The 72,089-nt window shown below is 37.8% G+C and overlaps 10 non-coding genes and 1 pseudogene across 10 annotated transcripts; 3 read left to right on the top strand and 8 right to left on the bottom strand.

The window, feature by feature from the left end:
- Positions 1-29,706: 29,706 nt before the first annotated feature.
- Positions 29,707-29,792, bottom strand: TRNAL-CAA (transfer RNA leucine (anticodon CAA)). Its single transcript has one exon. It is a non-coding gene; the product is annotated as a tRNA-Leu (tRNA).
- A 12,422-nt stretch (positions 29,793-42,214) lies between these two features.
- Positions 42,215-43,208, bottom strand: LOC147788957 (25S ribosomal RNA; annotated as a pseudogene; the record flags this gene model as incomplete).
- Positions 43,209-55,505: 12,297 nt separating this feature from the next.
- Positions 55,506-55,579, top strand: TRNAN-GUU (transfer RNA asparagine (anticodon GUU)). Its single transcript has one exon. It is a non-coding gene; the product is annotated as a tRNA-Asn (tRNA).
- A 138-nt stretch (positions 55,580-55,717) lies between these two features.
- TRNAL-CAA (transfer RNA leucine (anticodon CAA)) lies at positions 55,718-55,801 on the bottom strand. Its single transcript has one exon. It is a non-coding gene; the product is annotated as a tRNA-Leu (tRNA).
- Positions 55,802-56,325: 524 nt separating this feature from the next.
- On the top strand, positions 56,326-56,399 carry TRNAN-GUU (transfer RNA asparagine (anticodon GUU)). Its single transcript has one exon. It is a non-coding gene; the product is annotated as a tRNA-Asn (tRNA).
- Positions 56,400-56,537: 138 nt separating this feature from the next.
- On the bottom strand, positions 56,538-56,621 carry TRNAL-CAA (transfer RNA leucine (anticodon CAA)). The gene has a single exon. It is a non-coding gene; the product is annotated as a tRNA-Leu (tRNA).
- Positions 56,622-57,353: 732 nt separating this feature from the next.
- Positions 57,354-57,437, bottom strand: TRNAL-CAA (transfer RNA leucine (anticodon CAA)). Its single transcript has one exon. It is a non-coding gene; the product is annotated as a tRNA-Leu (tRNA).
- Positions 57,438-58,212: 775 nt separating this feature from the next.
- TRNAS-UGA (transfer RNA serine (anticodon UGA)) lies at positions 58,213-58,319 on the bottom strand. The gene is made up of 2 exons: positions 58,282-58,319; positions 58,213-58,258 (listed from the first exon to the last, which is right to left on the bottom strand). It is a non-coding gene; the product is annotated as a tRNA-Ser (tRNA).
- A 519-nt stretch (positions 58,320-58,838) lies between these two features.
- Positions 58,839-58,912, top strand: TRNAN-GUU (transfer RNA asparagine (anticodon GUU)). The gene has a single exon. It is a non-coding gene; the product is annotated as a tRNA-Asn (tRNA).
- Positions 58,913-65,251: 6,339 nt separating this feature from the next.
- TRNAL-UAA (transfer RNA leucine (anticodon UAA)) lies at positions 65,252-65,335 on the bottom strand. The gene has a single exon. It is a non-coding gene; the product is annotated as a tRNA-Leu (tRNA).
- Positions 65,336-67,078: 1,743 nt separating this feature from the next.
- Positions 67,079-67,162, bottom strand: TRNAL-CAA (transfer RNA leucine (anticodon CAA)). Its single transcript has one exon. It is a non-coding gene; the product is annotated as a tRNA-Leu (tRNA).
- Positions 67,163-72,089: the final 4,927 nt, after the last annotated feature.

Here is a 72,089-nt window from a genome sequence, read left to right as displayed (position 1 = left end):
TAGCAGTGGGAGAGAGGAACGAAACAATCCTGATAAGGGTGCAGAAACCTCTCCTTAATAGGCTCGTTTTAAAACTGTGAGGCTGATGACAATACCTAATGGGCCAAAATGGACAATGTCTGCTAGCAATGCACTTGAACTTTTACAAATGATATCAGAGCTAGTCACTAGGCGATGTACTAGTAAGGACACTTGGCACTCAGAAGGTATGGATAGTGAGATCCCACATCGATTGGAGAGGTGAAGAAACATTTTTACAAGGGTCTGAAAACCTCTCCCTACTAGATGCGGTTTAAAATCGTAAGGCTGACAGCGATACGTAACGAACGAAAGTAGACAATATCAACTACTGGGCTTGGATGGTAACAACTGATTGGCTAGAATAGCTCAGTTGGTTAGAGCGTGTGGCTGTTAAGCACAAGGTCGGAGGTCGTCAAGCCCTTCTTCTAGAGATGAGAATGAAGCATAACTTATAACGATGTTGGTGCTTCTCCCTAGTAGAAATTTTTTATCAACTTGAGTTTGTGACGTGGCGTGTAAGAGAACTAACTCGAACTTCGAGATATTCTCAAAATATGAAATTTTAAAAATCATGTTTTGACACTTTTAAAACTTTAGTGAGTTCAATTTCTATCCAGCATGGTAGGAAGTTCCATGTCTTAATTTGTGATATGAACCACGACCAAGGGATTTCCATACCTTAAGGTCCAATTACAAGGACGAGAGCCAAGAAGCTACAACAAATCTTGTACACTTATATTCGAGCTATGGTGAGCTCATCAAAGGAAATTCTAGAAGACGTTGGAGATCTCCCTTATATGTTGTGCAAAGTTGAGCTTCAAGAAAGAGATGCATTAAATGAACTTTAAGTTGCATTTAACGAACTCACTGAATTTATGAAACTAGTCTAAGGATGACTAATAAGCACATTTCATTCATTGCACTGTTTAAATATAATTTAAATATTTGTTTGTCATATTTAAGCTAGCTATTAATATAGGAGTTAAGGTTATATTGTAACCCACCCTTAACTAGCCATTTTAATACTAGGTTATGAGTATTTCTCATTTACCAGCGAATTTAATTTGGGAGTTATGTGTCACATAGTTTAAGGTTGTAAACACGGTATAAAACCTTCTTTTCTTTGATGAGAAAGATCACATTTTGGAACTAAAAAAAAGAATAGAATTTCTATTTTTTTAGCTTTGATGAAAGCTAAGATTTTCTTTGCAAATTCTTTTATTTAGAACTTACCTGCGAGAGTCATTTAAATGGTATTGATCAAGCCTCTTGTGGAGTGATTCGAATCACGAGTTTAGAGTTTTCTTTACTCTTGATCTTGATCATCAAGGTAATCTGTTCCATACTGTTAGTGAAAAGAGTGAGTGATTGAATGGTTGATGAGAAGATTGTATTATGAAGAGCAAGAAGGCTCTATATATACAGAGAATATCTAAAAATCTACAAAAAATCTGGTAGCAAACCAGTAAACAAATCAAAACTAAATCAACTCCTAACTACAAGGAGATTTAATCATATACTAACTGACAACAATCTAAACAAACATGTGATTTTTAACACTCCTCCTAATTTAGATGCGGTGAACTCGAAGCTTTTTCCTGAACACCCATCTTACTCCAATTATCTTTCTGTTTATAGGTCGATCAACCAACTCCCAGGTTTTGTTTTTCTCGATCACCAAAAGCCTCCTCCTCTGACAGGTGCATCATCAACCAAAGCATCTTATCGTTCATCTTCAGGCTCTTCTTGTCGTTCATCTTCACACTCTTCTTGTCGTTCATCTTCAGACTCTTCTTGTCATTCATATTCAGACTTTTCTAGTCATTCATCTTCAGACTCTTCAAACATGCTACCAAAGATTAAATTGTTTGGTGCATTAGAAATCTTATTCACCTTCGTCATTTCTTCCCAATTCCATTGCTCATTTCTAGCAAAATGAACATCTCGCCTCCCAATAACACGACTAGTGTGTGGTTGAAAAACTCTGTAAGCTTTGGATATAGGGCTATACCCAATAAAGATGCCAGATTCTACCTTTTTGTCAAGCTTATCACGCATGACCTGTGGAATGTAAGTAAAGCAAAGACACCCAAATACTCTAAGGAACTTTAAAGAAGGTTTGTAACCATACCAAACTTCAAATGGTATCAGGTCCTCTACAGCTTTTGATGAAATTCGATTTTCCAAGAACACAACAATGTCTGCTGCTTTTCCCCAAAAACGTTTTGGAAGATCCTTCTCATGAAGCATGCATCTCGTCATCTCCATTATGAGTCTATTCCAACTTTGTTGGGTTTTATGTCCTAAAACACATAGTTTGGAAATAAAAACATATTCTATTTTCAATAATGTTATTATTGATGTTTATTCAGTAAAGATTGTTATTGAATAACGTGAATTTTACGATCATTAATCTAAATCCAACAAACTAAGAATACTCTGGCTAAGTATGATTACTTGAACTATATGTAGAGACATAAGAGTGGATCAAGTTCAAGTATATAGTCAAAATGATCTATAGTATAGGGATAAGACTAAGTACCTTATCCTGGGGACACTATGGATGCGGCTCACTTTTGTATATGATATAAACAATATGATCACTAAATTGTATATGTGGAGACATTGGAGTGGGGGCGTCTTATGCAATGAGTATTGCATAAGATCGGACCATGAAGAAAATCACTCTCACTTTATAATGTCGTTTACTGTTGAGACTAATTTTTTCACTCGATGACTTAGGTAACTCGACCTTAATTTTGAGCTAACTATGAACTCCTGTTTATTCAGAATTATCCTTAGATTTGCATGGGTGAGAGTGGCCCGAGTTCGCCGACTCAATAAGCCTCCCATTTCAAGGGTAAGACTGGGTGAATAGCTAGGGACATAGGGTTCAAGATAGAATTCACTCCTACCCGCTTTTAGGGACAGTAGAGAGGTTGTTCCCTTAAGTACTGACTCTAGGTCTTGAACAACAGGCCCTACCCTCTCATTGGCCCAAGAGGGATTCGGTTTGGTGGTTGGACCACAAATGAATTGTTCATTAGAGGATCAGTGTGACTTCAGGAACAAGAAGTAACTTTAGGGGTAAAAATGGTAAATTGACCCAACTCTAGTTACGAACAACTGGTAAAGGATCGACTTACTAATCATGGTTATATCTAATGGACAAAAATATATCTATAGTGAGGGAAGTGCAACTACTAATAGTGGAGTGTCCTAGTAGGTAAGGAATGTTGGTTAAAAGGTTAATGAGTTTTGCCGGTTAATCCCGAATCGTTGGAGCCCATGATCTGTAGGTCCATTAGGTTCTCCTACTAGCTCATATCGTACTAAACCTTAGAACAGTGTGAGGAGTGAGTTTGAAGTATTCGAACTCAAATTAGGAAATATGCACTAAATATATACGATATGTTTAACCGTATTTTGATTTAATTACGAATTAAACAAAATGAGAGAATTTGAGATATTTAAATAAGATTTAGTATTTTAATTATGAAAAGGGATTCATAATCAATATGTGCCGAAATTGATTGAGATTGGCATTTGATTTAATGTAAATATTAATTAAATTGTTTAGTTAATTCTTTAATATTATTTTGATTTGAAATAATTATTCAAATTAATTGTTGAATTAAAATAGAAAAAGTCAAAATGTTGACTTCACTTAATCCATGTTTGAGTGAGTGGAATATTAAGTGTCAATATATGGTTTAACAAACTTGCATGTTTGCCACATAATCCCACGAATTTTAGTTGAATTTTGAGTGTCAAAATTTTGTTTAATCAAACTTGCATGTTTCAAAATTTGGTTTAACCAAGCTTGCATGTTTGCCAAATAAACTCCAAAAATTTGAGTGGAATTTTGAGTGTCAACATTTGGTTAATTCAAACTTGCATGCTTGCCACATAATCCCACAAATTGAGTGGAATTTTGAGTGTTGGTGATCGCAAATTTGCATGAAGAAGCAAATATCACTCTATAAATAGAGTGATCAAGGTACATGTAAAGGGTTCTTGAAAACTTTGAGAAATTCTCTCAAAACTCTCTTTACATCTACTAAATTTCTTTTAAATTTAGTCACTCACTAGATTCCACAATCCCGTTCTAAGGCCGGAGAATAGTAGGGAAGAAACTAGTGGTGGTTCGAAACTGGTTCGTGAGGAAAAAGGATTTAAACTACAAAATGTTAGTATTCAAACTCATTGAGTTTTAATGCTTTTGAACATGCTAGCCAATTTATTATAATTGATGTACTTAAAGTGCCTAAGATCCAAATTGCTTCTGCATGTGTTATATTAACACCATCAGTTCCATTTCTGTCGAACATCTTAAGGGACGAGCTAACTAGCTCCCCTCTGCTTCCTCCTTTCGTCCTCTAACTAAGACTAATAATGTTACTCTTCAAGTTTGGGATATAGTATATACCATGGTCAGTAAACATTGGTCACCATTGTTGCACTGCAACAAGATGGATCATTTGCCTTATATCAGTACAATTGATCCATCGCCAAACTTCACATTTCCAATGACTTCTCATCAAGCTCCTTGAACTTTGTTTGATCTCCGGTCAAGTGGTTGTTTGCTCCATTGTCAAGGTATCACATGTTGGTCTTCACTTGGTCTTCTCCTTTTTTGAGAAGGTTACCATAACCTTCTCTTCGTTGAGCATCAACAGGTTAGGCATCTTCTCAACTAACACCAGTGCAAGCTCTTGATCCTGGTGAGTGTGAGATTTCCCTCCACATCGCGCTTCTTCTTGCGGCACTCTACTGCATAGTTCCCATATTTTCCACGAGAGTAACACTTGATCATACTATTGTCCTTCTCAGGGTTGGAATTATCGTGGGTTTGTGAGCTATTGTTACAGCCTCCTCTGCCACCACGTCCACATCCAGGTCTACGACCAGACGCAAGACCTTTTTTTTTTCTCGTTATGGCTACCACATCCCCTCGTACTTGAAAAAAAAGAGTCAACCACATCATTCCTTTTCGTCTGTGTGAGCCACTCCACATATGTGAGTAAGAGGTGTTTCTCCTCCTTTTTGTCTTCATAACAAAAATTGTCTCCTCATGGACCTTAAGACAACCAAAAACCTTCTCAACTAGCACGTTCATAAGGTCGCCGGACTGCTCGATGGAGGTAACAATTTGCATGAATCTTAGGAGAATAGCTCGAAGGAACTTCTTGACTACAGAGATTGATCGATAAGATAAGGAACTTCTTGGAGGTAATAAATTCTATCTCTATAAAATGAGATGTTTTCTATCTATAAAAAAACAGAAGATAGATTGTATGTCAAATAGCGACTCTATATACCAAATATTAACATATTGATACACATTCAATTTTTAATCGAACAACATGAAAACAATTGAGACAAGAACGATACTCTTATTTGTTGTATTTAGTTCATAATATTTATTTAGGTTAGACTAACAAACTATTTTTTATATTCAAAACCCATTAGAAGGAAGGGACAACCGAAATCATATAGAAATGTAAGTCTTGAAGGCCCTAAAAATGAGGTGTTTTTGTATAACAACTTGATAGCACTGGATATTACATGCACCTCGGGCACGCCCCTAGCTCAACAAGCTCTTTTGATACAAATATGTATACTATACATTAACAATGTTTATTATTAAAGTTTAACTATTACCCTTTACGAATAACATGTATTTAACCTATCAATATAATTATATGGGAAGTGATTTAGTGCCTTTATCAGCTACACGATACTATGTCATCTCTTTCCCTTCAAGACAAATTCATATTAAAGATTATTTAACTAACCCTTAAAAGAACCTACATTATAACTTGGTTACGAAGCCTATAACCATGAATCATAGCTAGGATACTTTAATTTACCCTTCAAGATATGGATAATTACGAAACTGTCATTCGGGCAAGAATCAGATTATCAACAATGACCACCTGCACAAAATCCATCGAATATCGACTCTTAGCCGTTGGATCTCCTCCAAAATTGGATAATTCTAGAACACTCATAGATCATCACATCCAACGACTAGGATTCAAAACCAAGGTCGGTAGCTCGCTGATCGGAGATGATATTTTCGATTGGTTTTCCAGAAAATCCAACCTCCAATTCACAACGATTTGGAAGCTCTCAATCTCGATTTAAGCTTCCCCTATAAAGTTTGAAGTTGAGGAATAGTTTGAAACAAGAATCGAGGAAGGTCGAGCTCCCAATCGTAATCAATAAGCGTTTAGATTTTAGGTCTCCTACTCTTGGATTTCTTCCAAATTTTGGAGCAATTCCCCACCATTTCCTTTCAAACCTGTTCCTATAGTTTCTAAACAAGATTAACCACAAGTTCTATGAAGGAATTGAGTGCTGAAAGTGCCTAGAAACCCGTCCCCCAATCCAATCCGCCATTAAAGAGCTTCAAGGAAAACTCAAAATTCCAATCCGAGGATACACATGAATTCATCGAGCTAGGACGATCCCAATAAGTTTCTACACCTTCAAGGAATGTTTCCATAGAAGACCACAAAGAGAAATAACCTCAGGAACGTGCCCAATTGAAGAAAATCCGTTTTGGGCTCAAATCGGGGGTAAGTTTCGAATTCCTATCTATGGTCCATTTTCATTAAAATTAAGGATTCTTTTAGCTTTAGAGGAAGAAGTTGAGTAACTTTAATGAAGGAATCGAGAGCTGAAACGTCGTAAAAGAAGCTATCCAAGAGATCGATTTTCTGGCGTTTTGGCTAATTTGCAGACCGAGGACGATTCTCCAAAATTGCGAACACACACTCAACTTCGTTCCTCCAAACCAATTCATGTTGCATGAGGAAAGAATAAGGAAGAGATTTCGTGAAGAAATCGAGCCTTGAAACCCCTAGAATCGGATACCTAATAACAAATCCTCTGTTTTTGCTTCGGCGAAAAATCATATTTTAGACGAACTTTGGAAGCAAATATCTTAGGCTACAATCCACGAGAATGTATGAAATCAATTCCTAACTCTTCCTTGTAACACCATCTTTAAGTTTCGTGAAGAAATAGAGGAGAAAAATGACGTGATTGGAGCTACGAAGGTTCAGTTTCAGACGGGGGTGCTATATGTCATGCGCGTCTTCTTCTCGTCTAGAGGAAGAAGACGATGACATGGCCGGTTCAGTTGAACCGGCCATGTCGACCTAAAACTCGATATTCCCTTTGTCTTTCTCAATTTGAACTCCCTTCCAGGCTGGCTCTCATAAAAATCTTTATGGTTCCAGAAACTAGACACAATAAGGAGTTTGTGTAAGGAAATTTGAGGTAATTCGGATATCGGAAGCTCAAGAACGAAGGTCCTGAACGTCGACGATGAGATAAGTAGCCACCTTGGACTTTTTGTTAAGAAATACTTGTAGGAATTACTTGGATTTCCATATGAACCTTAAACAAAGTATGAATTAAGGATATATGAAAGAAAAACTCAAAGGAGCATGAGTTAAGGCCTTAAACCAATCAAATTGCTCGAAAATTAGGTAACACTAAAATAACTGACTAAATGAACTCTGCTACCTATGAAACTTTAATGCTTAGCATATTATGTCGAGGTTATTTATGAAATTTGGTAGTCATTGGATAAGGATAAGTAGGTAAACCAAGAAACGGTACAAAATGACCATAATGCCCTTAAGGATATCTACCTAGGGTTCATGACCTAGATGACCTCCAAATATTATGAAACACTGAAGTAGATCTTTTATGATGCTTGATGATGTGGTCAAGTTTGAAAACTATTGGAGCTTGTTCATTAGCAAAACCAAGAATTAGGGGTAAATGACTAAAATGCCCCTAGGACTACTTATGATAATTCAAGGTCTATACGTGCTTCAAATGATTTGATAATTCTTATAAGATTTATTCTCAAGGACATGAAGATATGTTTGAGATTTCAAGTTGATTGGAGCAAGTTTGGAACCTAAACCAAGTCAGGACCCAAGAAGCACCACAAGAATCAAGACTCTTCCAGAACCCTCCAAAAAACTCCTAGGAATCTATGACCTTCTAGAACGACTCACGCTAAGATGGGTTCATATGGTTACAAATGAAAGTTGCAACTTACACCTCAAGAAATTATGGACCTTAAAAACTTACAAGATTGAGAACAAAGAACAACATCACACAAGCTTTACTAGGTTGACTCAAGGACGAGGGACCAAGGTCCCCAAACTCAGAAACTCTACGTAATACTCTAATCATATACATAGTGACCTGTGACCGACCACCAAGCGGTGCTTTTAGAGGCCTAAGAATTCCTCTTCTAGGTGGGATGCCTTGCACCATGTTTCCTTTGTAGGATGTCATGTTTGGCCTCAAGTTTCCTTTACCTAGATGAGATGTCCTGCACCATGTTATGGGTACCCAAAAGATTTGCAGGATGCAATGTTCATGTATGCACCGACCACGTGACCTTTATGGTCCATCATGGGGAGTAGTCTAAGGCCACGGAGGAACAAGAAGAGAGTAAGTTACCTTAACCAAGAATCAAGAACCTCCTAAAACCTCCCACGGTACAGCATGCTCATGACTTAGACTACGCTGCTTGGAACGCATGAAGCCTTGAGCATAGGTATTTAGACTGTATTATAGGGCAAGCCCTTAATTGTGGATTAGACTGCATCGCTTGGAACGCAAGATGCTTTGGATGTAGGTTTTTTTACTATGTCGCTTGGAACGCATGAAGCCTTGGGCATAGGTTAGAAGACCGTATCAAAGGGCAAGCCCTATGATGTGGGTTAAGACTACGTCGCTTGGAGCACATGAAGCCTTGGACGTAGGTTAAGGCTATGTCACTTAGAACACATGAAGCCTTGGACATAGGATTGTCAAGTGCATGGCTAGTGCCGTAAATCCTAGGGGGAGTGTCTTGGAGAACAAATCAAGAACCAAGAAAGTACCAAGAATAAGAGAAAGATCAATGACTAGAACATGGATCGATATCCTAGTTCTGAGGACAAAAACCAAGAACCATGGTACTAAGGCCCTTAAAGATAATCAAGAAGTAAAGAACAAGAAGTAGATGGCATAAGTACTTACAACAAAAACAAGAACAAGAACAAAAACAAAAACAAGAACAAGACAGGAACAAATAATGTGGTACCCTAACCTATCAAGGACACGATTAAGAGCCTACAAGTAGGCTACTTATTAAGTCTTTGTACTCATTCCTTATTCTCCTTTTTTTTTTTTTTTTTTTCAGGTAATAAGGAGCTAGTTGAGGTCGGGAGCAGGTGCCATATACTAATCTCACCCGTCGTCCTCAACTCTTTTGTCTTAAAATGTTTTGTGTTCGTTAGTTATTTTGTGTTTTAACTAGTATGTTGTGTTTTAAATACTTATGTACAAACTTTATTTTGATATAATGTAAATATAATGTTTTAACTTCCTTTGTTTTATTTCACGAAAAATTTACCCATCTTTTAGAGTCATCGAGTCAGCCCGGTCCTTACAGCTTTGTTCCCCTCTCTAATGATGTGGGATCTCATGCTATCATTCAATCAAACATTGATATTTCACTTACTTATAAGCACTGATGTACTTTATCAAATCAATATCAATTAGTTCAACTATATATCAAGTATCATTCAATCACTAACATGCTTAAATGACATGCTTATAATTCTAATTAGTTCAACTATATATGTTAATAGTTACAAACATGCTTAAATAAATGAATTTTCAAGTCTAATTTATAAATATAACTCAGGCATAAAACTTAAACCCTTTGCCATTTAACATGCTTTAACACGTTAAATTCATCCATTCAACCATATAACAGATATTAAATTAAATATCAATTCATAAACGTGTTTAATCTATAAGCAATATTGAAATGGAGAAATCCAAATAGTTACCGCAATCTAAGTTTGATTCAAACTATTTTCCTCTTATAAATTTTTCAAAATCTGCTGATTAGTTTTCAAAATAAAAAGTATAATAGTTGCATTTAACTCAAAAAAAAATGGTAAAACAAAGATGTCAAAGTGAATCAAAATAGATAAAAATAGTCCAACTGATCCCATTCAATTCAACCAACAACACTGGTTATTCAACCTTCATTTTCACAAATGGAGGTCGGAGGTGTCATTTTCCTTCAATTTCCAATTTTCATATCATCAAGCTCGATTCTAACCTTAGTTGATGCCTCACCCAAAGTATAGTGCACATCTAGATGAATTTAATGAGATAATAATCAAGAAAAATCATTGATTCTACCGGTAAAATTTTATGGAGTACATTTTTTTAAGATAAAAATAACCTTAAATCATTTTTATAGGACCTCCACTAGAATTAATTTTTCTAATCTTTTTAAGTAAATTTTATTTTATTGAGAGTTTTAGAAGCTAGAGGTGAATTAAATTCAGATGGAAGGAAAAAATGCTTTCCAAATTTGTAAGAACTAAAGAACCAAAATAGAAAAAAATAAAAAATACTATTAAAAATGTAAATTCACATTCTTTTTTCTTTTTAATCTTTTCTATTGTTTCAAAAATCCATTAATTTTTTTTTTTTTAGAAAACCCAAAAAGCAGCAAATCTCTCTTCAACAACAAATTTTGTCACCAAATTTCATTGAAAAATAGGAAAGAGCGAAGTAGAAATTGGATTGGCCTGTAGAAATTGAGATGTGATTTAAACTACTTAGATACCCTAAAAACTATGTAAATCTCCACTACGCCTAAGAAAATTTAAGACAGCTTACAAGTCCATTAACAGGGTGAACAATGTCACTAAAGCCCGACCACCTCGTATTTCCTCTACACCTCAGTAGCGCTATTCAACAACTTAGATCGAACCTACTACTGCGCCAACCTATTCACTATTGTGACAACGCAAGCTGACTAATTCTGAGGAATTAAAAATTAGTTCACCCAAGAGATGAGATACACCGTCCATAGATTCGCATTGCAAAAATTAGTTCACAATAATATGAGTTGTCAAAAGTGGGACGTAAAATTAGTTCACAATAATATGCGTTGTCAAAAGTGGGATATGAAACCACACCCTCTCACGAGGACAAAACTTAAGTCTAGCATCTTAGACCACTCAGCCATCTTGACTGCTTATTGTGAGATTTCACATTGGTTTAAGAGGGGAATGAAGCATTCCTTATAAGGGTGTGTAAACGTCTCTCTAATAGACGCATTTTAAAACTTTGAGGCTGACGGCGATACGTAACGGATTAAAATAGACAATATCCACTAGTTGTTGGAGAGAGGAACGGAGAATCCTTGTAAGGGTGCGGAAACCTTTTCCTAATAGACAGGTTTTAAAACTGTGAGGCCGATGGAAATACCTAATGGGCCAAAATGAACAATGTTTATTAGTAGTGAGCTTGGACTTTTACAAATGATATTAGAGATAGTCACCAGACGATGTGCGAGTGAGGACGCTAGGCCCTCAGAAGGGGTGGATTATGAGATCCCACATCTACTGGAGGCCCTCAGAAGGGGTGGATTGTGAGATCCCACATCTACCGGTGAGGGGAAGAAACATTTCTTACAAGGGTTTGAACACCTCTCCCTAGTACATGCGGTTTAAAACCGTGAGGCTGACGGCAATACGTAACGAACGAAAGCGGACAATATCAACTAGTGGTAGGCTTGGACTATAACAAATGATTGCTTGGAATAACTCAGTTGGTTAGAGCGTGTGGTTGTTAACCACAAGGTTAGAGGTTTAAGCCCTCCTTTGCTTCTTCCTAGTAGAAATTTTGAATAAACTTGGGTTTGTGACGTGTGTAAGAGAACTAACTGGAACTTCGAGATAATGATTCTTTCAACCCAATCACCCAACGCAAGTAGATATTATCCACTTTAGCTCAGAATCAACCTCACAATTATATAAAGTTGTCAAAAATGGGATATAAACTCACGCCCTCTTAACCAGAATTTGAGACGGGCGCCTTAGACCCCAAATTTGAGACGGGTGCCTTAAACACTCAAACAACAATAAGGGAGAAACTGGTGCCTTAAACACTCAAACAACAATAAGGGAGAAACTGGTGCCTTAAACACTCAAACAACAATAAGAGAGAAGGCGTCTAACGTGAAACTTTGGCTCAGCATCAGCCTCACAACTATATAAAGTTGTAAAAAATGGGATATAAACTCACGCCCTCTTAACCAGAATTTGAGACGAGCGCCTTAGACCCCAAATTTTAGACTGGTGCCTTAAACACTCAAACAACAATAAGGGAGGAGGCGTACTCAAACAACAATAAGGGAGAAACCTGGTACATCACTAGGTAAACTTTTTTTTGGTCCTTAGACCCCAAATTTGAGACAGGTGCCTTAAACACTCAAACAACAATAAGGGAGGAGGCGTACTCAAACAACAATAAGGGAGAAACCTGGTACATCACCCGGTAAACTTTTTTTTGGTTTTATCATTTCTCAAATCTCACTTAATTAATCTTAATCATACTCATTAGAATAATCCTACCTTCAGCTTCCATCGTGTTAAGACCATTGGCCACATACTTCCATGCATTCTTGAACAGGAGGCATATTTATAAACTCACTACTCTTAGATCATTTATGTTCATCAAATGACATGACAACTTGCTTCATAATTCAATTCCAAGATCACAACATGCTTAAAAGGACAAATATAGTTTCTTATTTGAGAAGAAAATCAACGATCTATTGTATGGATACAACCAAATTTCTCTACTAAGTGCCACAGTTTGATTGCAAGTACATGAAAAGTTGAATGAAATTTGAAAATAACCCTTCTCAAACTCTTCCATGCCAACCTGAGATTTTGAATTGATGAACAAAATTATGGAGCACACTTTGAGAATTCTGATGTAGGAGTTCATGGACCAGTTGAATTGATGGAGAAACAATAATGAATTTTTCAAGCGATGATTGGTATTACAAGGTTGGTTTGGATGGTGAAAAGTTTGAATTTTTCAATCCCAATTGTCAATAAAGGGAGCCCTGGGACTGTAGCAATCTCCCATTGATTAAAATTTTCATTTGGTATAAGGTATTGAATCGTTTCAGTTTTGAAGTGTTCTTGTTAGTATAATAATTTGAAATGTTCGTAAATTTTTTTTTTTTTTTTTTTTTGTATAAACCACTTTCCAAACTCCAAGCGGAAGTGAAGCAATGATAATGGATTTGATGGGCATGGGGAAGGGCCATGCTTGGGTTAATGGACTAAGCATTGGAAGGTATTGGCCAAGTTATCTTTCAAATGAGAATGGCTGCTCTTCAAATTGTGACTTCCGTGGGGCTTACCGTGATGGCAAGTGTGCCACTAATGGTGGAAAACCTATTCAAAGATGGTATGTTCTTGAGGAGTTCTTAGATTTTGAACTCTCTATTCAACATCCTACAACTTTTAGCTTAAGTGAATATCTTGTTTTTTTTTAAACTTTCGGGTACCATATCCCAAGATCTTACCTGAATTATGGGGAAGAGAACACACTGATTTTATTCGAAAAGTTTGGTGGGACGCCATTGGATATAGATATCTAAACAACGAGGGTGAAAAAGGTATGTGCAATGCCTTATGATGGAAGCACGTTGGAGCTGTCATGCCATGATCGAACCATCTCTGGTATCAAATTTGTGAGCTTTTGGAACCCCATGGCACTTGTGATAATTTCTAGAAGGGTTCCTGCTAGTCCTCCACTGTCTTATTAGTCATCAAGAAGGTGTAACTCTGTTTTTGTTAAATAGATGATACTCTGGTTTTGGGTTTTTTTCTAATGGATGACACTGTGGGTTTTGGGTTTTGGGTTTTTCTGATGAGTTTGTTTGAATTTTGATTGAAATTACACGCATGTCTTGGACAAAGGGAAATGCTCCATTAATGTTTCAGAAAAGAATCTTGGGACAACTGGTTGCAAGAAACGTAATCGGTTCGCTGTTTAAGTTACTTGTTAGAACATCTTGCTTTTTAGGTTTTTAGGTTTTTAGATTTGATATCATTTTCCCTTTTGTGTTCTTCAGATTTGACACAACTTTCCCTATTGTTTTAGGCTTGTAAATATTTACTCGGTTCAAAGGTTATAATAGTTCATTCCTTCCCTCATTGGCCTCTCTCTTCTTCTTCCCTTTCTTCTTCTCCCATACCCTAACTTCTCCCATACCCCAACGGTTCAATTAAAGATCCAATGAAATTCATAGGTAAAGGAAGAAACCTGGTCAAATAGAGATTTTTCTTTTGATCATCTTTCGATTGTTAATACGATATACAAGGACCGCTACTACAAATAGAACTACACTACAAATATCGATTGCTTGTTGAACCCTGTGAATTGCGTGAAAGTAGGATACTCCAAATTCGAAAGTCTAAGAGGTTTATAAAACGCTCTTAATGGAAAAAAAAAAGTGAATGAAAGATCCCACTAAATTGAATTGGGTCAAGATTCATTGATCAACATAATAAACATGGGTCAAAATGTTGAGTTTTATGTCCTAAAACTCATAGTTTGTAAACAAAAACATATTCTATTTTCAATAAAGTTATTATTGTTGTTTATTGAATAAAGATTGTTATTGAATAAAGTAAACTTTACGATCATTAATCTAAATCCAATAAACTAAGAACACTCTTGCTATAGTATGATTACTTGAACTATATGTAGAGATATAAGAGTGGATCAAGTTCAAGTATATAGTCAAAATGATCTATAGTATAAGGATAAAGCTGAGTACCTTATTATGGGAACACTGTGGATGCGGCCCACTTTTGTATATGATATAAACAATGTGATCACTAAATTGTACATGTGGAGACATGTGAGTGGGGGCATCCTATGCAATGAGTATTGCATAAGATCGGACCATGAAGAAAATCACTCTCACTTTATAATGTCGTTTACTGTTGAGACTGATTTTCTTTTCATTCGATAACCTAGGTAACTCGGTTTTAATCTTGAGCTAACCATGAACTCCTATTTATTCGGAATTATCCTTAGATTTGCATGGGTGAGAGTGACTCTAGTTCGCCGACTCAATAGGCCTCCCATTTTAGGGGTAAGACTGGGTGAATGGCTGGGGACGTGGGGTGCAAGATGGAATTCGCTCCTACCCACTTTTAGGGATAGAAGAAAGGTAGTTCCCTTAAGCACTGACTCCAGGTCTTGAACAAGGGGCCCCACCCTCTCATTGGCCTAAGAGGGATTCGGTTTACTGGTTGGACCACAAACCAATTGTTCATTAGAGGATCAGTGAGACATAAGGAACAAGAAGTAACTTTAGGGGTAAAACGGTAAATTGACCCAACTCTAGTTACGAACAACCTGTGAAGGATCGACTTACTAATCTTGGTTATATCAAATGGACAGAAATATATCTATAGTGAGGGGAGTGCAACTACTAGGCTATAGTGGAGTGTCCTAGTAGTTAACGAATGTTGGTTAACAAGGTCAATGAGTTTAGCCGGTTAATCTTGGATCGTTGGAGCCCATGATCTATAGGTCCATTAGGTCCCTCTGCTAGCTCATACCGGACTAAACCATAGAACAGTGTGACGAGTGAGTTCGAAGTGTTCGAATTCCAATTAGGGAATATGCGCTACATATATACGATATATTTAACCGCGTTTTTGTTTTATTTACGAATTAAACAAAAAGAGAGAATCTGAGATATTTAAATAAGATTTAAATATTTTAATAAATTATGTGTCGGAATTGATTGGGATTGACATTTGATTAATATTAAATATTAATTAAATAGTTTAATTAATCCTTTAATGTTACTTTAATTTGAAATTCATTATTCAAATTAATTGTTGAATTAAAATGAAGAAAGTCAAAATGTTGACTTCATTTAATGGAAAAATCCATGTTAATGGAATTTTGAGGTGTCAAAATTTGGTTTAGCCAAATTTTCCAAATTTACCAAATAAATCCCACAAGTTTGAGTGGAATTTTAAGTGTCAAAATTTGGTTAATTCAAATTTGCATGAACATGCAAACATGACTCTTTAAATAGAGTGATCATGGTACATGGAATGTCTTCTTCTTCTTGGTGAAAAAAAAAAACCTTGAGAAAAACCTCTCACAAACACTCTCTTCATACATACAAAATTCCTCCCAAGTTTAGTCACTCACCGGATTCCACAATCCCGTTCTAAGGCCGGAGGATAGTGGAGAAGACACTAGTGGTGGTTCGAAACCGGTTTGTGAGGAAAAAGAAGTTTGAACTACAAAAGGTTAGTATTTAAACTCATTAAGTTTTAATACTTATGAACATGCTAGTTATTTACTATAATTGATGTTCTAAAAGTGCTTAAGATCCAAATTGCTTCAGCATGTGTTATATTAACACCATCACAAGATTCATTGATTCAATAGAATAAACACATCAATAAGCCACATTCATGACAGAGCCACATTCTTAAGTCAACAGATTCATAATAGAGCCACATCATTAATCTAGTAGATTCATAATACAGATTCATATTCGGGAATGATGGGATCTATTATATCAGTCTATTTTTCCTACGATACTATTCTAATGGGCAGCTTGAATGTGTACCATATACTCTACACACAGTCCATACGTGCAAGTATGGGCTCACTAGACAGTTTGCACACCGCTGGGCTCCTTTTCTTGTTGGGCGAACCTTCTCTTCTCTGGTTGCTCAACTTTTGCCGGACACCCATTAGAATTAGTAACTGTCACGGCAGAATTATGTAAAACATAACGATACTTCGCCTGCCTAATGGATGTACGCGTTCGTACCCTCGTGATGGAATAAGGGTATCCCCCAATGTATGATAATACATAATGCATGAGGTCCCAACATTTTTCTGTTTTCATTATCATTTAATATAACCCCACTAGCATTCTGTACATATATATTGTTTTTCATATCATTTCACATATCGTTCACATTCATATCATATCGTTTCTCATTTTTCATTTCTCATATCATATACAAGTCTAACGGAGTTATATTTCATGTCATTTATTGGGATTTCATGTCATTCATATCATGCTATGTACATACAATTTAAGAGACATAACATAACGTTCCATGTTTTTAACATAACATATCCTCATATACATTTCATACCATAACATATCGCATCACAATGTATCATATCATAAACATGTCAATTTTATCTATATCTCGTTCTATAACATATTTCATATCATATCACAACATATATATATTCGCCATTCACATCTCGTATCATATCGTGAGCACTCCCTAACTTATCATAACCTTAATGTTCTTATACATATCATAGTCATATTGTTAACCTAACTAAACATGACCATTAATTCCAATATACGCACTAAAACTATCTAAAATTGGATAAATAAGAGTCTTACTAACCTTAAATGCCTTAAATAAGGTCAAAAATGACTTCATGAGGGTTGAAAACTTAGGAAGCATTATAAAAATTTATACCAAGTCGTCTAAGCCGAGCTGCCAAGCCAATGAGTCGAGTTGTGAAGCCAAGTTAATCAAGCCACCGAGCGATTGGGGTGGAGAATGGAGGAACGAAAGTCAATGACGACGTTGGGTCTCGAAGGGGGGTGGATTTTGAGATTCCTCATCAATTGGGGATGAGAATGAAGCATTTTTTTAACAGTTTGAAAACATCTCCCTGGAAAAAGCGTTTTAAATACCTTGAAGGGAAACCCAGAAGGGAAAGCCCATAGAGGACAATATCTGCTAGTGGTGGGTTTGGGCCGTCATAGATAACTTTTTAGTAGGAATGCTTGTTTTAAACCAAAAGACTCGATAATTAATACCAAAATCGTTATTAAACACGTCTTGACTAGTAGAGTTACACAGAATCAACTCCGAGTTAAAAGCAACAAGAACCAAAGACTGGTGCAAAAATACTATGGACTAGTCAAAGCTATCCACAAGGTTGAGAAGGTATCATATAGGATTCAACTGCTCCCATAGATACGGACTAGCCCTTTTGTCCACGTCAGTAACTTGAAACGTTACTACCTCGACCAAAAAGACATCAAGCATAAGGAGGTGGTACGACCTCACGCAAAAAAGAAAAATTTCCATGCAAAAAAAAGTAGAACATACACCAACTAAGAAGATGTGAAGAGTAAATAAATCGAGAAGTGGTTTTCAATAGTTCCTTATCATATTGGAAGAGAATTGTTAATACTAAGATCATTGGAAAGTGCATCGAGAGACTTGAAGTCAACCTCATCCTACGACACTAAGTTCGTTAAGAGTCGATTGTCGAAGACATCAACCAATTAAGTGAGGGAGGTTGTCACGGTCATACTTATTCAAGGCGTGTTGCCTATGGACGCATGTCAGATATCCTGGCCATGCTTGTCTAAGACGTGTTGTTCATGGGTGTATGCCTGTTCCAAACCTTCTTTACTTTTTTCATGTTAGATAGAGTTTTACTATTATCGTTGTGTCAATACGGGGGTTTATGACCGGTCACCAAAATTATATCTAAACTCGTGGGGCTAAAATGCCCCAAAATGTACTACAGTAGAATTTGAATAGTTGTCAATTCTTCCTGCCTGAGTTATATGCTATGTTTTCAATGCATTTTTTTACTCACGTTTTCTAAACATTTTTTTTAAACGTGACCCGAGGCGTGCGCATACACCAATATTGTTCGCAAAGTTCGAATTTAACACGACCGACTTATTTGCTCATTCATCTTTCATTTTCTTCTCCCATCCCTGAATTTATTCTTTCACTGTAACTATTAGTGGGATAGGTTCCGTCTCATTCATCTTTCGTCTCCATTCACTTGTCGGTTTCACCCATTGCCTTCTTTCATTCATAAGGTAAATAGGGTCATATATATCGGTGAAGGAGAGAAGACGAAGACAGAGGGAAAAGAATCCATAGGGAGAGTTCAGGTAATAACATAGAGTATAAGGCTCAGTCGAATGAATCTTTCATTTGAGAAGAAAGAATAGAAACAAACGAGTGCTCATATTGGTGACGTTATTGTTGCTGTAATCAAGAAAGTCGTCCCAAATACACCTCTAGAAAGATCAGAAGTGATCAGAGCTGCAACAGCCCTTCCTTCCTATCTGATTGAAATGGATCCCATGATCCTGAACCGATCTTACCTGGCATCTTTCGTGTCGAAAGTATGTATCCACTTAAAAACTTATAATCAGAACTATTTTTTTTTTTTTTTTTTTTTTTTTTTTTTTTTACTGTTCAAAAAAAAATCAAAGAAAAAAAGTTTTGCAGAATGATCTATAAAATAAACAAAAAACAATCGATACAGTTTGATTCTTCAATTAGTAGTACTTCTAGAGTCCACTTCTTCCCGATCTCCTAATGTATAACTCTTAATGCCCTAGGATTGGATTCAATAGTAGTCACTTGCTATCAATAAGAATTTTCAGTGTGAATAAGCTAAAGAGGTCCCGAGGACTTGGTAGCTCTGTATCATCCGTATCACAAGATGATTCAATTGCTACTTATAAATGAATCTCTGACCTAGTTAGCTACTTCACTCCTATACCTATCTTTTGCTTATTCTTATTCCTTTACCGTAGGGACTAAAAGAAAGAAGGATTAATCAGACTTGACAGGAGAGCAGCTACTTACTCTCTTACCTGATGGAAAAGGTAAAAGTAAAGGATCGTCAATAAGGGTGTCTAGTGCGTTGTAGATTCTTATCCAAGACTTGTATCATTTGATGATGCCATGTGAATCGCTAGAAACATGTGAAGTGTATGGCTAACCCAATAACGAAAGTTTCGTAAGGGAACTGGAGCAGGCTACCATGAGACAAACAAAAGATCTTCTTTCTAAAGAGATTCGATTCGAAATATCTTGTTCATTCGCAACAAAATATTTTCTTTGTGCGGCGGTAAAAAAAAACATGCTTTTTTGGAGAGAGATACTATTTCACCAATCGAGTCACAGGTATCTAACATATTCATACCTAACGATTTTCCAAAAATCATTTGCATTTTCATTCTTTTTTTATTCATTATCAGGGTCAACGATCACTCACCTCACGGGCAGCACGACGAGCTCAACTTCCTTCCATTGAAAAGTCAGAACCTCTACGACTCCGCTTTAGTCATTAATCAGCCAATGAGCCAGACCGGTGAAGCAAGCCAACTTTCATTTCTGAAGGTAAATGGGCTGGCTACACATTATCCTTATTGCCGCAAGAATGCGATTGTGCCACAAAGAGCGCGTAGTTGTGCGTAAGACTCCTTTAAGCACATGTGGTAGCTCCAAAGGCAATTTGGATGAGATTGTTATGTATATTAAATAAATTTTCGAAATGACTGTGGGTGAGAGAATTTATGATGCATTGTGAATTTAATGTTTTCTGTTGTGCTAGAATGGAGGAATGGACATTGTGACCCGTTGATCTGGTTATTTATGAATGTTAACTCTTGGTTGAGATTGCTTGAATATTTAGACTATGTTTTTCGTACTTAGGTGATTGATAGGAATATCCCCCAAATAAGCTTGCATGAATATTTAGTCTATGCATTTCGTATTTTAAGTGATCGATAGAAATATCTCTCTAATAAAGCATGCATGAGTGAATCAAGTTAAGATTAGAACGTTAGAGCTGGAATGATTTTTTACGTTGACCTAGGACAGTATGTTTCCAGTATACCAGGCACCTTAGGATCCTAAGCGATGATTAGAGGTCTAGACTTAGAGCACCCAAATATTGGATTGGCCTTGAGAAGCTGGTCTTGAGCATCCTGGAAATGTGAGTTGAGATCTAAACCACCTAGATGCCTTAAGAACCTAGTAAACCTCGACGAAAAGGATTACTAAGAAAGCCTAATAGGCTTAATAGTAACGTGAACGGTGTCACGGAAACCTCTAAGACTACTCGAGTATTTCTATTGCGTGCAAAAACGGGTTAAAGGGGCCTCGGGATCCTGTAAACAAGTATTGGGGAGGAACTTAAGAATAGACGAGTGGTTAACTATTTTATTGTGTGTAGAAATTTGTCAAGACTAACATTTCGATCTTGTAAACCAGTCTTGGGAATAGACTTGGGATTACAGGTAGTTGTTAGCGTGTGTGTTTCTAATGCGTATAGGGACAAGTCAAAGGTTAAGCTCGCGATACTATAAGCAAGTTCTGAAACGGGATTTGGGACTACATAGGTAATTGACTCATAATGGTTGCCCCGGGAGTATGGGATAACGTAATTTAAATTTTACAGTACTTTTATTTATTTTTTATTTGCTTTTTCTTTCATCTTTTCGTCACAGTTCGAGTTCTCGAGGCCTCAAAATTTGTGTCGTAAAAACATAACACTAATAAATTTGAATGTTTAAGTTGGAAATAATCTAATGTTCTAAATAAAATATAATTCAATTAGTATTAAACAATAACAAGGCTTTATGACACTACTCCCCCTTATGAATTACATTGATTTACATTCTTAAACACAAAAATAAAGTTCAAAGATCAATTTGAGCCTAAAATTCTTGTATTTGTCTATCAATAAAGTAATATTAAATGCACTAAAAAGTAATATTAAACACCAAGGTTGCTAGACTCCACAGTAGTTGTAGTTGTTAGGGTGAGTGCTCCTATTGAGTGTAGGAAGAGTGCTCCTATTGAGTGTAGGAAGAGTGCTCCTATTGAGTGTAGAAACAGGACAAGACGAAAATCGTGATTCCATTAACTGGACCTAACTGGTGACTTGGGATTGCATAGGTAGTTGACTCATGATGATTCCATTAACTGGACCTAACTGGTGACTTGGGATTGCATAGGTAGTTGACTCATGATGAGGAATTGCTTAGAACTCGGAAGCTTACACACAAGTTTAGATAGCTATATGACTAGGCCCAAACTTCCTGGAGCCTAGAGAAAATCTTGTTGTAACTTACAATGATGAGGATGCAAACTTCCTATGTACAATAAATCTTCAAATGTACCATAATAAGGATACAAGCTTTCTAATTAAAGCATAAAACTTAGTCCACACCCACAAAATTTGGTCGGTAGTTGCCTAAGTCAGTAACTTATTATACTAAGTCTACTAACAATTCTCCAAACTTACTCCACCACTTATTCTACTCAAAGCTCGTAAAAGGAGCCCAATAGGAAGTTACAGAAGTCGATGGTTGAACGGAGGAACGACCGGGGAACGGAGTTGAAACGTTTTGGGAAGAGAGAAAGATGAAAGGGAATCATACGATTCACGTGGGGAAGACAAGATTCATTAGACTCGAATCGGGGTCGGACACCCACTCAGCAACCCACTTATACCCACCTATCCAACCTCCCATCTAACCCAATAGACAACTCGAAGCCCAACGAACAAACATCCTCAGCCAAGCGCAATGCAGTAGCCCACGACTCAAGCCCATAACCAACAACCAGTTACCACTTGTAGGAATCCATCATTCAAGCCCAGTAGCCAACCTAGCCCAGTTGAAAATTTATGGCTTAACTGGCGCACCCTCAGAAACGCTACCACGTAAACCAAGTTCTCGATCGGACCCGAAACAGCGACCCACCAGCACACTCCAACCTTATCCGTCTTTGACGTGTGTCGGCTCCTCCGGCTCACCTTACTCCATCGGCTCGGCTCGGGGCGGCTTCAACAACTAAATTTTAGCATTTGGCTCGGTTTAGATAATTGGACATCGTTCCCTACATTTCAGACCCTCCCATGGCTAAATTTGACCTTATTTAAGGTAATTAAGGTATAACTCCCATTTGTTCAATTCAAGTTAAATTAGTTAGGAAACTAGAATTTCTATAGAATCAGGTGATTGTTCTAATAGGGTTGATGATATTTGGAACAACTCCTGGGGTCAAAATCATGCATATTCAAATTTATAGAGAACGTTGGTTAAAGTCATTCAAGTAAGTGGCTTTACCATCGACATGGTTATAAGTTTTGTATTCAGTACGATGACGTGTGCCTCGTGGCTTTGCACGTGTCATATGTTTGATATGTGTGAGATATTTATGAAATGATATGTTGATGATATGATATATTTGACAATATGATACATGTATGATATATGGTTTTTGATTTAATACGTGCACGATATGATATGTTATGTTGAAGAACATGTTATGTGTATGATATAACATGTTATGTTGAAGGACATGTTATGATATGATATAATACGATGTATGACATGAATGATACACAATAAATATATTTTGACCTGATATACAACCCTAATATATTTTTTAAAGACTATGTAATAAAATGATATGATATGAAGGAAAATGGAAGAGGTTGTTTTACCTGGTTTAATAAATGTGAAAAATGATGGGACCTCATGCATGATTGTATGTTACATCCATCGGGAAACTATCACCTTGTATGATGAGTACGGACACATACATTACAAAAAGAAAAATGAATCATTATGTTTATGATGATGCTACGACGGTCACTACTCCTACCGAGTGTGCGACAATAGTACCGAGAATGTTAGCCCAACCAGGAAAGAGGCACAAGAGGTGTGTGAACCAACTAGTGGGTCAATATTCGCATATATGGGTCGCTTGTAGAATAGTAAATACACATTCAATGACCCGTTTAGGATAGTCACGTAAGGAAATATAGCTTTAAAATGATAGGTGATAAGGCAACCCTAATCCTTAGCTCAACGATCCAAACTTGTGTTGAAGCAAGAACCCTTTAGTCAAAGAAATTAACACCTTCTTATACAAAATTCAGATCAACCAAGAGATAAGACTAGAATTAGATTACTTCTTAAACTTAAAGATCTAGAAGCAAGATTTGGAACCTTGTTCTAAATTGAGTCACTCCACAATCGAACTTGATCACGACTTGATTGAATTGCTCAAATGCAATCTACCACAAGAATTACATGAAACTTAGAAATAACAAAGATGATGCTCAGATTTCTAAGGGAGCAAGTCTCAACTTGAGAGATCAATTTCATTATCACAAATCTCCCCATAAAAGAAACCTTCAATCCCACTCAAGAAGTTAGTGGTCATGATTTAATCCCGATTCCCTTAAATCTCGACAAAAGACGAAGTAAATTTGACAAATAACTTCCACCCTATTGCCCATTACAAAAATTATTAAATTAAAAAAGAATAACCAAAGTTTTCTAACAACTCAGGAAATGATGCTTGCAACTCCATCCGTTGCTTGAACCATGCAAATATTTGATGGTGTTAATATAACACATGTGGAAGCAATTTGGATCTTAGGCACTTTTAGAACATCAATTATAGTAAATAACTAGCATGTTTATAAGTATTAAAACTTAATGAGTTTGAATACTAACCTTTTGTAGTTCAAATTCCTTTTTCCTCACGAACCGGTTTCGAACCACCACTAGTGTCTTCTCCACTATCCTCCGGCCTTAAAACGGGATTGTGAAATCCGGTGAGTGACTAAACTTGGGAGGGATTTTGTATATATGAAGAGAGTGTTTGTGAGAGGTTTTTCTCAAGGTTTTTCACCAAGAAGAAGACCTTCCATGTACCATGATCACTCTATTTAAAGAGTCATGTTTGCATGTTCATGCAAATTTGAGATCACCAAATTTTGACACTCAAAATTCCACTCAAATGTTTGGGATTATGTGGCAAGCATGCATGTTTGAGTTAACCAAATTAACTTGTGGGGTTTATTGGGCAAGCATGCAAGTTTGGTTAAACCAAATTTTGACACCTCAAAATTCCACTAACATGATTTTTCCATTAAATGAATTTTGACTTTCTTCATTTTAATTCAACAATTAATTTGAATTAAAATTAAAGTAAAATTAAATGATTAATTAAACTATTTAATTAATATTTAATATTAATTCAAATCTCAATCCCAATCAATTCCGACACATAATTGATTAAGATATTTAAATCTTATTTAAATATCTCAGATTCTCTCCTTTTGTTTAATTCGTAAATAAAACAAAAATGCGGTTAAATATATCGTATATATGTAGCATATTCCCTAATTTGAATTCGAACACTTCGAACTCACTCGTCACACTGTTCTATGGTTTAGTCCGATATGAGCTAGCAGAGGGACCTAATGGACCTATAGATCATGGGCTCCAACGATCCAAGATTAACCGGTTAAACTCATTAACCTTGTTAACCAACATTCGTTAACTACTAGGACACTCCACTATAGCCTAGTAGTTGCACTCCCCTCACTATAGATATATTTCTGTCCATTTGATATAACCATGATTAGTAAGTCGATCCTTCACAGGTTGTTCGTAACTGAAGTTCCAAATTGTCATTCCTCAATCAAATCTTGTAAAACATAAAATGATGGTTGAACCAAGCCTATCCAATTTTGTAGATGAGAATGAATGTTTGTTGAATCTTTTTGGCCTTGGATCGTGTAATAGGTTCAATTTGAACATTTGGAACACTATGATCCTTATTATCTTCCCCCTCTTCAAAAGTATTCATCCTCAAATCAGAAAAATCATCCCCTACAACAAAAAGACTCAAGTCAGTAACATTGAAAGTAGAATATACTGGTAATTCTATGGAAAGATCAATTTTATATGCATTGTTATTAATTCTTCCAAGGACTTGATAAGGGTCATCCCCTCTTGGATGTAACTTTATTTTCATTTGAGATAGGAATCATTCCTTGCAAAAATGTATTCAAACCCAGTCATTAGATTGAAAAATGATTTCCTTCCGTCCTTTGTTAATTCTTGAAACAACTTTGAAATATTATTTCAAATTTTGCTCATTCACCTTTTTGTGCAATGTTTTGATCAAATCTGTCTGACTTGTGGCTGCTTCACTCACAAAAATATTAGAAGAAATATGGAGCGAATTAAGAAGCATAATTGGATTAAATCCATATACAAATTCAAAAGAAGAACAATGAGTGGTAGTATGAATTGTTCTATTATATGCAAACTCTACAAATCGCAAACATTCGTCCCAAGACTTAACATTCTTAGAAATAATAGCCTTAAGCAATGCTCCTAAAGTTCTATTAACCACCTAAGTTTACCAACCAATATGAGTATGACATGTAGTTCAAGACAACAACTTGGTACCGATTTTACCCGACAATACTTTCCAAAAATGACTCAAAAATTTAACATCCGTATCACTGACAATTATTCTAGGGCTTCCATGTAATCTTACTCCTTCATAAAGAATAAGTCAACAACATGTTTTGCATCATCCATCTTGTTGCATGCAATAAAACGAGCCATTTTACTAAATCTGCCTACCACAACAAAAATACTATCTTTACCCTGTTTAGTGTGCAGTAAACCAAGAACAAAATCCATAGGTATATTAGTCCAAGGTTCGTTAGGTACATTCAAAGGAGTGTACAATCCATTTGGTTGTGATCTAGACTTAGCTTCTTTGCATTTAAAACATTGACTACAAAATTTATGAACATCATGCTTCATTTTCGGCCAAAAGAAGTGTTCATGCAACATATTATAAGTTTTATTAATCCCAAAATGTCCCATTAAGCCACCACCATGTGCTTCTTTTACGAGCAAATCTCCGATAGAGCATTTAGGAATACAAAACTTACTTTTCTTAAATAAGAATTCATGAAATACATAATAATCATCCACAGCTGTTTTTGTAAGACACGATGCATATAATTCCAAAGTCTTGGTCATCTCGATATAATTCTTTAATATGCTCAAATCCAAGAATTTTTGCACTAACAGAAGTAAAAAGATTGTACCTTCTAGATAATGCATCAGCTACCACATTATCCTTACCTTGCTTATATTTGATGACATACGAAAATGTTTCAATAAACTTCATCCACTTTGCATGCCTACGGTTCAGTTTGCTTTGACCCTTAAGATACTTCAAGCTTTCATGATCAGAGTAGATCACAAATTCTCTAGGCCATAAGTAGTGTTGCCACACTGTGATTTTATTGATGGCTCTACAATCCACGCACATGCGCCACGTTCCATCTTTCTATGGGACAAATAAGACTGGTACAGAACATGGGCTCAAACTCTCTCGTATATAACCCTTCTCCATGAGCTCCTCTACTGACCTATGAATTTCTTTAGTCTCAGTTAGGTTGACTCTATAAGCTGGCCTATTAGGAATGACTGCCCCTCGAATGAACTCTATTTTATGTTCAATACCTCGAATGGGAGGTAGTCCTTTAGGAACTTATCTTGGAATACGTCATCAAATTCCTGTAAAAGAGATTGAAACATACTAGGCAAAGACAAATTGTTATCGTTAGAGACTAAACATCCTTCCTTGTACACAAGTACAATGATGATTTTTTTTGTGAGAACATTGCCCTTCTAACCTCTCCAACTCTAGCCAAACAACTCACATTCTTTCCTTTTTTTTTTTTTTCAATTTCATTATCTTTTCTCTATTTTTTTCGGGACTCTTGTTTTTCTTTCAAACAACTCACATTCTTTCCTTTTTTTTTCTTTTCAATTTCATTATCTACAACTCACATTCTTTCCTTTTTTTTTCTTTTCAATTTCATTATCTTTTCTCTATTTTTTCACGACACTTGTTTTTCTTTCAACTCTTTTTCCCTTCAAACTTTAATTGATCAGCAAATATATTTTCAAACTTTAATTGATCAGCAAATATATTTGCAGGTACAAAGTGGACAAAGTGGTTTTTCTACCATCTTCAAACTTTAATTGATCAGCAAATATATTTGCAGGTACAAAGTGGACAAAGTGGTTTTTCTATTCTACCATCTTTTACAAAAGAATACCTATTCAAATAGCCATCATACATAACCCTTCCTGTCAAATTGTCATGATCGGCCAAGCAATGTCTCTAGCATGCATTGGTAAAACATTACAAAGAATTTCTCCAAAGGATTTGAACCCATGCCGCCCTCTTACGAGGACCAAAACTTTTGAGTCTGGCACCTTAGACCACTCGGCCATCCTGACTACTAATGATATGTTCTTGGATTGGTTTGAGAGGGGAGTTTAGCATTCTGTATATGAGTGTGTAAATGTCTCCATTGTAGACACGTTTTAAAATTGTGAGGCTGACGAAGATACGTTACGGATTAAAATAGATAATATATACTAATTGTTGGAGAGAGGAACGAAACAATCCTAACACAAGAAGCGAAAACCTCTCTCTAATATCTACTAAATTATTGGAGAGAGGAACGAAACAATCCTAACACAAGCGGCTAAAACCTCTCTCTAATATCTTCTAATTGTTGGAGAGAGGAAGGAAACAATCCTAACACAAGCGGTGAAACCTCTCTCTAATATCTACTCATTGTTGGAGAGAGGAACCAAAACAATCCTTACACAAGCTGCTAAAACCTCTCTCTAATATCTACTAATTGTCGCCTCTCTCTAATATCTACTAATTGTTGGAGAGAGGAAACACAAGGGGGCTAAAACCTCTCTCTAATATCTACTAATTGTCGCCTCTCTCTAATATCTACTAATTGTTGGAGAGAGGAAACACAAGGGGCGAACACCTCTCTCTAATATCTACTAATTGTGGAAACACAAGGGGCGAACACCTCTCTCTAATATCTACTAATTGTCTCCTCTCTCTAATATCTACTCATTGTTTGTTGGAGAGAGGAACAAAACAAACATATCTACTCATTGTTTGTTGGAGAGAGGAACAAAACAAACAATACTATCACAAGCGGCTAAAACCTCTCTCTAATATCTACTAATTGTTTGTTGGAGGGAGGAACGAAACAATTGTAACACAAGCCGCGAAAACCTCTCTCTAATAGTTTAAAACTGTGACGGCAATACCTAATGGGAAAAAATGGACAATTTTGCCTCACAATAATATGAGATGCCAGAAGTGGGATTTAAACCCACGCCCTCTTACGAGAACCAAAACTTGAGTCTGGTGCCTTACACCACTCAACCATCTTGACTGCTAATGATGTGTTCTTGGATTGGTTTAAGAGGGGAGTTTAGCATTCCGTATATGAGTGTGTAAATGTCTCCATAGTAGACGCGTTTTAAAACTATGAGGCTAACGACGATACGTCACAAATTAAAATAGATAATATCTACTAATTGTTGGAGAGAGGAACGAAACAATCCTAACAAGCGGCGAAAACTACCTTCTAATAGGCGTGTTTTAAAACTGTGAGGCTGACGACAATACCTAATGGGAAAAAATGGAGAATGTCTGCTAGCAGTGCGCTTGGACTTTTACGAATGATATCAGAGATAGTCACCAGGCGATGCGCCAGTGAGGACGCTTGGCCCTCAGAAGGGGTGGATTTTGAGATCCTACATCGATTGGAGAGGTGAAGAAACATTTCTTACAAGGGTCTGAAAACCGCTCCTTAGTAGATGCAGTTTAAAACCATGAGGGTGACAGCGATACGTAACGAACGAAAGCAGACAATATCAACTAATGGTGGTCTTGGATTGTAACAAATGATTGGCTGGAATAGTTTAGTTGGTTAGGGCGTGTGGTTAACCACAAGGTTGGAGGTTCAGGCCCTCCTTCTAGCGATGCAAAGGAAGCATACCTTATCATAATGGGTGTTGGTGCTTCTCTCTAGTATAAATTTTCAATCAACTTCGGTTTGTGACGAACTAACTTGAACTTACAGATATTCTCAAAAAATCATTTTTTCACTTTCAGAAAACACTGGCTTGTCATTTGATATCCACCATGGTAGGAAGTTCTTATCATTTGATAAACAATGATGCTTTCGACCTAAAGCCCACAATAGTAGTAGACTTTATCTACTTCGGCTCGCGTTTTGCCTCACAATAATATGAAATGTCAGAAGTGGGATTTGAGAAACCACGCCCTCTTACGAGGACCAGAACTTGAGTCTGGCCCCTTAGACCACTCGGCCATCCTGACTGCTATTGGTGTGTTCCTGAATTGGTTTGATTGGGGAGTTTAGCATTACGTATATGGGTGTGTAAATATCTCCATAATAGACACGTTTTAAAACTGTGAGGCCGACGACCATACGTAATGGATTAAAATAGATAATATCTACTAACTGTTGGAGAGAGGAATGAAACAATCCTAATAAGGGTGCGAAATCCTCTCCCTAATAGACTTGTAAAACTGTGAGGCTGATGGCAATACCTATTTTGAAAAAATGAACAATGTTTGCTAGTAGTGCACTTGGACTTTTACGAATGATATCAGAGCTAGTCACCAGGCGATGCGCCAGTGAGGACGCTTGGCCCTCAGAAGAGTGGATTGTGAGATCCCACATCGATTGGAGAGGTGAAGAAACATTTCTTACAAGGGTTTGAAAACCTCTCCTTAGTAGATGCGGTTTAAAACCATGAGGGTGACAGGGATACGTAACGAACGAAAGCAGACAATATCAACTAATGGTGGTCTTGGATTGTAACAAATGATTGGCTGGAATAGCTCAGTTGGTTAGAGCGTGTGACGAGGTTCAAGCCCTCCTTCTAGCGATGGGAATGAAGCATACAAATTTTTTCAATGAAGTTGGGCTCGTGACATGGCATGTAATAGAACTTCTAGATATTCTCAAAATTTGATGTTTTAAAAATCATATTTTGACACTTCTAAAACTCTAGTGAGATCAATAATATGAAATGTCAGAAGTGGGATTTGAGAAACCACGCCCTCTTACGAGGACCAAACTTGAGTCTGGCCCCTTAGACCACTCGGCCATCCTGACTGCTATTGGTGTGTTCCCGAATTGGTTTGATTGGGGAGTTTAGCATTCCGTATATGGGTGTGTAAATATCTCCATAATAGACACGTTTTAAAACTGTGAGGCCGACGACCATACGTAATGGATTAAAATAGATAATATCTACTAACTGTTGGAGGGAGGAATGAAACAATCCTAATAAGGGTGCGAAAACCTCTCCCTAATAGACTTGTAAAACTGTGAGGCTGATGGCAATACCTATTTTGAAAAAATGAACAATGTTTGCTAGTAGTGCACTTGGACTTTTACGAATGATATCAGAGCTAGTCACCAGGTGATGCGCCAGTGAGGACGCTTGGCCCTCAGAAGAGTGGATTGTGAGATCCCACATCGATTGGAGAGGTGAAGAAACATTTCTTACAAGGGTTTGAAAACCTCTCCTTAGTAGATGCGGTTTAAAACCATGAGGGTGACAGCGATACGTAACGAACGAAAGCAGACAATATCAACTAATGGTGGTCTTGGATTGTAACAAATGATTGGCTGGAATAGCTCAGTTGGTTAGAGCGTGTGACGAGGTTCAAGCCCTCCTTCTAGCGATGGGAATGAAGCATACAAATTTTTTCAATGAAGTTGGGCTCGTGACATGGCGTGTAATAGAACTTCTAGATATTCTCAAAATTTGATGTTTTAAAAATCATATTTTGACACTTCTAAAACTCTAGTGAGATCAATTGATATCCATCATGGTTTGAAGTTCTATTTCTTAACTTTGAAAAGTTAAATTCTTATCATTTTTGGATAATTAATTATGCTTTCAACCCAAGCCCTGAACGATAGTAGATATTATCCACTTTTGCTCGCCTTTTGCCTCACAATAATATGAGTTGTCAAAAGTGGGATTTGAACAACCCACGCTTTATTACAGGGACAAGAACTTGAGTCTAGCGCCTTAGACCACTCGATAATCTTGACTGCTTATTGTGCAATCCCGCATTTATTTGAGAGGGAAATTTAGCATTTCTTATATGGGTGTGCGAACGTCTCCCTAGTAGACGTGTTTTAAAACTGTGAGGCTGACGGCGATACGTAACAGATTAAAATAGATAACAACTACTAGCGATTGGATTTTGGAACGGGGGTGTGCAAACGTCTCCCTAGTAGACGCGTTTTAAAACTATGAGGCTGACGGCGATAGGTAATGGATTAAAATAGATAATAACTACTAGCAATTGGATTGAGGAACGAGGGTGTGTAAACATCTCCCTAGTAGACGCATTTTAAAATTGTGAGGCTAACGACGATACGTAATAGATTAAAATAGATAATATATACTAGCGATTGGAGAGAGGAACGAAACAATCCTAATAAAGGTACTGAAGCCTCTCCCTAATAGTCGCATTTTAAAACTTTGAGGCTGACGACAATACATAATGGGCCAAAATGGACAATGTCTGATAGCAGTGCACTTGGACTTTTACCAATGATATTAGAGCTAGTCACTAGGCGATGTACCCGTGAGTATGCTTGGCGCTCAGAATGTGTGGATAGTGAGATCCCACGTTGATTGGGGAGGTGAAGAAACATTTCTTACAAGGGTCTGAAAACCTCTTCCTATCAGATGCAGTTTAAAATCGTGAGACTGATAGCAATACTTAATGAACGAAAGCAGACAAAATAAACTAGCGGTGGGCTTGGATTATATGTTATATTTAAGCTAGTTTTTAATATAGGAATTAAGTTACATGGTAACCCACATAGGTTACCATATTCCACCATTAATTAGTCATTTTAATATAGAGGTCATGGTATTTCTCATTTACTAGCCAATTTAATTTGGGAGTTATGTGTCACATACATTAACGTTGCAAGGGTTATATAAAGCCTTCTTTCGTTTGATTAGAGACATCACATTTCTGGAATAAAAAAAAGAATAGAATTTCTATTTTTTTTTTAGCGTTGGTGAGAACTAAGATTTTCTTTGCAAATTCAAGTGGTTAGAATTTGCATGTATGCTAGTGTTAATCAAGTGGTATTGATCAAACCTCTTATGAAGTGATTCGAATCATGAGTTGAGAAACAAGTTTTTTTTACTCTTGATCTTGATCATCAAGGTAATCCGTTCCATACTTTCCCTTAGGTTGATTCTATATATATATATTCAATTTGTACAGTATGTTCACATTCTGTCTAAAAAAAAATATAAAGCACAAAAAATAACAAAATAAAAATATTATTTTTGTGCTTTAATTCATGTTGACATATTTTATAAAGCGTTAGATCTGGATCTTATCAACACTTTGTTCTTCTTTAAGATCTTCTAAATCAATTTTCGGTAAATTTATTACATTTTTGCCAATATTACAGAATAAAAAAAAAAGAAAAAAGAAAGCTTATTGATGTTAAATGTTTTTTTTTTTTTCCTCTTTATTAGTATATGTAACTCTGATATGTTATTGGATTGCTCCTCTAATACCCTTGTTTATGTGTTGAGTGTGCTGTGTATTCACTTTGAATTGCACTCACCTCTATAACATAACTTGTCTCACATCCCAATTTTTTTTGGAGTGTGATTTGTTTGTGCTCAATTGTGAGGGTGAGATTGTATGGGAATAATACATTGATTCGAGTGTTAAGTGCTAAGCACGAGTGAACTACATTTACGTGTGAACACACGTGAGGGAGCACTTGTGAGGTCCTTTTTTTTTTTTTTTCTTTTAACTTTCTTTTGTAGCATGGTAAATCCAGACGACAATCCTAACATTATTGATGCACGATTGAGAGAAGCACAACAACGAACCATGGAAAGACTAATTTGAGGAATAGAAGAGTTGACCAATCAAATAGGTAGATTTTAAATTCAAAATCAAGCTCAAGAGAGGATTCCACTACCTGCCCAATCTACTGATCAATATGAGGAAGATAATTCTGAACAACACGAGCATAATCCACATGCGGTTGGCCGTGGCTTGATGCAAGGGAGAGTCCGTGGAAGAAGGTATCATAATTTACCACAATGAGTTCTTTATGACAATAGAATTGATCGTAACGTGGGGAGAATCAAATTAAAACTTTCCAAGTTTTATGGCAAAATCGATCCAGAGGAGTACCTTGAATGGGAGAAAACGGTGGAGTCGGTGTTCAACTGTCATAATTTTAGTGATGAAAAGAAGGTACGGTTAGATGTCAAGTAGGAGAAGAAATCTTGAAGCACCAATTAATTCATGGTACGAGTTCAAAGAGTTCATGCGGAAGTGTTTTGTTCCACATTATTTTTAATGAGACATGGTGCAAAAGCTTCAAGCATTGAAACAAGGACGCAAATCTGTGGAGGATTATTACAAGGAGATGGATACATTGATGGATCGACTTGATCTCGATGAGGACATCGAAACGCTCATGGCGCGATTTCTTAATGGGTTAAACATAGAGATTGCAGACAAGACTGATTTACAGACTTATTATGATATCGAGGAGTTGTTGCACATTGTAATTAAGATCGAGAGGCAAATCCAACGAAGGTCTCAACGGTATTCTTCTAAAACTGTCACGACTCGATTTTCGAGGCTTCGAAAAATCGAATCGTGACTAAAAAGATGAAATCGAAAAAAAATGAAAGGTAAAAATACCATTTAATTAAAACAAAATCTAGAAAAGTTTTGTTAAAATACAAATATAAAAGGAATTACAAATACAAAATTAAAATGAATTCGCAAAAGACTCCAAAAGACCAAAAAGGGACTGACGCTCCGGAACGAACCCCTCTGTGACCGCACAGCTCTCGAACGTTCCTCCGCCTCGACCGGCACCTGACAAAAAAAAGTAGAAAATAATGAGTATAAAAATTATACTCAGTAAGCCACCTACATGTAGGCTCTATTCGCATCTTAATTTAACAGAATTCCCACGGTTTCCTACTTCGGTTCTAGGACATCTGGTTCTAATCTTAGTCCCTTGGGGCTTGCCTCTTGCGTTTCAGCGGCTCATCGTCCTTTCATTAAACGCCTAGAGGTTCCTTATGCCAAGCTAATGTGGTCGGTATCTCTCTATGAGGTGCTACTTCTACATGGCTATCTGGGGCTACATGGTATCTAGCCTAGGGGTGTGCTGAATACCCCTACGCCCATATAGTCCCCCTATGGGGGGCGCGACCCAACCCGTTCCCATGCAGCTAATGGGTTGTACGATGTGGGGACACATTTCCCATGCGAAATGGCTAAGAGTAATAAGGACTGGTCAGGGTCCCTTGGTCCTCCCACGAAGCTATAGATACCGTTCTCACGCTAGCAATCTATGAACACTCCAAGGTACCTTCTTGCCGTGGTAAACCGCTAAGTTCCTAGGGGAAAATTAAATCTGGCTGGAGCGACATATCGCTCCTAACAATAATTCCCTAAGTTTATCATAGAAATGGGCCCTAGAAATTAACATAGTGTGCATGCAATCGTCTTCTAACATCATACTATATAATTCATGCAAACTAGGCATACCGGCTCAACGAGGCGATGACCTTCATCAAGCACCCAGAGCACGAAATTCACGCTCAATGGGGCGAATTCGTCCATCAAGCACCCGGAACACGGAATACACAATTGCAACATAAATTAAATGCATGCATACATACAGGGGAAGCATGAAGCATACAACAACACTCATGTAATTCACCCAATACAATCATATCAAATACTCTGACTAACAATTTACATGGAGAGCTAATATGAAGTAAAACTATTAGCATGCATGCAATCCAAGCGAATCCTATAAGTATTTCTTCCTAAATACCGGGTGGTGACTTACCTGGTTGACGCGTGCCCTTTTTGCTAGTGTTTCTTTGCCCGTGAGGTGTCCAAAAATACTGATTTCTTTAAATTAGATCCCTATTCATGTAAAAAAAGTATTAGAACTGGAATGGGGACAAAAATCAGGCAAACAGAAAGCAACCGGGCCAAATTGGCCGTTCCACGCGCGCTCACGCGCCAGCAACGCACTTGGAGTGCGTGGTCACGCGCGCGGGAAGGCGCCAGTCATAGGTTGCATGCGCGCCCGCTTCCGCGTAGTCACGGGTCAGTCGGTCTGGTCAGCTCGGCTCGCGTTTGTGGTTTGGCCCAGCTTGCAGGCGACACGTGTCGACGCCTCGCTGGAGCTGCGTTGCTCCAGCCGATGGTCGACGCATGTCTGGCGCCTGTTGCCGCCCTCCGCCGCTCGCCGGCCGCCCCCCTTTTTTTTTCTTCTTCTTTCTTCTCTGTCCTCTGAAAACCGAAACACAGTCCCCTTTTCTGATTTTCATATCTTTTGATCCGTAGATCGGATCGATATGATTCCTTCAGAAAAGATCTAGATCGTGTTACGGGCTACATCCTAGTATTTTATTTTTTTGTAATTTTTTGCTTGACTACTAGACGAGTTCAGAACGTCGGAATTTCGCTCACCGTTCTCATATGACTCTCGGACCTCCGCCTTTAGGTTGAGATCTCGGCCAAACTTCTTCACAGATCATGCGTAGAGTTGTTCCTAGATGAATATATCAAGATTTCAGATCTTGATTCACAAAGGAAAACCGTAGATCTAAGAAAACGTTCAAGATCCTTACCTGGCGAATTTTCCGATTTCTTGATGAAAAATAGGACTCCGGCCACCCACATTCTTTTTTCCCTTCCAAGAAAGTCTCCCTGCATCATGATCTTCACCTCCTTGCATCATGATCTTCACCTCCTTCCATCATGATATTCACCGGAATAGACTGCAACGGTAGTTTTCGGTGAGTCTTCCCGCGGTTCATCCTTTCTCCTCTCTCTAGGTTCTCTCAGCCCCTTTCTCTCACTATTTCTCTTTTGTAGTACTCTGTATGGGGTTTCATTTGGACCACTTAGGTGGTTGGAGGGGCAAATTTACCTATTTGCCCCTGACTTTTCCTATTTTTTTTTCTTTTTCTATTTCTATTTCTCTTTCTTCGGTATTACAAAAACATATTCCAATTCTACTTCTACATGAAAAAAGGATAGTGAGAACATTGATTATAAGCATAGAAATCAAGAGATTCATGAGAAGCCTCAAGCTAAATTTGAGAAAGGTGAGAATTCTAGAACAGTGAAAGAAAAAATAGAAAAGTCTAATGTTCGAAATAGGGATTTAAAGTGTTGGAGATGTCAAGGGGTAGACACTAGAGTAGAGATTGCCCAAATACAAGAATTATGACCATGAAGGAGGGAGAAATTGTAACAGATGATGAGGCACATGACTACATAAATGAGGAAAATGATGAGAGTGAGGAGTTTAGTGAAGAGGACCTTACACATATATCTATGGTTACTCGACGAGCTCTAAACACCCACATTAAGGGGGACGGCTTAGACCAACGAGAGAACTTATTTCAAACTCGGTGCCTTGTTCAATCAGTACCTTGTAGTGTTGTCATTGATAGCGGTAGTTGCACCAATGTTGTGAGTTCCATTCTAGTCACAAGATTTAATTTAAAGACACAACCACATCCAAGATCCTACAAGCTTCAATGGTTGAGTGATCGTGGGGAAGTACGGGTAAGTCAACAAGCTATTGTTTCTTTTAATATTGGAAAATATGTTGATGATATTTTATGTGATGTTGTATCCATGCATGTTGGAGATTTACTACTGGAGAGGCCTTGGCAATTTGATCGTCGGGTAATGTATGATGGGTATGCAACTCGATACTCTTTTACTCACAAGGGTAGAAAAACTACTTTTGTTCCATTGTCTCCAAAAGATGTACTTATTGATCATTGCAAACTTGAAAAGAAAATGCAAGAGGCGGATGCAAAAGCAAAGATTGAAAAAGAATCAAGTGAAAAAAAGAGCTGAAGTGAAAAGCAAGAGTAGGACCCAGCCTAGAGAAAAAAAAAAAAAAGAAAAAGAGAGAAAAGTCAAATCTATAAGCTTGTATGTTAGATCAAGTGAGGCTAGGAATGTTTTGCTCTCTAACCAGACTATTCTTGTACTATGTGCAAAGGGTCTTGTAACTTTACTAACACGCTGAATCCTTCTTTGCCTAGTGATTTTGTGTGCTTTTGCAAGAGTTTGAAGATTTCTTTTCTGAGGAGATGCCTAGTAGTTTTCCACCACTTAGAGGGATTGAACACAAGATTGACTTCATTCCTAGCGAGCCCATTCCAAACCAACCAACAGGACTAATCCAAAGGAGGCCGAAGAGATACAAAGGCAAGTAAGTGAACTCCTTGCTAAAGGGTATGTACGTGAATGTTTGAGTCCTTGTTTTGTTCCAGTTATTCTTGTACCTAAGAAAGATGGTTCTTAGAGTATGTGTGTTGATTGTAGGGCTATAAACAAGATAACTATAAAGTATAGGCATCAAATTCCTAGATTAGATGGTATGCTTGATGAGTTGCATGGATGCCGTCTTTTTACTAAGATTAATTTAAAATTGGGTTATCATCAAATTCGCATGTATATTGGGGATGAGTTGCATATTCGCCATGTAAAATTTTGAAGCCATTTTTGGCATGTTTTATTGGGTAAGTTAGGAAGTGAGCCAGTATATTCAACTACTTGTCATCCTCAAACAGATGGACAAACTGAAGTTGTTAACCGAACAATGACTACTGAGCTTAGGGCTATTATTGATAAGAATCTTAAGACTTAAGAGGATTGTTTGTCATTTATAGAATTTGCATACAATAGGGTTGTTCATACCACTACTAAATGCACACCTTTTGAAATTGTTTATGGCTTTAATCCTTTAACCCCCATTGACTTGTTACCTATGCCGTCATAAGAGTTTGTGAATTTCGATACAAATGCCAAGGTTGAGTTTGTTTATAAACTACACAAGCAAGTAAAAGAACAAATTGAGAAGCAAAATTCCAAGGTTGCCACCCAAATTAATAAAGGACACAAGATTGTTATCTTCAAGCTAGGAGATTGGGTCTGGGTGCATTTCCGAAAAGAAAGATTTTCTACTCAAAGAAAATCTAAGCTTTTACCATGAGGAGATGGACCTTTTCAAGTTCTTGAGCGTATCAATGACAATGCTTATAAAATTGATTTACCAGGTATGTATGGTGTTAGTGCAACTTTTAATGTTGTTGATTTGAGTCCTTTTGATGTAGGTGATGGCTGGGATTCGAGGACGAATCCTTCTCAAGAGAGGGAGAATGATATGAACCACGACCAAGGAATTTCCATACCTCAAGGTCCAATTACAAGGACGAGAGCCAAGAAGCTACAACAAACCTTGTTCACTTATATTCAAGCGATGGTGAGCTCATCAAAGGAAAGTCTAGAAATCGTTGGAGACCTCCCTTATAATGTTGTGCAAAGTTGAGCGTCAAGAAAGAGATGCATTAAATACATTTTAAGTTGCATTTAATGAACTCCACGAAATTTATGTGACTAGTAATTTAGGAACTAGTTTAGTGCACCATTTAATTATAATTTAAATATTTGACTAATAAGCAATATTTATGTGACTAATAAGCACATTTCATTCCTTGCACAATTTAATTATAATTTTAATATTTGTTGGTCATATTTAAGCTAGTTTTTAATACAGGAGTTAAGGTTAGATCGTAACCCACCGTTAACTTCTTTTCTGTAAAGGCTATATAAGTCTTCTTTTACTGTAAAGGCTATATAAGCCTTCTTTTCTTTGATTAGAGACATTTTTTAATTAAAAAAATAATAGAATTTCTTTTTTGTAAAGGCTCTATAAGCCTTCTTTTCTAGAAATCACATTTTGGAATTAAAAAAAGAATGCTTTGATGAGAGCATGCTAGAGTTATTCAAGCGGTATTGATCAAAACTCTTGTGGAGTGATTCGAATCACGAGTTTAGAAACAAGGTTCCATACTTTCCCTTCTGTTGATTCCATATCACTTTGAAAAGTTAAAATCTACAAATTTCTTATTATCATTTAATATTCGAATCACGAGTTTAGAAACGAGGTTCCATTCTTTCCCTTCGGTTGATTCCATATCACTTTGAAAAGTTAAAATCTACAAATTTCTTATCTTATTATCATTTGATAAACTAATGATGCTTTTGACCCAAGCCCACAGCGATAGTAGATATTATCCACTCCCGCATTGGTTTGAGAGGGTATGAAACATTCTTTATATGGGTGTGTAAACTGTGAGGCTGATGCCAATATCTAATGGGCAGTGCGCTTGGACTATTACAAATGATATCAAAACTAATCACTAAGCGATGTGCGAGTGAGGACGCTTGGCTCTCAGAAGGGTTGGATAAGTAGATCACACGTCGATTGGAGAGGTGAAGAAACATTTCTTACAAGGGTCTAAAAATCTCTCCTTATTAGATACGGTTTAAAAATGTGAGGCTGACAGCGATACGTAACGAACGAAACCATTCAATATCAACTAGTGGTGGACTTGGATTGTAACAAATGATTGGCTGGAATAGGTCAGTTGGTTAGAGCGTGTGGCTGTTAACCACAAGGTCGGAGGTCGTCAAGCCCTTCTTCTAGTGATGGGAATGAAGCGTAACTTATAACGATGTTTGTTCTTCTCCCTAGTAGAAATTTTCAATCAACTTGGTTTTGTGACGTGGCGTGTAAGAGAACTAACTGGAACTTTGATACATTCTCAAAATTGGAAGTTTTAAAAATCATGTTTTCACACTTCTAAAACTCTAGTGAGTTCAATTGATATCCACGATGGTAGTTTTCTTCCATGACTTAACTTTGAAATGTTTAAATCTACGAAGTTCTTATCATTGATTGGTAAGCTAATGATACTTTCAACCCAAGCCTCCCAACACTAGTAGATAATATCTACTGAGATCCCTCATTGGTTTGAGGAGAATGAAGCATTCTTTCCAAGGGTGTGTAAACCAAATACTGATTCTCATATTTATGTAAATATTTTACATTTCCATTCATCACAAAATCATTTGTCGCAAGATTTAGAATAGTTGACTGGCCATGTGTGGGTCACGAGACACAATATTTCAACACAAGGGAGAATAGATCGACATGAAAGGACCCCAGTGCAGTAAAGTCTTGTTCTCAAACCTTCTTCTTCGTCAACGGTGTAAATCCCATGCCTTTTTTTTTGAGATCCCATATGGAATAGCGTATGTTTTAAACTAGAAAATAAAATTTCAATAATTAAGCATGTATTAATATGATGTTAATCTAAGATTAGAAATTGACTATGGAGTAGGACCTCCATGTTATAGGAATTTAGATCTTTGGATTAGAACTTTAATATCAAAATTATGACACATCACTCTAATCGTTGACTGTATTTTCAATTTTGAGATTAGAGAAATATCGATAATTATAAAAAAAAAAAACTAAATATAAAAGTTGGCTAATGTTCTAGTAAATTACTATGCAAGAATAATTAAAACTTAGCCAAAATCGACTGGAAATAGGTCCAAAAACTAGAAGCAAATGCAAAAAAAAAAAAAAAAAAAAAAAAAAAAAAAAAAAAACAAAGGAAAGCGTTGAAATAGTCGAAATTCAAGCTTAAAACTAAAGCTCAGCCTCGGAGATTAGCAGAACCCAAACCATAGGTTCGTATCAGATGAGAGCTTTTAACTTTCCTATTGTAGTCTTTACTAATGAGAGCTTTTAACTTTCCTATTGTAGCGCCCTTTTCCATTTCTAGTTTTTTGGCTTGTTGATATTCGAATCATGAGTTTAGAAACGAGGTTCCAATTCTATCTTTTAGTTGTTGATTCACCATTTCCATTTTAGTCTATTTGCTAATATTGTTTGGAACTGTTGGGACGTAGATAGTTTCATAAGTTTGTTTTTTTTATAGTAGCATAAGAAGCTTGTTCCCCAATGTCCCTCCATTTCCCTTCTAGCATTTTATTTCAATGTTCATATTAATTATTTCTTCCTAGAAATGGTCACTGACAAGATTTTTCTCGCTCTCTTCACTCACTGCCAAAAGCGTGGAGCACTGATACAATTAAAATTTACGGGAGATCATCCACATGTGACTTCATTGGTGGTCTAAACTTTTGAAAAGAATGCAGTTTACAATTAATAACCACTACACATGTACTTTCACAATTTATGGGTGATAGGTGTAAAAACAACGTCATGGTGGGTGTCTTGGTGTAATGTACTTGCTCTAGCATCAAAACTCTTCATTTTTTTTGTTTTAGATGACCAAAAGATAAAAAAAAAAAAAAAAATTAAATTTTACGGGCATCACTCATTTCTTAGTTCCCAAAAAAAATAAAACACAACAATAAAACATTATAAATGTACATTCACTTTTCACGGGTATTGGGTTTGATGATATTTTTAATAGTCCAAGGCTTTATACATGTTCGTACTTTCCACAGATGTTAGGTGTGATGAATTGTTTAAAGGCTAACCTTCAAGGCTTTATACGTGTACTCACGCTTCATAGGTATTGGGTCTGATGCTTTTTTATGGAGGTAACATCTAACACTTTTGATATTCTTGTAGGTGTGTTTGCGTTGGAGGGGGTGGGTGGACATTATGGGTGTGTAAGGGTGCATGAGGTGTTGGTACGACATGTATCACACATAGCATAGATGGCCTTGATTTGGAGCATGTCCAATCCATCAACACTTAACATGTAAAATCATTACTTTGCCTACAACCTCCATGACACTTCAAATAAATAAATTGGTTTATTGTGTGGGGAGGGACGAAGGGCTGAATCTCAGTGGATCGTGGCAGCAAGGCCACTCTGCCATTTACAATACCCTGTCGCATATTTAAGTCGTCTGCAAAGGATTCTACCCATCGCTCAGTGGGAATTACGTTACAAGGCGGCCCTTGAGACTCATCCGTCACAAGGGCTTAGCCAACGACACGTGCCTTTGGGGCCAAAAGGCCCCTACTGCTAGTCGGCAATCAAGCAATGGGCGCATGCGTCACTTCTAGCCCAGATTCTGACTTAGAGGCGTTCAGTCATAATCCAGCGCACAATAGCTTCGCGCCACTGGCTTTTCAACCAAGCGCGATAACCAATTGGGCAAATCAACGGTTCATCTCGTACTAGGTTGAATTACTATTGCGACACTGTCATCAGTAGGGTAAAACTAACCTGTCTCACGACGGTCTAAACCCAGCTCACATTCCCTATTGGTGGGTGAACAATCCAACACTTGGTGAATTCTGCTTCACAATGATAGGAAGAGCCGACATCGAAGGATAAAAAAGCAATGTCGCTATGAACGCTTGGCTGCCACAAGCTAGTTATCCCTGTGGTAACTTTTCTGACACCTCTAGCTTCAAATTTCGAAGGTCTAAAGGATCGATAGGACACGCTTTTACGGTTTGTATTCGTACTAAAAATCAGAATCAAACGAGCTTTTACCCTTTTGTTCCACACGAGAGTTTTGTTCTCGTTGAGCTCATCTTAGGACACCTGCGTTATCTTTTAACAGATGTGCCGCCCCAGCCAAACTCCCCACCTGACAATGTCTTCCGCCCGGATCGCCCATCGAGGTAGGCATTGGGTCCAAAAAGAGGGGCAGTGCCCCGCTTCCGATTCACGGAATAAGTAAAATAACGTTAAAAGTAGTGACATTTCACTTTCGCCTTTCGGCTCCTACTTATCCTACACCTCTCAAGTCATTTCACAAAGTCGGACTAAAAACATGTTCGTGTATGCAATCACAGTGATAATTTTTTAACATCAACAAAATGAAGTAAATAAGGAAATCACTTACACAATTTGCGAAATATGCAACTGAAGTCTAAGATTCCAAACCAATTTCCATTCCTCAAGGTTTCTCTCCAAAGAAATGACATAAATAAAGGATTGAAATGACTTAACAAGACATTACAGACTAGTGAATAGAAGTGTTGAAGGATAGAAGTGTTGAAGGATAATGTAACACTTCTAATTCTTTTAGGTTAATTAGTTACGTCACCCCACGCATGTTTTAATTATATATGCGAAAATTCATAATAAATATTTTTAAAATAAAGTCATGGACTTACTATTCAATTCAAAATAACAATTAAAATAACATTGTTTTTTTAACATAAAACAAATTGCATTAAAAACACCTAATATCTACTAATTAAATTCAATACTACTTCTCTATCATGATCTATCCTCACTTCCATGACTTTTGCAGCATTTATCGTTATCCATGCATGGGAGCTTTAACTTTAACTTTACCTAAAAAATATAAGGTAACACGTGGATTGAGTATTTTAAGAAATACTCAGTAAGTCACCCCACTATATGGGTTAGTAACGCAATCACACACAAAACATGAACGAGACATATCATTTAAAACACGTAACATGACCTTGGGCACTTTTTAGTTCTAGGCAGGGTTGGATGCATGGTGCTTCTCCACACACGGCCCACATAAGCACACATGGACCCACCAGGCGTGCTCGTATACGTATTCTCTTGATCCGACACAACACATTGCACGTCACCGAACGCATTAGAAAAGAAAAGGCCCGCATGATATCATGACAACTACAAGTATTGAAGATACGCGTCGTGCTAGTATAACATAATAGGGAGGTATCCCGATGCATGTGACATACGTACAAGCATGAGGTTCCATGATTTTCATTCATAACATAACATATTTCATTTCCTTTCTCCTTTTGCTCATAACATATTTCATATATGCATCATGTATACATGAAAAACTTCACGTAATCCATCACATAACTTTACATGGTAAGACATAACATTTCACACATGACATTTCATTTCATTCATAATATAGTGTAATGGACATCACATGCATACATGACATGCATCAATGACAATACAAAGAACATATAAGCATCACATAATTAAAATGGTACATGCAAGAGCCACATGGAATGCACCATCATACATCAATCAGTAAGTCACTTACTTGGTTGGCCTTTGCCGAAGTTACTAATTATTCGATAGTCACCTCAAAAGCTATATTCCAATGCTTAATTCTCACATATATCAATTCATATGACATTCTTAGGTCATATAAACATCTTAACCTAGCTAAATAGGATGATTAATTCCAATATACGCCCTAAAACTAACTAAAATGTGATAAATAGGAGTCTTACCGACCTCAAATGCCTTAAATAAGGTCAAAAAATGACTTCAGGAGTTACAAAGACTCAATAATTAATACCAAAATCCTTATTAAACACGTCTTGACTAGTACAGTTACAAAGAACCAACTCTGAGTTCAAAGCAACAAGAACCAAAGACTGGTGCGAAAATACTATGGACTAGTCAAAGTTATCCACAAGATTGAGAAGGTATAATATAGGATTCAACTACTCCCATAGATGCAGACTAGCCCTTTTGTCCACATTAGTAACTTGAAATGTTACTATCTCGACCAAAAAGACATCAAGCACAAGGAGGTGGTGCGACCTCACGCAAAGACGAAAAATTTTCATGCTAAGAAAGTAGAACATACACCAACTAAGAACACGCGAAAAGTCAACAAATCAAGATGTGGGTTTCAATAGTTCCTATCATATTGGAAGAGAATCGTTAATACTAAGATCAGTGGGAAGTGCATCCATGGACTTGAAGTCAACCTCATCCTACAACACTGAGTTTGTTAAGAATCGATTGTCAAAGATGTCAACCAATTGAGGGAGGATGTCACGGTCATACTTTTTCAAGACGTGTTGCCTATGGGCGCATGTCCGATATCCTGGTCATGCTTGTCTAGGACTTTTTGTTCATGGGCGTATGCCTGTTCCAAACCTTTTTTTTTTTTTTTAATTTTTTCAAGTTAGATAGGGCTTTACTATTATCGTTGTGTCAATACGGGGTGTATGACCGGTCACCAAAATTATATCTACACCCGTAGGGCTAAAACCCCCAAAATGTACTATAGGAGAATTTGAATAGGTGTCAATTCTTCGTACATGGGTTATATGCTATCAAAGTTGTTGTTGTTGCCTACTCGCTTTTAGCTTATAACATTGATTTCTTTAAAATTGTTTTCAACGCATTTATTTGCTCCTGTTTTCTAAAAAAAAATTTTAAACGTGACCCGTGTCGCGAGCATACACCAATATTGTTTGGAAAGTTTGAATTTAACACGACCGACTTGTTTTCTGGGCTAGAACAAGTGTTGCACAATCGCTATCCCACTGTCGTAAGAGTGCGATTGTGCCACAAAGCACGCGTAATTGTGCGTAAGACTCATTTAGGCACGTGTGGTAGCTCCAAAGGCAATCTGGATGATTGTTATGTATATTAAAAAAATTATCGAAATAACCCTAGGGTGAGAATTTATGATGCATTTTGAAGTTAATGCTTTCGGTTGTGCTATAATGGAGGAATTGACATTGTGACTAGTTGCTCTAGTTATTTATGGATGCCGATCACGATGATGGTCTGACAGCCAGGCACCGAAATATTGAAGACCTATTAGGAGAAGGTGAACCACCGGGACTGGCGGCGCGCGAGCTCGAAGAAGAGGTGTCGAATTGCATGCCATCAGCGCGGATGAAACGAAATCTTTCCCCAAACAAGAGAAGAACTCGTGCTAGCTGAAGGCAATGTAGGAAGAGACGATGTCTGTCATTGACAACAAGACGTGGAGTCTAGAGGATATGCCGCCAAGACATCGAGCCATAGGGCTCAAATGGGTGTTCAAGCTGAAGCGTCATGAAGAGGGAGAAGTTGTAAAGCACAAGGCCCGTCTCGTGGCAAAGGGCTACGTCCAGAAGAAAGGGGTGGACTTCGAAGAGGTGTTCGCGCCGGTGGTAGGGTTGGAATCTGTCCGCCTGTTGTTGGCGATCGTGGACATCACTCCTGGGAAGTCCACCACATGGACGTGAAGTTCGCTTTCCTCAACGGAGAGCTGAAGGAGATCATCTACGTCTGACAACCACCTGGCTTCATCGATAATGACACCCCGGCAAGGTACTGCACCTGCACAAGGTGCTCTACCGGCTTCGACAAGCACCACGAGCCTGGAACAAGAAGCTCGATAGTATCCTGTTGTCGCTCAAGTTCAAGCGTTGAGCCTCTTAGCATGGGATGTAGACGTGCGACCACGGCAAGAAGCGGTTGATCATGGGAGTGTAAGTCGATGATCTCATAATCACTTGAGGCGACATGGAAGTTCTTAGAAGATTCAAGAGGGAGATGTTAAAGACCTTCAAGATGAGCGACCTTGGCGTGCTTAGCTACTACCTCGGCATCGAAGTGCAGTAGAGTACTACCGGTATTACCATCTGTCAAGGTGCGTATGCGAAGAAGCTACTAGACATAGTTGGGCTGGTAAACAGTAATCTTACAAGGATGCCAATGGAGGCCCGTCTCCAGCTAAGGAAAGTCAGCACTACGCTGGCGGTGACACCACCAACTATCGCAGCATCGTCGGGAGTCTGCGCTATCTGGTAAACACATGCCCTAACCTTGCCTATTCCATTGGATATGTGAGTAAGTTTATGAAAGCATCAACGAAGGAGGATCTTGTAGCTGTCAAGCACATCTTGCGCTATGTGGCCAGAACCAGAGGCTGGGGTGTGAGATACTGGGAGAGGAAGAGAGAAGCTTAAGCTGGTCGGCTATAGTGATAGTGACATGGCCGATGACGTTGATGATCATAAGAGCAACCATGGGATGATTTACTTCCTCTCAGGTGGCGTGATCTGCTGGCAATCAATTAAACAGAAGGTAGTTGCTTTGTCTTCTTGCAAAGCAAAGTACATTGCCGCTACGATGGCGGCCACATAGGGGGTCTGGCTTGCACGGCTGTTGGAGGAGCTGATCGAAAAAGAAGGCAATCCACCAACACTATACGTGGACAACAAGGATACAATCTCCTTGATTAAAAACCCAGTTTTGCACAACCGGAGCAAGCACATAGAGATCAGATTCCATTACATTTGGGATTGTGTAGATCGGGGACTTATCAAGATTGACATTCGAACAAAGGAACAGCTTGGAGACATCTTCACCAACTATCTGATGCGAGTGAAATTTGAGGAACTACGCTCAAAGATCGGAGTTCAATCAATAAGGTAGATATACCATAGGTTTTAGAAGAAAATTGTTAAATAAAGCCTGTGCAAAGAACTTGCCATCGAGTGGCAAAAATTCAATTGGCCACTCCAGCCTGCAAATTCATTTGGCCACTTTTGCCATTTTTAGTCTAGGTTTGTTATTTAAATATTGAAATCAAACAAGGAACAAATGTACTAGTTTTTAGCAACAACAAAATCCAAGGTTTTTGCTCTCTTGCACTTTCGGTTATTTTCTTCATGTTCTCACCCGCGGTGAGCTGCTCAGTCAAAAGACAGCAGATGTCATCGATGATGACATGTATGGATTTGTTGGTGTTGCTTTAGGGGCATTTTCTAAGTCTGTTGCATCTCTGTTGGAAGATAAACTTAAATGTTTTTTTTTTGTTTTTTTGCTTTTTTTAATTCAGTCTAAACGATTTAATTACGAGGGCATAATTATCCCAGGGAGGGAGAGCAAATAGGGGAGGAATTTACCGAAGGGAAAGTAAATGGGTGAAAAAAAAAATCGTGGGTAGTTAAAGCCAAATTTGCCTCAGGAAATGCTATAAAAAAGCCTCATGTGTTAAAAGTAATAGTGCAGAGAGAAATAACAACAAGAAAGAGAAGAAAAATATTTACTGTCTGAATTAGTGTGTAATAACCTCTTGAGAATTTCTCTGTCTCCTTGTCTCTGTCTCCCCCTGCGACACCTTCTTTCTTAAAGTTTCGTGAGAATTATCTAAACGAGTTAGATTCAGAGCGAGCGTTTTATTTCGAGGTTGGTATCTGAGCAACTTTAGCTTACTTCATCAAATTGGTATCAGGGCGATTTCAATTCTAACAAATTGGTATCAGGCAGCATTAGTTGGCATTAGAGTTGCGTTCAATTTCTACAATCTCCCTCTTCTTCTAGAGTAATGAACTCTATAACAGTCTTCAATTTCTACAATCTCCCTCTTCTTCTAGAGTAATGAACTCTATAACAGTCTGCTTGTTATCGCCAACGTTGCACCAATCCCACTTCTTTTCTTCTTTGAATACGACATCCCTACTTACATTAATTTCTTAATGTTGCGGATCATATAATTTGTGTGCCTTGGTTCCATCCTCTACGCCAAAGTACACCATCTTTTGGCTTCTATTATCAAGCCTTGTTATATATGGTTTTGCAGTCTTAACATATGTTGTACAACCAAAGAATCTTAGGTACTCAAAGTGAGGTGTCTTGTCAAACCATCCTTCGTAGGAGATGCAAGCTTCCAGCGCCTCTGTCAGTAAACGATTTATAAGATAAACCGCATGTCGTATCGCCTTGCCCCAGAAAATCGCTAGGACTTGCATGCTCTTGAGTAAGCTTCTTGTAGTGTTCATTATGATGCGATTTCTTTGGTAGACTACACCATCTTGTTGTAGAGTGTACAGAGCAGTGAGTTGACGTTTGATACCTTCCTCCATTTGAGAAGTTTTGGGATAAGAACTCGCCATCTCGATTAGTGCCAAAGGTTTTCAACTTCTGATCATACCCATTTTCAACGAATCTTTTGAATTTCTTGAACATAGATTTTCCTTTTTCTTTGAGAATGTACACCACATCCAACAACTATAATCGTCGACAAGTAAAAGAAAATACTTATTACCCCCAATGATGATGGGTGATCAGACCACACAAATCTGCATGAACCAGTTGCAGTATCACTCAATACAGAAGCTTGTTTGAGTTGGGAACAATTGTCGTGCTTGTTTGCAGACTAGGAAACATTCACATAGCTTGTTTGGATGTATGATCTTAGGTAGCCCCGTAGCCATCTTCTTCTCTCCCATCATTTTGAGCATCTGAAAGTTCACGTGCCTAAGTCTTGCATGTCATAGCCAAACTGGGTCTGCAAATTTCATCAGTAGAGAGGTGGGTTGGTTGGTCTCCAATAGTATCCTGTATAAACGGTTATGCGATCGTTTTACCTACATCAACAAGGTTCTATTTCTATCGAACATCTTGAGGGACGAGCTAGCTAACTCCACTCTGCTTCCTTCTTCCGTCCGCTGACCAAGACAGATAATGTTACTCTTCAAGTTTGGGATATAGTACACATTGATCAGTAAACATTGGTCACCATTCTTGCACTGGAATAAGATGGATCCTTTGCCTTAGATCAGTATAATTGATCCATCGCCAAACTTCACATTTCCAATAACTTCTCATCAAGCTCCTTGAACTTTGTTCAATCTCCGGTCAAGTGGTTGCTTGCTTCATTGTCAAGGTACCACATGTCCGTCTCCACTCGATCTTCTCCTTTTGTGAGAATGTTCACCATAACCTTCTCTTCGTTGAGCATCAGCAGGTTAGGAATCTTCTTGAATAACATCAGTACGGCTCTTGATCTTAGTAAGTGTGAGGTTTCCCTCCTCTCGAGCTTCTTCTTGCGGCACTCTACTGCATAGTGCCCATATTTAACACAAGAGTAACACTTGATCATACTATTGTCCTTCTAAGGGATGGAATTATCGTGGGTTTGTAAGCTATTGTCACGACCTCCTCTGCCACCACGTCTGCATCCATGTCTACGACCACGCCGACGACCCTTGTTTTTCTTGTTATGGCTACCACATCCCTTCGTACTTGAAAAAGAAGAGTCAACCACATCATTCCTTTTCATCTGTGCGAGCCACTCCACATATGTGAGTAAGAAGTGTTTCTTCTTCTTTTTGTCTTCATAACAAAAAATTGTCTCCTCATGGACCTTAAGACGAACAAAAACCTTCTCAACTAACATGTTCTTAAGGTCGTCGAACTGCTCGATGGAGGTAACAATTTGCATGAATCTTAGGGGAATAGCTCGACGGAACTTCTTGACTACGAAGATCGATCGATAAGATAAGGAACTTCTTGGAGGTAATAAATTCTATCTCTATAAGATGAGATATTTTCTATCTATAAAAAAAATAGATGATAGATTGTATGTCAAATAGCGACTCTGTGTACCAAATATTAACATATTGATACACATTCAATTTTTGTTCGAACAACGTGAAAAAAATTGAGACAGGAACGATACTCTTATTTGTTGTATTCAGTTCATAATATTTATTTAGGTTAGACTAAAAAAAGTATTTTTTATATTCAAAACCCATTAGAAGGAAGGGACATTAGAAATCATATAGAAATGTTAGTCTTGAAAGTCCTAAAAATGCTAAGGTGTATTTGTATAACAACTTGATAGCATTGGATATAACATGCACCTAGGGCACGTCCCTAACTCAACAAACTCTTTTGATACAAATATGTTACTATACATTAACAATATTTACTATTAAAGTTTAACTGTTACCCTTTACGAATAACATATATTTAACCTATCAATATAATCATATGAGAAGTGATCTAGTGCCTTTATCAGCTACACCATACTACGTGATCTCTTTCCCTTTGAGACATTCATATTAAACATTATTTAACTAACCCTTAAAAGAACCTACATTATAACTTGGTTACGAAGCCTATAACCATGAATCATAGCTAGGATACTTTAACTATAAACTTCAATTAACTTTATACAAACCCTTCGCAATTTAACATGCCTTAACACGTAAAATTCATCATTTCAACCATATAACAGATATAAATTAAATATCAATTCGTAAAAGTGTTTAATCTATAAGCAATACTTTAATGGAGAAATCCAAATAGTTACCGCAAAATCTAAGTTTGATTCAAGCTATTTTTCTCTTTTAAATTTTTCAAAATCTTTCAATTAGTTTCTAAAATAAAAAATTATAATAATTGCATTTAACAAACAAAGATGTCAAAGTGAATCAAAATAGATAAAAAATAGTCCAACGGGTCCAATTCAATTCAACCAACAACACTAGTTATTCAACCTCCATTTTCACAAATGGATGTTGAGGTGTCATTTTCCTTCAATTTCCATTTTACATATCATCAAGCTAGATTCTATCCTTAGTTGATGCCTTCACCAAAAGTATAGTGCTCATCCAGATGAATTTAATGAGATAATAATCAAGAAAAATCATTAACTCTAAGAGTAGAATTTTTTGGAGTACATTTTAGAAGATAAAAATAACCTAAAATCATTTTTGTTAGACTAAAACCCTAACCAGAATTAATTTTTCTAATTTTTCTAAGTGAGATTTTATTGAGTGTCTTAAAGGCTGAATTTTGAAATGAGATTAGAAGGAAAAAATGCTTTACAAATTCTTAAGAACTCAAGAAGAATATAAAAGAAAATAGTCAAAAATAAAAAATACTATTGAAATTTTTAACTCACATTCTTTCCCTTCTTAATCTTTACGATTGTTTCAAAAATCCATTTTAAATATTTTTTTTTTAGAAAACCTAAAAATAGCCATCTCCCTTCAACACAAAATTTTGTCTCCCAATGTCAATGAAAAAAAAAAATAGGAAAGAGCTAGGCTTGTTTAGAGTAGGGCACAAGAGCTAGACTTGTTTCACATGACCTAGGTCACTATATTTTTAGTAGACTGAGCATTCTAGGATCGTGAGCGATAATTAGTTACGTAGACCTTTGTGCTCTCAGAAATTGGATTAGCCTTAAAAAGCAACGTATAAATATGAGATGTGATTTAAACTACCTAGATACACTAAAAACCATGTAAATCTCCACTACGCCTAAGAAAATTTAAGACAGCTTACAAGTCCATTAATAGAGTGAACAATGTCACTAAAGCCCGACCACCTCCTATTCCCTCTACACCTTAGTAGCACTATTCAAAAACTTAGATCGAACCTCGTAGTGCGCCAACCTATTCACTATTGTGACATGCAAGCTGACTAATTTTGAGGAATTAAAATTTAGTTCACCCTAGATATGAGATACACGGTCCAGTAGATCCGCATTGAAAAAATTAGTTCACAATAATATGAGTTGTCAGAAGTGGTATATGAAACCACACCCTCTTACGAGGACCAAAACTTGAGTCTAGCGACTTAGACCACTCGGCCATCCTGACTGCTTATTGTGAGATCTCACATTGGTTTGAGAGGGGAATGAAGCATTCCTTATAAGGGTGTGTAAACGTCTCTCTAGTAGATGCGTTTTAAAACTGTGAGGCTGACGACGATACGAAACAGACTAAAATAGACAATATCCGCTAGCTGTTCGAGAGAGGAACAAAACAATCCTTATAAGGGTGCGGAAACCTCTTCCTAATAGGCACGTTTCAAAACTGTGAGGCTGATGAAAATACCTAATGGGCCAAAATGAACAATGTCTACTAGCACTGAGCTTGGACATTTACAAATGATATTAGAGCTAGTCACCAGACGATGTGCTAGTGAGGACGCTAGGCCCTCAGAAGGGGTGGATTGTGAGATCCCATGTCTACTGGAGAGGGGAAGAAACATTTCTTACAAGGGTTTGAAAACCGATCCCTAGTACATGCGGTTTAAAACCGTGAGGCTGACGGCCATACATAACGAATGAAAATGAACAATATCAACTAGTGGTGGGCTTGAATTGTGACAAGTGATTGCTTGGAATAACTTAGTTGGTTAGAGTGAACAACAAGGTCAAAGGTTCAAGCCCTCCTCCTTTGCATCCTTCTAACATAAATTTTAAATTAACTTGGGTTTGTGACATGTAAGAGAACTAACTCGAAGAGATATTCTCAAAATTTGATGTTTAAAAATCATGTTTTGACAATTTTAAATCTCTAGTGAGTTCAATTGATATCCACCATGGTACTTTTTCCATGACTACGAAATACTTATCATTTGATAAACTAATGATACTTTCGACCCAATCCCCTAACGCTATTTCTAGTAGACGCGTTTTAAAACTGTGAGGCTGACGGCGATACGTAACAGACTAAAATAGACAATATCCGCTAGCTGTTCGAGAGAGGAACGAAACAATCCTTATAAGGGTGTGGAAACCTCTTCCTAATAGACATGTTTCAAAACTGTGAGGCTGATGAAAATACCTAATGGGCAAAAATGAACAATGTCTACTAGCATTGAGCTTGGACTTTTACAAATGATATTAGAGTTAGTCACCAAACAATGTGCCAGTGAGGACGCTAGGCCCTCAGAAGGGGTGGATTGTGAGATCCGACATCTACTGGAGAGGGGAAGAAACATTTATAACAAGGGTTTGAAAACCTCTCCCTAGTACATGCGGTTTAAAACCGTGAGACTGACGGCCATAAGTAACGAATGAAAGCGGACAATATCAACTAGTGGTGGGCTTGAATTGTGACAATGATTGCTTGGAATAGCTTAGTTGGTTAGAGCGAACAACAACAAGGTCAAAGGTTCAAGCTCTCATGTGAGTTCAATTGATAAAATCTTTAGTGAGTTCAATTGATATCCACCATGGTACTTTTTCCATGACTACGAAATACTTATCATTTGATAAACTAATGATACTTTCGACCCAATCCAGTAGATATTTATCCACTTTGGCTAATTAGCCTCACAAATATATATAGTTCTAAAAAATGGGACATAAACCCATGCCCACCCTCTTACGAGGAGACAATAATATGAGACTCGCATTTTTCCTCACAATAATATGGAGATATCAAAAGTGGGAATTGAACCCACACCCTCTTATGAGGACCAAAAATTGAGTCTGACACCTTAGACCACTCAATCATCCTGACTACTAATGGTGTGTCCCTGGATTGGTTTTAGAGGGGAGTTCAGCATTCCGTATATGGTGTGTAAATGTCTCCATAGTAGATGCATTTTAAAACTGAGAGGCTGATAACGATACGTAATGGATTAAAATAGATAATATCTACTAATTGTTGGAGAGAGGAACGAAACAATCCTAATAAGCGGCGAAAACCTCTCTCTAATAGGAGCGTTTTAAAACTGTGAGGCTGATGGCAATACCTAACGGAAAAAAATGGACAATGTCTGCTAGTTGTGCGCTTGGACTTTATGAATGATATGAGAGCTAGTCACCAGGCGATGCGCCAGTGAGGACGCTTTGCCCACAAAATGGTTGCTTTGTGAGAACCCACATCGATTGGAGAGGTGAAGAAACATTTCTTACAAGGGTCTGAAAACTTCTCCTTAGTTGATGCGGTTTAAAACAATGAGGGTGATAGCGATACGTAACGAACGAGAGAAGACAATATCAACTAATGATGGCCTTGGATTGTAACAAATTGTTGGCTTAAATAATTTAGTTTGTTAGAGCGTTTGCCTTTTAACCACACAAGGTCGGAGGTTCAAGCCCTCCTTCTAGCGAAGTCGAACGAAGCATGGGGTGTTGGTGTGCTCCCCTTTAATATAATACTTTCAATCAACTTCGGTTGTCTGTGACGTGGTGTGTAAGATAACTAACTCGATTACAGATATTCTCAAAAATCATGTTTTGACACTTTTTAAAAAAGATACTTTTTTCAACCACTAGTAGATTTTAACTGTGTCTCGCATTTTGCCTCACGATAATATGAGATGTCAAAAGGGGGATTTGAACCCACACCCTCCTACGAGGACCAAAACTTGAGTCTAACGCCTTAGAACACTCGACCATCCTAACTACTAATGGTGTGTGCCTTGATTGGTTTGAGAGAGGAGTTCAGCATTCCGTATATGGTGTGTAAATGTCTCCATAGTAGACGCGTTTTAAAATTGTGACGCTGACGACTATACGTAACAGATTAAAATAGATAATATCTACTAATTGTTGGAGAGAGGATACCTAACGGGATAAAAATGGACAATGTCTGCTAGTTGTGCGCTTGGACTTTTACAAATGATATAAGAGCTAGTCATCAGGCGATGCGCCAGTGAGGACGCTTGGCCCACAGAATGGTTGCTTTGTGAGAACCCACATCGATTGGAGAGGTGAAGAAACATTTCTTACAAGGGTCGAGTCTGAAAACTTCTCCTTAGTAGATGCGGTTTAAAACCATGAGAGTGACAGCGATACGTAACGTACGAGAGCAGACAATATCAACTAATTATGCTCTTGGACTGTAACAAATTGTTGGCTAGAATAGCTCAGTTGGTTAGAGTGTGTGGCTGTTAACAACAAGGTCGGAGGTTCAAACCCTCCTTCTAACAAAGTCGGATGAAGCATGGGTGTGGTGCGAAGTTCTTATTTATTTATATATAATGAAATAATGAATAACAATGATACGTTTCAACCACTAGTAGATTCTATACACTTTGTCTCGCGTTTTGCCTCACAATAATATGAGATGTCAAAAGTGGGATTTGAACCCACGCCCTCTTACGAGGACCAGAACTTGAGTCTGGCACCTTAGACCACTCGACCATCCTGACTGCTAATGCTGTGTAGCTTGATTGGTTTGAGAGGGGAGTTCAGCATTCCGTATATGGTGTGTAAATGTCTCCATAGTAGATGCGTTTTAAAACTGCGAGACTGACGACGATATGTAACAGATTAAAATAGATAATATCCACTAATTGTTGGAGAGAGGAACAAAACAATCCTAATAAGCGGCGAAAACCTCTCTCTAATAGGCGCTTTTAAAACTGTGAGGCTGATGGCAATACCTAACGGAAAAAAGTAGAAAATGTCTACTAGTTGTGCGCTTGGACTTTTACGAATGATATCAGAGCTAGTCACCAAGCGATGCGCCAGTGAGGACGCTTGGCCCACAGAATGGTTGCTTTGTGAGAACCCACATCGATTGGAGAGGTGAAGAAACATTTCTTACAAGGGTCGAGTCTGAAAACTTCTCCTTAGTAGATGCGGTTTAAAACCATGAGAGTGACAGCGATACGTAACGAACGAGAGCAGACAATATCAACTAATTATGCTCTTGGACTGTAACAAATTGTTGGCTAGAATAGCTCAGTTGGTTAGAGTGTGTGGCTGTTAACAACAAGGTCGGAGGTTCAAACCCTCCTTCTAACAAAGTTGGATGAAGCATGGGTGTGGTGCGAAGTTCTTATTTATTTATATATAATGAAATAATGAATAACAATGATACGTTTCAACCACTAGTAGATTCTATACACTTTGTCTCGCGTTTTGCCTCACAATAATATGAGATGTCAAAAGTGGGATTTGAACCCACGCCCTCTTACGAGGACCAGAACTTGAGTCTGGCACCTTAGACCACTCCACCATCCTGACTGCTAATGCTGTGTAGCTTGATTGGTTTGAGAGGGGAGTTCAGCATTCCGTATATGGTGTGTAAATGTCTCCATAGTAGATGCGTTTTAAAACTGCGAGACTGACGACGATATGTAACAGATTAAAATAGATAATATCCACTAATTGTTGGAGAGAGGAACAAAACAATCCTAATAAGCGGCGAAAACCTCTCTCTAATAGGCGCTTTTAAAACTGTGAGGCTGATGGCAATACCTAACGGAAAAAAGTAGAAAATGTCTACTAGTTGTGCGCTTGGACTTTTACGAATGATATCAGAGCTAGTCACCAAGCGATGCGCCAGTGAGGACGCTTGGCCCACAGAATGGTTGCTTTGTGAGAACCCACATCGATTGGAGAGGTGAAGAAACATTTCTTACAAGGGTCGAGTCTGAAAACTTCTCCTTAGTAGATGCGGTTTAAAACCATGAGAGTGACAGCGATACGTAACGAACGAGAGCAGACAATATCAACTAATTATGCTCTTGGACTGTAACAAATTGTTGGCTGGAATAGCTCAGTTGGTTAGAGCGTGTGGCTGTTAACAACAAGGTCGGAGGTTCAAACCCTCCTTTTAATAAAGTTGGATGAAGCATGGGTGTGGTGCGAAGTTCTTATTATATTATAATGAAATAATGAATAACAATGATACGTTTCAACCACTAGTAGATTCTATACACTGTGTCTCGCGTTTTGCCTCACAATAATATGAGATGTCAGAAGTGGGATTTGAACCCACACCCTCTTACGAGGACCAAAACTTGAGTCTGGCACCTTAGACCACTCGACCATCCTGACTGCTAATGCTGTGTAGCTTGATTGGTTTGAGAGGGGAGTTCAGCATTCCGTATATGGTGTGTAAATGTCTCCATAGTAGATGCGTTTTAAAACTGCGAGACTGACGACGATATGTAACAGATTAAAATAGATAATATCCACTAATTGTTGGAGAGAGGAACGAAACAATCCTAATAAGCGGCGAAAACCTCTCTCTAATAGGCGCTTTTAAAACTGTGAGGCTGATGGCAATACCTAACGGGAAAAAATGGAAAATGTCTACTAGTGGTGCGCTTGGACTTTTACGAATGATATCAGAGCTAGTCACCAAGCGATGCGCCAGTGAGGACGCTTGGCCCACAGAATGGTTGCTTTGTGAGAACCCACATCGATTGGAGAGGTGAAGAAACATTTCTTACAAGGGTCTGAAAACTTCTCCTTAGTAGATGCGGTTTAAAACCATGAGGGTGACAGCGATACGTAACGAACGAGAGCAGACAATATCAACTAATTATGCTCTTGGATTGTAACAAATTGTTGGCTGGAATAGCTCAGTTGGTTACAGCGTGTGGCTGTTAACCACAAGGTCGGAGGTTCAAGCACTCCTACTAGCGAATTCGAATGAAGCATGGGTGTTGGTGCTTCCCTTTAATATATATTTTCAATCAACTTCGGTTGTTTGTGACGTGGTGTGTTAGTTATATTCTCAAAACTCATGGTAGGAAGTAGAAAGTTCTAAAAAGCATTGGCGAAGTTATCCACTGTGTCTCGCGTTTTGCCTCACAATAATATGAGATGTCAGAAGTGGGATTTGAACCCACGCCCTCTTATGAGGACCAAAACTTGGGTCTAAAGCCTTAGACCACTCAGGTCTAAAGCTTTAGACCACTCAGCCATCCTGACTGCTAATGGTGTTTAGCTTGATTGGTTTGAGAGGGGAGTTCAGCATTCCGTATATGGTGTGTAAATGTCTCCATAGTAGACGCGTTTTAAAACTGCGAGACTGACGACGATATGTAACAGATTAAAATAGATAATATCCACTAATTGTTGGAGAGAGGAACGAAACAATCCTAATAAGCGGCGAAAACCACTCTCTAATAGGCGCTTTTAAAATTGTGAGGCTGATGGCAATACCTAACGGGAAAAAATGGAAAATGTCTACTAGTTGTGCGCTTGGACTTTTACGAATGATATCAGAGCTAGTCACCAAGCGATGCGCCAGTGAGGACGCTTGTCCCACAGAATGGTTGCTTTGTGAGAACCCACATCGATTGGAGAGGTGAAGAAACATTTCTTACAAGGGTCTGAAAACTTCTCCTTAGTAGATGCGGTTTAAAACCATGAGGGTGACAGCGATACGTAACGAACGAGAGCAGACAATATCAACTAATTATGCTCTTGGATTGTAACAAATTGTTGGCTGGAATAGCTCAGTTGGTTAGAGCGTGTGGCTGTTAACCACAAGGTCGGAGGTTCAAGCCCTCCTTCTAGCGAAGTTGAACGAAGCATGGGTGTTGGTGCTTCCCCATTAATATAATAGTTTCAATCAAATTCGGTTGCTTTTTGTGACATGGTGTGTAAGATAACTAACTCGAACTGAAAGATATTCTCAAAAATCATGTTTTGACACTTTTTAAAAAGTATTTGCGAGTCAAGTTAAATCCACCATGGTAGGAAGTAGGAAGTTCTAAAATGCATTGGCGAAGTTCTTATTATTTAATGATAAACAATTTATCCACTGTGAGGACCAAAACTTGAGTCTGGCACCTTAGACCACTCGGCCATCCTGACTGCTAATGATATGTGCCTTGATTGGTTTGTGAGGGGATGTCCAGCACATGTGTTGTTGCAAGACCCCAATAAATTAGAACGTCGTTCAAAATTATGTCTATTCGTAGGATACCCCAAAGAGACGAAAGGTGGTTTGTTTTATGACCCTCAAGAAAATAGAGTGTTTTTATCAACAAACGCTACATTCTTAGAGGAAGACCACGTAAGAAATCATCAACCTCATAGCAAACTAGTATTAAGTGAGATTTCTAAAGAAGCTACTGATAAAACAACAAGAGTTGTTGATCAAGCTGGTCCTTCAACAAGAGTTGTTGATGGAGCTGATACTTCTGGTCAATCACATCCTTCTCAAGAGTTGAGAATGCCTCGACGTAGTGGGAGGGTTATAACTCAACCCAATCGTTACTTGGGTTTGGCAGAAACTCAAGTCATCATACCTGATGATGGCGATGAGGATCCATTGACCTATAAACAGGCAATGAATGATGAAGATAGAGATCAGTGGATTAAAGCCATGAATCTTGAAATGGAGTCAATGTACTTCAATACAGTCTGGGAACTTGTAGATCAACCAGATGGGGTAAAACCTATTGGTGGCAAATGGATCTATAAGAGGAAACGAGACCAAACCGATAAGGTACAGACCTTTAAAGCTCGACTAGTATCAAAGGGTTATACCCAAAGAGAGGGGGTGGACTATGAAGAAACCTTCTCTCCTGTTGCTATGCTTAAATCGATTAGAATACTCTTGTCTATTGCCACATTTTATGATTATGAAATTTGGAAAATGGATGTTAAGATAGCCTTTCTAAACGGCAATCTTGAAGAGAGTATCTATATGGCTCAACCAGAGGGGTTCATTGAACAGGATCACGAGCAAACGGTTTGCAAGCTTAAAAGATCCATTTATGGGTTGAAGCAAGCATCTCGATCCTGGAATATAAAGTTTGATACTGCGATCAAATCTTATGGCTTTAAACAGAATGTTGACGAACCTTGTGTTTATAAAAGGATAGTCAACTCTACAGTAGCTTTCCTGGTGTTGTACGTTGACGATATCCTACTCATTGGAAATGATGTGGGATTTCTGACTGGCATTAAGCATTGGCTAGCGACACAATTCCAAATGAAATATTTGGGAGAGACTCAGTTTGTTCTTGGAATCCAAATTGTTCGAAATCGCAAGAACAAAACACTAGCATTGTCTCAGGCATCGTACATCGACAAAATGTTGATTCGATATAAGATGCAGGACTCCAAGAAAGGATTATTACCTTTCAGGCATGGAGTTCATTTGTCGAAGGAACAAAGTCCTAAGACACCTCAAGAAGTTGAGGATATGAGACACATTCCCTATGCATCAGCGGTTGGCAGTCTGATGTATGCCATACTATGTACCCGACCCGACATATGCTATGCTGTGGGAATTGTCAGCATATATCAGTCCAATCCGGGACGTGCTCATTGGACTGCCGTTAAGAATATCCTCAAGTATCTTAGGAGAACGAGGGACTATATGCTAATGTACGATGCTAAGGATCTGATCCTTACAGGTTACACTGACTCAGATTTTCAGACCGATGTAGATTCGAGGAAATCGACACCAGGATCTGTCTTCACTCTGAACGGAGGAGCAATAATATGGAGAAGCATAAAGCAAGGTTGCATTGCTGATTCCACCATGGAGGCTGAGTATGTTGCTGCTTGTGAAGCAGCGAAAGAATATGTATGAATTAGGAAGTTCTTAACTGATTTGGAAGTCGTTCTAAATATGCATCTTCCCGTCACTCTTTATTGTGATAACAGTGGAGCAGTTGCAAATTCAAAATAACCAAGAAGCCATAAGCGAGGAAAACATATTGAGCGCAAATATCATCTCATAAGGGAGATTGTGCAATGAGGAGATGTGATCGTCACACAGATAGCTTCAGAGCACAACATTGCTGATCCATTTACAAAGCCCCTCATGGCTAAAGTGTTTGAAGGGCACCTAGTGAGTCTAGGACTACGAGTTATGTAATCTAGGGCAAGTGGGAGAAATGGCATGAGTATGTGATGCCCTAGTTTATTGTATTTCTCTCTACTCAACGTTATAAAACCCCACTAGAGTTTTAGTCCAAGTGGGAGTTTGTTGGGTTTTATGTCCTAAAACTCATAGTTTGTAAACAAAAACATATTCTATTTTCAATAAAGTTATTATTGTTGTTTATTCAGTAAAGATTGTTATTGAATAAAGTGATTGTACGATCATTAATCTAAATCCAATAAACTAAGAACACTCTGGCTATAGTATCATTACTTGAACTATATGTAGAGATATAAGATTGGATCAAGTTCAAGTATATAGTCAAAATGATCTATAGTATAAGGATAAGGCTGAGTACCTTATTCCGGGGACACTATGGATGCGGCCCACTTTTGTATATGATATAAACAATGTGATCACTAAATTGTACATGTGGAGACATGTGAGTGGGGGCATCCTATGCAATGAGTATTGCATAAGATCGGACCATGAAGAAAACCACTCTCACTTTATAATGTCGTTTACTGTTGGGACTGATTTTCTTTTCATTGGATAACCTAGGTAACTCGGTTTTAATCCTGAGCTAACCATGAACTCCTATTTATTCGGAATTATCCTTAGATTTGCATGGGTGAGAGTGGCTCTAGTTCGCCGACTCAATAGGCCTCCCATTTCAGGGGTAAGACTGGGTGAATGGCTGGGGACGTGGGGTGCAAGATGGAATTCACTCCTACCCACTTTTAGGGATAGAAGAAAGATAGTTCCCTTAAGCGCTGACTCCAGGTCTTGAACAAGGGGCCCCACCCTCTCATTGGCCTGAGAGGGATTCGGTTTACTGGTTGGACCACAAACCAATTGTTCATTAGAGAATCAGTGAGACATAATGAACAAGAAGTAACTTTAGGGGTAAAACGGTAAATTGACCCAGCTCTAGTTATGAACAACCTATGAAGGATCGACTTACTAATCATGGTTATATCAAATGGACAGAAATATATATATAGTGAGGGGAGTGCAACTACTAGGCTATAGTGGAGTGTCCTAGTAGTTAACGAATGTTGGTTAACAAGGTGAATGAGTTTAGCCGGTTAATCTTGGATCGTTGGAGCCCATGATCTATAGGTCCATTAGGTCCCTCTGCTAGCTTATATCAGACTAAACCATAGAACAGTGTGACGAGTGAGTTCGAAGTGTTCGAATTCAAATTAGGGAATATGCGCTACATATATACGATATATTTAACCGCATTTTTGTTTTATTTAATAATTAAACAAAAGGAGAGAATCTAAGATATTTAAATAAGATTTAAATATCTTAATCAATTATGTATCGGAATTGATTGGGATTGGCATTTGAATTAATATTAAATATTAATTAAATAGTTTAATTAATCATTTAATGTTACTTTAATTTGAAATTCATTATTCAAATTAATTGTTGAATTAAAATGAAGAAAGTCAAAATGTTGACTTCATTTAATGGAAAAAAATCCATGTTAGTGGAATTTTAAGGTGTCAAAATTTGGTTTAACCAAACTTGCATGCTTGCCAAATAAACCCCACAAGTTTGAGTGGAATTTTGAGTGTCAAAATTTGGTTAACTCAAACATGCATGCTTGCCACATAATCCCAAACATTTGAGTGGAATTTTAAGTGTCAAAATTTGGTGATCTCAAATTTGCATGAACATGCAAACATGACTCTTTAAATAGAGTGATCATGGTACATGGAAGGTCTTCTTCTTCTTGGTGAAAAACCTTGAGAAAAACCTCACACAAACACTCAATTCACATATACAAAATCCCTCCCAAGTTTAGTCACTCACCGGATTCTACAATCCCGTTCTAAGGCCGGAGGATAGTAGAGAAGACACTAGTGGTGGTTCGAAACCGGTTCGTGAGGAAAAAGAAGTTTGAACTACAAAAAGTTAGTATTCAAACTCATTAAGTTTCAATACTTATGAACATGCTAGTTATTTACTATAATTGATGTCTAAAAGTGCCTAAGATCCAAATTGCTTCCGCATGTGTTATATTAACACCATCAATTGGTATCAGAGCAAGTTTTAGGCACTTTATTTACATTAATTTGATCATGGTGGGTACCATTTTATGAATGAAGTTTGTGGTTGCTAAAGTGGATGATTTTGGTTTTGGCATTTTTTTTATACTTCCATTTGATACAATTATTGTAATAAGCCTAATGTGTATGGGCTTTAATGAATGAAGAAAGGTCTGTGATTTTTATGGAGTCATTAGAGTCCATTTTAGGTTGTAATTGATCGAAAATGGAAGAGATAGCAAGTTGAACTGAAGAAGATGGAAGAGGCGGTTCGAGTGTTTTTTCTGCCGTTGGGGTCCGATTCAACGTTTTTAAGGGTTGGTTCGCCCAGTTCGTGATCCTCGGGAGCGGCTCAAGTTATTTTTAATTATTAGTGTAATAATTTAGTTAATTGCTTGCTTTAAAATGCCAAAACCAACCAACTTTAGTGTGTTTAATTAATTATGCATTATGAATGTATGTTTTAATTAAATAGAAAATGTATATGCATAAAGTATGTCATATAGATTTAAAATCCCACCATAGGCTAAGCATGTTTCATGCATTCCAAGTATGTTATAAGTGTTATAATGTATAGTATGCATGTTTAGGGTTCCATGAGTATATAAATTGTTATATTATTCAAGCCCTCCATTCGAACGAAGCATGGGTGTTGGTGCTTCCCTTTAATATATATTTTCAATCAACTTCAGTTGTTTGTCTCGAACTTACAGATATTCTCAAATATCATGTTTTGACACTTTTTAAAAAGCGTCATTGGCGAGTCAAGTTAAATCCACCAACGTAGGAAGTAGGAAGTTCTTATTATTTCAACGTAGGAAGTAGGAAGTTCTTATTATTTCAATGTGGGAAGTAGGAAGTTCTTATTATTCAATAAATACGTTTGTAGGAAGTTCTTATTATTTCAACGTAGGAAGTAGGAAGTTCTTATTATTTAATGATAAACAATGATACGTTTCAACCACTATTACGAGGAACAAAACTTGAGTCTGGAGCCGTAGACCACTCGGCCATCCTGACTACTAATGGTCTGTGCCTTGATTGGTTTGAGAGGGGAGTTCAGCATTTCGTATATGGTGTGTAAATGTCTCTATAGTAGACGCGTTTTAAAACTGTGAGGCTGACGACGATACGTAACAGATTAAAATAGATAATATCTACTAATTATTGGAGAGAGGAACGAAACAATCCTAATAAGAGGCGAAAACCTCTCTCTAATCGGCGCGTTTTGAAACTGTGAGGCTGATGGCAATACCTAACGGGAAAAAATGGACAATGTTTGCTAGTTGTGCGCTTGGACTTTTACGAATGATATAAGAGCTAGTCATCAGGCGATGCGCCAGTGAGGACGCTTGGCCCACAGAATGGTTGCTTTGTGAGAACCCACATCGATTGGAGAGGTGAAGAAACATTACTTCCAATGGTCTGAAAACTTCTCCTTAGTAGATGCGGTTTAAAACCATGAGGGTGACAGCGATACGTAACGAACGAGAGCAGAAAATATCAACTAATTATGCTCTTGGACTGCAACAAATTGTTGGCTGGAATAGCTCAGTTGGTTAGAGCGTGTGGCTGTTAACCACAAGGTTGGAGATTAAAGCCCTCCTTCTAGGGAAGTCGGACGCATGGTTGGTTGTTTGTGACATGGTGTGTAAGATAACTAATTCGAACTTTTACACAGAACACAGATATTCTCAAAAATCATGTTTAAATAGCATTTTTCCTCACAATAATATGAGATGTGAGAAGTGTTTGTGACATGGTGTGTAAGATAACTAATTCGAACTTTTACACAGAACACATATATTCTCAAAAATCATGTTTAAATAGCATTTTTCCTCACAATAATATGAGATGTGAGAAGTGGGATTTGAACCCAAGCCCTCTTACGAGTCAAGTTCCACTAGTATATTTTATCCACTGTGTCTCGCATTTTTCCTCACAATAATATGAGATGTGAGAAGTGGGATTTGAACCCACGCCCTCTTACGAGGACCAAAACTTAAGTCTAGCACCTTAGACCACTCAGCCATCCTAACTGCTAATGATGTGTGCCTTGATTGGTTTAAGAGGGGAGTTCAGCATTCCATATATGGTGTGTAAATGTCTCCATAGTAGACGCGTTTTAAAACTGTGAGGCTGACGACGATACGTAACGGATTAAAATAGATAATATCTACTTATTGTTGGAGAGAGGAACGAAAAAATCCTAATAAGTGGAGAAAACCTCTCTCTAATAGGTGCGTTTTAAAACTGTGAGGCTGATGGCAATACCTAACGGGAAAAAATGGACAATGTCTGCTAGTTATGCGCTTGGACTTTTACGAATGATATCAGAGCTAGTCACCAGGCGATGCGCCAGTGAGGACGCTTGGCCCACAGAATGGTTGCTTTGTGAGAACCCACATCGATTGGAGAGGTGAAAAAACATTTCTTACAAGGGTCTGAAAACTTCTCCTTAGCAGATGCAGTTTAAAACCATGAGGGTGACAGCGATAAGTAACGAACGAGAGCAGACAATATCAACTAATGATGATCTTGGTATTTAACAAATTGTTGGTTGGAATAGCTTAGTTGGTTAGAGCATGTGGCTGTTAACCACAAGGTTGGAGGTTCAAGCCCACTTTCTAGCGAAGTCAAACGAAGCATGGGGTGTTGGTGCTTCCCTTTAATAATATATCTTTTCAATCAACTTCGGTTGTTTGTGACGTGGTGTTTAAGATAACTAACTCGAACTTACAGATATTCTCAAAAATCTTGTTTTGACACTTTTTAAAGAGCATTGGCGAGTCATTTTAAATCCACCATGGTAGGAAGTAGGAAGTTCTTATTATTTAATGAGAACATAGGGTAGTGGTTGCCCGGGTTTCTCAGCCTAGTATCCTGCACCTAGCGTTCATGATATCTACATTCAACTGTGCCCCGGAGATACGGTCGAAGCACGGCCAGTGTGCTTCTTCACGACATGCTCTGGTCCCGGGTGTCTTCCTGTGGTCTTCTAGCGTTAGAAGAAGTCGTGTCCGTCCTCGACATTTGTGTAATGTCCTCCCACGCTTTTTTGATTTTCAATATAGAACAAAAGGAAAAGACTGACCTATTCAGTGACTTTCGCGGCCGCCCTCACTGAACCAACTTGAATCTAAACTACGATTCAGATCAAGTCTTACCGAAATCGGATTTCCTTTTCGTGCCATTTGCGCCTTGACTTTCTACCCTTTTTATCCCGGTCCAATATTTGTTCTTGAAAGTCTTCATTTCCGTGTCGAAGCAAACTCTCCAAATTTATGACCAACCCTTACTTCAGTGATCTTACAACAAACAGAAGAGTTTCCATTGTAAATTCGTACGGAGCTATCAACGAATTTCAGCAAAATCGAAGATCTACGTGACCAAATTTTTCTGTTCAAAAAAGGATCTCTCTTCTTCATTCTCAACAGGAAGGCATTTCAAAAGAGGATCTCTCTTCTTCATTCTCAAGCATCAACAAAACTGCCCTTCCATATATATCGTCATGGCATGAACTCAGAATTTCTTCGCTTCGATTCCGCCCCTGCCCGAAATCCCTTGTTGGCTTCCCTCATGGTGACACCGAAGGTCTACCTCCTTTAGTAGTAGTAGCTCGGCTCCATCAATGAGTTTTTCAACACCCGAAGGTAGCCGCACAAGCCTAAGAGAGAGTGTAGGGGGTGCAGGTTCCATCATTCTTTTAGCAAAAGTTCTTACCATGGTAAACAATGATATCATCCACTGTGTCTCGCGTTTTGCCTCACAATAATATGAGATGTCAGAAGTGGGATTTGAACCCACGCCCTCTTACGAGGACCAGAACTTGAGTCTGGCGCCTTAGACCACTCGGCCATCCTGACTACTAATGGTGTGTGCCTTGATTGGTTTGAGAGGGGAGTTCAGCATTTCATATATGGTGTGTAAATGTCTCCATAGTAGATGCGTTTTAAAATTGTGAGGCCGATGACGATACGTAACGGATTAAAATAGATAATATCTACTAATTGTTGGAGAGAGGAACGAAACAATCCTAATAAACGGCGAAAACCTCTCTCTAATAGGCGCGTTTTAAAACTGTGAGGCTGATGGCAATACCTAACGGAAAAAAATGGACAATGTCTGCAAGTTGTGCGCTTGGACTTTTACGAATGATATCAGAGCTAGTCACCAGGCGATGCGCCAGTGAGGACGCTTGGCCCACACAATGGTTGCTTTGTGAGAAAGAGGTGAAGAAACATTTCTTACATAGGTGCTGGTGCTTCTCTCTATTATATATTTTCAATCAAAATCGGCATGTGACGTGGTGTGTAAGAACTTATTGATATTCTCAAAAATCATGTTTTGACACTTCTAAAAAGCACATTGTTGATAAACAATGATGTTTCCGCCGCCCCCAAAGCCCACCCACATCGGTAGTAGATTTTATCCACTTTGGCTCGCGTTTAGCCTTACAATAATATGGAGATGTCAAAAAGTAGGATTTGAACCCACGCCCTCTTACAAGGACGAAAACTTGAGTCTGGCGCCTTAGACCACTCAACCATCCTAACTGCTAATGGTGTGTGCCCAGATTGGTTTGGGAGGGGAGTTTAGCATTCCGTATATGGGTGTGTAAATGTCTCCATAGTAGACGCGTTTTAAAACTGTGAGGCTGACTAGGATACGTAACGGATTAAAATAGATAATATCTACTAATTGTTGGGGAGAGGAACAAAACAATCCTAATAAGTGGCTAAAACCTCTCTCTAATAGTCGCGTTTTAAAACTTTGAGGCTGATGGCAATACCTAATGGAAAAAAATGGACAATATTTGCTACTAGTGTGCTTTGACTTTTACGAATGATATCAGAGCTAGTCACCAGGCGATGCGCTAGTGAGGACGCTTGGCCCTCGGAAGGGGTGGATTGTGAGATCCTATATCAATTGGAGAGGTGAAGAAACATTTCTTACAAGGGTCTGAAAACCTCTCCTTAGTAGATGCGGTTTAAAACCATTTGGGTGACAGCAATATGTAGCGAACGAAATCTGACAATATCAACTAATGGTTGTCTTTGATCGCAACAAATGATTGGCTGGAATAGCTTAGTTTGTTAGGGCGTGTGGCTGTTAACTACAAGTTTGAAGGTTCAAGCCCTTCTCTAGCTTTAGGAATGAAGCATACCTTATAAGTGTGTTGGTGCTTTGCCTTCGTAGAAATTTTCAATGAACTTTCATTTGTGACGTGGCAAGTTTGAAGGTTCAAGCCCTTCTCTAGCTTTAGGAATGAAGCATACCTTATAAGTGTGTTGGTTCTTTGCCTTCGTAGAAATTTTCAATGAACTTTCATTTGTGACGTGGCAAGTTTGAAGTTTCAAGCCCTTCTCTAGCTTTAGGAATGAAGCATACCTTATAAGTGTGTTGGTGCTTTGCCTTCGTAGAAATTTTCAATGAACTTTCATTTGTGACGTGGCATGTAAGAGAGCTGATTTGAGATATTCTCAAAATTTGTAGTTTTAAAAAAGCATGTTTTGACACTTTTAAAACTCTCATACTTTATAAGTGTGTTGGTGCTTTGCCTTAGTAGAAATTTAAGAGAACTGATTTGAGATATTCTCAAAATTTGTAGTTTTAAAAAATCATGTTTCGACACTTTTAAAACTCTAATGAGTTTAATTGATATCCACCATGGTAGGAAGTTCCATGCCTTTAACTTTGAAAAAAGTTACCCTCTTCATGAGCACCAAAACTTAAGTCTGGCACTTTAGACCACTCACCCATCCTGCTTATTATGTGTTCCAGGATTGTTTTGAGAGGAGAATTTAGCATTCCGTATTTGGGTGTGTAAATGGTATTGATCAAGCCTCTTGTGGAGTGATTCGAATCACGAGTTTAGAAATGAGTTTTCTTTACTCTTGATCTTGATTATCAAGGTAATCTGTTCCATACTGTTAGTGAAAAGAGTGAGTGATTGAATGGTTGATGAGAAGATTGTATTATGAAGAGCAAGAAGGCTCTATATATACAGAGAATATCTAAAAATCTACAGAAAATCTGGTAGCAAACCAGTAAACAAATCAAAACTAAATCAACTCCTAACTATAAGGAGATTTAATCAGATACTAACTGACAACAATCTAAACAAACATGTGATTTTTAACACTCCTCCTTATTTAGATGCGGTGAACTCCAAGCTTTTTCCTGAACACCCATCTTACTCCAATTATCTTTCTGTTTATAGGTCGATCAACCAACGCCCAGGTTTTGTTTTTCTCGATCACTGAAAGCCTCCTCCTCTGACAGGTGCATCATCAACCAAAGCATCTTATCGTTCATCTTCAGGCTCTTCTTGTCGTTCATCTTCACACTCTTCTTGTCATTCATCTTCAGACTTTTCTAGTCATTCATCTTCAGACTCTTCAAACATGCTACCAAAGATTAAATTGTTTGGTGCATTAGAAATCTTATTCACCTTCGTCATTTCTTCCCAATTCCATTGCTCATTTCCAACAAAATGAACATCTCGCCTCCCAATAACACGACTAGTGTGTGGTTGAAAAACTCTGTAAGCTTTGGATATAGGGCTATACCCAATAAAGATGCCAGATTCTACCTTTTTGTCAAGCTTATCACGCATGACCTGTGGAATGTATGTAAAGCAAAGACACCCAAATACTCTAAGGAACTTTAAAGAAGGTTTGTAACCATACCAAACTTCAAATGGTATCAGGTTCTCTACAGTTTTTGATGAAATTCGATTTTCCAAGCACACAACAATGTCTGCTGCTTTTCCCCAAAAACGTCTTGGAAGATCCTTCTCATGAAGCATGCATCTCGTCATCTCCATTATGAGTCTATTCAACCTTTGTTGGGTTTTATGTCCTGAAACACATAGTTTGGAAATAAAAACATATTCTATTTTCAATAATGTTATTATTGATGTTTATTCAGTAAAGATTGTTATTGAATAACGTGAATTTTACGATCATTAATCTAAATCCAACAGACTAAGAATACTCTGGCTAAGTATGATTACTTGAACTATATGTAGAGACATAAGAGTGGATCAAGTTCAAGTATATAGTCAAAATGATCTATAGTATAGGGATAAGACTAAGTACCTTATCCTGGGGACACTATGGATGCGGCCCACTTTTGTATATGATATAAACAATATGATCACTAAATTGTATATGTGGAGACATGGGAGTGGGGGCGTCTTATGCAATGAGTATTGCATAAGATCGGACCATGAAGAAAATCACTCTAACTTTATAATGTCGTTTACTGTTGAGACTAATTTTTTCACTCGATGACTTAGGTAACTCGACCTTAATTTTGAGCTAACTATAAACTCCTGTTTATTCAGAATTATTCTTAGATTTGCATGGGTGAGAGTGGCCCGAGTTCGCCGACTCAATAAGTCTCCCATTTCAAGGGTAAGACTGGGTGAATAGCTAGGGACATAGGGTGCAAGATAGAATTCACTCCTACCCGCTTTTAGGGACAGTAGAGAGATTGTTCCCTTAAGTACTGACTCTAGGTCTTGAACAACAGGCCCCACCCTCTCATTGGCCCAAGAGGGATTCGGTTTGGTGGTTGGACCACAAATCAATTGTTCATTAGAGGATCAGTGGGACTTTAGGAACAAGAAGTAACTTTAGGGGTAAAAACGGTAAATTGACCCAACTCTGGTTACGAACAACTGGTGAAGGATCGACTTACTAATCATGGTTATATCTAATGGACAAAAATATATCTATAGTGAGGGAAGTGCAACTACTAATAGTGGAGTGTCCTAGTAGTTAACGAATGTTGGTTAAAAGGTTAATGAGTTTTGCCGGTTAATCCTGAATCGTTGGAGCCCATGATCTGTAGGTCCATTAGGTCCTCCTGCTAGCTCATATCGTACTAAACCTTAGAACAGTGTGACGAGTGAGTTTGAAGTATTCGAACTCAAATTAGGAAATATGCGCTAAATATATACGATATGTTTAACCGTATTTTGATTTAATTATGAATTAAACAAAATGAGAGAATTTGAGATATTTAAATAAGATTTAAATATTTTAATTATGAATAGGGATTCATAATCAATATGTGCCGAAAATTGATGGAGATTGGCATTTGATTTAATGTTAAATATTAATTAAATTGTTTAGTTAATTCTTTAATATTATTTTGATTTGAAATTAATTATTCAAATTAATTCTTGAATTAAAATAGAAAAAGTCAAAATGTTGACTTCACTTAATCCATGTTTGAGTTAGTGGAATATTGAGTGTCAATATATGGTTTAACAAACTTGCATGTTTGCAACATAATCCCACGAATTTGAGTGGAATTTTGAGTGTCAAAATTTTGTTTAATCAAACTTGCATGTTTCAAAATTTGGTTTAACCAAGCTTGCATGTTTGCCAAATAAACTCCAAAAATTTGAGTGGAATTTTGAGTGTCAACATTTGGTTAATTCAAACTTGCATGCTTGCCACATAATCCCACAAATTGAGTGGAATTTTGAGTGTTGGTGATCGCAAATTTGCATGAAGAAGCAAATATCACTCTATAAATAGAGTGATCAAGGTACATGTAAAGGGTTCTTGAAAACTTTGAGAAATTCTCTCAAAACTCTCTTTACATCTACTAAATTTCTTTTAAATTTAGTCACTCACTAGATTCCACAATCCCGTTCTAAGGCCGGAGAATAGTAGGGAAGAAACTAGTGGTGGTTCGAAACTGGTTCGTGAGGAAAAAGGATTTAAACTACAAAATGTTAGTATTCAAACTCATTGAGTTTTAATGCTTTTGAAC

Source organism: Cucurbita pepo, chromosome 16 (assembly GCF_057944985.1).
Source record: "Cucurbita pepo subsp. pepo isolate OVF chromosome 16, ASM5794498v1, whole genome shotgun sequence".
Lineage (NCBI taxonomy): Eukaryota > Viridiplantae > Streptophyta > Magnoliopsida > Cucurbitales > Cucurbitaceae > Cucurbita > Cucurbita pepo.
Note: the sequence above shows the minus strand (reverse complement) of the source record. Positions and strands in the feature narration are given on the sequence as shown.